Raw genomic sequence first — 72,089 nt, forward strand, 5'->3', positions numbered from 1 at the left:
TATCCTTTGTAAGATGAGGAAATGTTAACTTGTTGAAATATCTCAATTGTAACTGTTTTACAACTAGACTGGTTCTGTAGGAAAAAAAGGAAATTGGCAGAAGTGACATATGTGTAGCTCTTTGTCACTCTCTGGGCAATGCCAGACTTATGTCCTAAAGATACAGATTTGTGTGTGAAACCTTCAGCTCCCTCCTGTCCTCTAACTTTGCCCCTGTATCTGGGGCTTCCAACTGAACAGGCTGAGTAAGGGCACCCTTCCATGAGGGCTTGCCTCAGTCTAGGTAGAAATTCAAAGACTTCCAATTGTGGTCGAGATTATTTAGAATATCCAAAAAGTACATGAATGGGAAAGACTAGAGATATCTTCAAGAAAATTAGAGATACCAAGGGAATATTTCATGCAAAAATGGGCTCAATAAAGGACAGAAATGGTAGGGACCTAACAGAAGCAGACAATATTAAGAAGAGGTGATAAGAATACAAAGAAGAACTGTACAAAAAAGATCTTCACGACCCAGATAATCACAATGGTGTGATCATTCACCATGAGCCAGACATCCTGGAATGTGAAGTCAAGTGGGCCTTATGATCTATGATCAAAGCCAGTGGAAGTGATGGAATTCCAGTTGAGCTATTTCAAATCCTGAAAGATGATGCTGTGAAAGTGCTGCACTCAATATGCCAGAAAATTTGGAAAACACAGTGCTGGCCACAGAACTGGAAAATGTCAGTTTTCATTCCAGTCTCAAAGAAAGGCAATGCCAAAGAATGCTCCAACTACAGCAAAATTGCACTCATCTTATAGGCTAGTAAAATAATGCATAAAATTCTCATTGCCAAGCATCAGCAATACATAAACCTTTAAATGCTAGATGTTCAAGCTGGTTTTAGAAAAGGCAGAGCAACCAGAGATCAATTTGCCAATATCTGCTGCATCGTCAAAAAAGCAAGAGAGTTCTAGAAAAAAAATCTATTTCTGCTTTATTGACTATGCCAAAGCTTTTGACTGTGTGGATCACAATAAACTGTGGAAAATTCTGAAAGACATGGGAATACCAGACCACCTTACCTGCCTCTTGAGAGACGTATATGCAGGTCAGGAAGCAACAGCTAGAACTGGACATGGAACAATAGACTGGTTCCAAATAGGAAAAGGAGTAAGTCAAGGCTGTATATTGTCACCCTGAATATTTACTTTACATGCAGAGTACATCATGAGAAACACTGGGCTGGAAGAAGCAAAAGCTGGAATCAAGATTGCTGGGAGAAATATCAATAACCTCAGATATGTAGATGACACCACCCTTATGGGAGAAAGTGAAGAAGAACTAAAAAGCCTTTTGATGAAAGTGAAAGAAGAGAGTGAAAAAGTTGGCTGAAAGCTCAACATTCAGAGAACTAAGCTCATGGCATCTGGTTCCATCACTTTATGGCAAATAGATGGGGAAACAGTGGAATCAGTGGCTGACTTTATTTTTCTTGGCTCCAAAATCACTGCAGATTGTGATTGCAGCTGTGGCATTAAAAGACACTTACTCCTTGGAAGAAAGTTATGACCAACCTAGATAGCATATTGAAAAGCAGAGACATTACTTGGCCAACAAAGGTCCCTCTAGTCAAGGCTATGGTTTTTCCAGTGGTCATGTATGGATGTAAGAGCTGGACTGTGAAGGAAGCTGAGTGCCAAAGAATTGATGCTTGGAAAGGTGGTGTTGGAGAAGACCCTTGAGAGTCCCTTGGACTGCAACGAGATCCAACCTGTCCATCCTAAAGGAGACCAGTCCTTGTTGTTCATTGGAAGGACTGATGTCGAAGCTGAAACTCCAATATTTTGGCCACCTGATGGGAAGAGCTGACTCATTTGAAAAGACCATGATGCTGGGAAAGATTGAGGGCAGGAGGAGAAGGGGACGACAGAGGATGAGATGGTTGGATGGCATCACCAACTCGATAGACATGGGTTTGTGTAGATTCTGGGAGTTGATGATGGACAGGGAGATCTGGCATGCTGCGGTTCTTGGGGTCGCAAAGAGTGGACACAACTGAGTGACTGAACTGGATTGAACTGAACTCAAAAAGTATGTAGAAGCCTTTATAAGACTAACTTTACTTTATGAGCTTACTTGGTGTGATGTAATGTATGTCTTAGGACAGACACTGACTCCTGACTCGAGAACTCATTTTGGGGGAAGATACTACTTTTGGAGATGAATGGCTTGAACGTGAGACAAAGGGAAAGAGGGAACATGAAATAGCCATCCTCCCTACTGGGAGCCAAATGGTTCCTATAACAGAGCCACTTTGCCAGCTGTACTCTTGTAGGACTCAAGGGAGCATATGCTAAGAGTTTAAAACTCTGCCAAATTGGCAAACATAGAACAGGAAGAGAAGTAAGCTCCTGGTAAATTCCTAGATAGACTATGGGAGACTCTCAACAAGTTTACTGATATTGATCTTGAAAGTTCAAAAGGAGGAATGATCAAAAAGATAGATTTCTCACTTAGTAAGCTCCAGATATATGCCATAAGTTATGAAAACAGGCGTTTGGACCAAATCAGTCTTTGAAAAACTGTTGCAACTGTCTCAGGTGATATGTTAAGGTAGAGAATATGAGGAGGAAAATAAGAAAAAGAAGAACCAGACCAAAGACTGAAGCCCCAACAATGGTTGTTAGACATGCTCTGAAACAGCCTGAGGAAAACTGCCCAGAGGAACCCAGATGAAAAGGGATGGACTTCTTATTACTGTGGAAAGGAGGAGGAGCGTCTCAAGTGGAATTGCTCTCAGGCATCTAAGCTGCCGCCCCTGACTCCATGTTTGGACTGCAAAGGACCATACTGGAGAAGAGACTGCCCTCCATGGTGCAGGCCCCTCGGGGTTGTACTCTCAAGACAATCAGGACTGAAGGTGCCCAAGGGTCCCCACATAAGTCCCCATCCTATTTACACCTGAGGAACCCCGGGTATTAATAATGGTGGAGGACCAATCAGCCAAATTTCTTTTGGACACTGGGACAACTTTCTCCGTGCTCACTGAGGCCCTGATCCACTGTCCTCCTGATCCACTATGGTAATGAGGCTTTCTGGATGAGCCAAATGCTATTATGGCAGTCATCTTTTAAGTGGCAACTGGGACTCTGTGCTGTTTCTAATCATGCCAGAGTCTCCCTCACCCCTTCTGGGGAGAGATATACTGAACAAGGTCCAGACCTCTGTTTTCATGAATATGGAACCAGCTCTTTTTAATGGAACAAACTGTAAATCCTGGAGTGTGGACTGATAAAAAAAAATTGTGGGTCGAGCACAAAAAGCTATTCCTATAGTTGTCAAGCTCAAAGACCCACACTTATTTTCACATCAAAAGCAGTATCCACTAAAGTCCAAGGTTGATGAATGGGCAAAATTTTACTGAACTGATTTCTCATGATGTAAGTGGCATCTTAAACTCTAAAGTTCAGAGCAACAATGTTCCACCTTTAAAGCTCGAGGAATAAAGCTGTTCCTGGAGACCCCAATCTTCAAGAAAAGTTGAAAAGGCTAATGACATTTTAAGAGACATCTGTGTAGTTTAATTGAAACACAAGATAGTTTAAAGTTTAACTCATAACTTTAATGAGGTCTTGAATTGCCTCTAAAAAGAAAGGACTGTCCTTATGGCAGGCTGTTTTTGTGCACAGATATTGTCATAGATTCTAACGCCTTAGAGTCAACTATGTGACTCAGCTTTCAGCTTTTCAACAGACATTATGAGAACTCTGGGAAGCGATCCCTAGCCAGCCTCCACAATCGGTCTAATTGCCCTCCCCTTCTCATCAATTAAAGGTTTAACAGGGTGGGTTTCTCCACTTCAAGGAAAGGACTTTCTTCAACCTTGAGAATACCTTCACCAACAACAATCATATGTGACACCTCTTCTTGATCTGATAACATCTAACAATCCTAAGAGGAACTGATATAAATATGGACATAATGTGACTTTTAGATTTGATTATGTTTTAACTTGTTTTATGACTATTTTGCCTTACATCTGTAACTGTAACTGTATTATTTCCAATTGTCTGAAGACTTTTAAATTACAAATGGTTGTCCAGGCTCCTACAATTGCCAGAATCTCCTCCATCTATTACTTGGGGCCCCTGGATCGAGACTTTAAATATGAGGAGAATATGTTGCCTCAACAATTTAGGGACCACACCCCTCAGTGAAAACAATGCCCCTTTCCCTTAGTGACGTAATTTTCCTAAAAGAAAAGAGAGGAATGAGAGGATAACAGCCAGGAAGGGCAGAGGTCTCCAAAGGGAAGAAATAGACTGCAAGTATCAGACATTTTTTATCTCTTCCTTAAGTGCCAGGAAGAAACAGACTCTTCATGGAAATGTTTTTCTTAAGCTATGCTAATGAAGCTATATATTTGCTTTGGAATTTGCCTTTTTTCAAAATGATTCCATCTAAGACTAACTTTTTTCCTTTTCTCAAACCTTACGCTGATAATAGCTCAACAAACCAGTATTCATATCAATTGTTTCATGGCTGCGGGATGACACAACTCGTGTCATTCCATTCCAAAATGCATATTGTGGGAGAAAGGCCTGGTGAAACTCCATCAGCCTTGAGGGTCTATCTTATTTAATTAATAGCTTGCTTTATAACAAACATAAAACAGAGTGCTAAAACTAGTGGGGGAGGGGAGGGCATTCTCCATCCCCCTTCTGCTGTCTGTGTCAGAAGCTTTCTCTGTCCTTTCTCACTTTAATAAAACTCTGCCACACAAAAGCTTTTGAGTGATCAAGCCTTGTCCCTGGTCCCAAACCTAAACCTTCTACTTTGTAGATCATGAATCCAACACTGCTCACTGTGAGCTATCAATAGCAAACACACTTTCCAACAGCACAAGAGAAGACTCTATACATGGACATCACTAGATGGTCAACACTGAAATCAGACTGATTTCAATCTTTGCAGTCAAAGATGGACAAGCTCTATACAGTCAGCAAAAACAAGACCTGGACCTGATTTTGGCTCAGATCATGAACTCCTTATTGACAAATTCAAACTTAAATTGAATAAACTAGGGAAAACCACTAAACCATTGAGATATGACCTAAATCAAATCCCTTGCAATTATACATTGGAAATGACAAATAGATTCAAGGGATTAGATCTGATAGAGTGCTTGAAGAACTATGGATGAGGTTCATGACATTGTACAAGAGGCAGTGAACAAGAACATCCCCAAGAAAAAGACATACAAAAAGGTAAAATAGTTGTCTGAAGCGGTCTTACAAATAGCTGTGGAAAGAAGAGACACTAAAGGCAAAGGAGAAAAGGAAAGACATGCTCATTTAAATGCAGAGTTTAAAAGAAAAGCAAGGAAAGATAAGAAAGCCTTCCTCAGTGATCACTGCAAAGAAATAGAGGAAAATAATAGAATGGGAAAGACTTCAAGAAAATTAGAGATACCAAGGGGATATTTCAGGCAAAGATGGGCACAATAAAGGACAGAAATGATATGGACCTAATAGAAGCAGAAGATATTAAGAAGAGGTGGTAAAATACACAGAAGAACTATAAAAAAAAAAAAAAAAGATTTTCATGACCTAGATAGCCATGATTGTGTGATCACTCACCTAGAGCCAGACATCCTGGAAAGCAAAGTCAACTGGATGTTAGGAATCATCACTTCAAACAGAGCTAGTGGAAGTAATGGAATTTCAGTAGAGCTATTTCAAATTCTAGAAGATGATGCCTTGAAACTTGTGCACTCATTATGCCAGAAAATTTAGAAAACTCAGCAGTGTCCACAGGACTAGAAAAGGTCAGTTTTCATTTCAATCCCAAAGAAAGGCAATGCCAAAAAATGTTCAAACTACTGCACAATTGAACTCATCTTACAAGCTAGCAAAATAATGCTTAAAATTCTCCAATCCTGAGTTCAACAGTGTGTGAACCATGAATTTCCAGATGTTCAAACTGGCTTTAGAAAAAGCAGAGGAACCAGAGATTAAATTGCCAACATCCCTTGGATCACTGAAAAAGCAAGTGAGCTCCAGAAAAACATCTACTTCTGCTTTATTGACTATGTGACTATGCCAAAACCTTTGCCTGTGTGGATCACGACAAGCTGTGGAATATTTTTCAACAAATGGGAATACCAGACCACCTTACCTGCCTCCTGAAAAATCTGTATGCAGTTCAAGAAGCAGCAGTTAAAACTGGACATGAAACAATACACTGGTTCCAAATAGGAAAAAGAGTACGCCAAGGCTGTATATTGTCACCCTGCTTATTTAACTTAAATGCAGAGTATCTCATGTGGAATACCAGCCTGGATGAAGCACAAGCTAGAATCAATATTGTTTGGAGAAATATCAATAACCTCAGATATGCAGATTACAGCAGCCAGAAAGTAAAGAGGAACTAAAAAGCCTCTTGATGAAAGTGAAAGAGGAGAGTGAAAGAGTTGGCTTAAAACTCAGCTTTCAGAAACCTAAGATCATGATATCTGGTCCCATCACTTCATGGCAAATAGATAGGAAAACAGTGGAAACAGTGACAGAGATTATTTTCTTGGGCTCCAAAATCACTGCAGATATTGACTGCAACCAAGAAATTGAAACATGCTTGTTCCTTGGAAGAAAAGCTATGACCAACCTAAGCAGCATATTAAGAAGCAGAGACATTACTTTGCCATCAAAGATCTGTCTTGTCAAAGCTATGGTTTTCCCAGTAGTCATGTGTGGATTGAGAGCTGGACTATAAAGAAAGCTGAGCAATGAATAATTTATGCTTTTGAACTATGGTGTAATCCCTTGGACAGCAAGGAGAGCCAACCAGACCATCCTAAAGGAAATCAGTCCTGAATATTCATTGGAAGGACTGTCCCTGAAGCTGAAAGTCCAATGCTTTGGCCACCTGATGCAAAGAACTGACTCATTTTGAAAGAACCTGATGCTTGGAAAGCTTGAAGACAGGAGTAGAAGTGGATGACAGAGGATGAGATGGTTGGATGACATCACTGACTCGATGGACATGTTTGAGTAAACTCTGGGAGTTGCTGATGGACAGGGAAGCCTGGCATGTTTCAGTCCATGGAGTCTCAAAGAGTCAGACACGACTGTGCGACTGAACTGAAATAAAATGATCAAGTAAAAAATTTTTCACTTGAAAAAAAAGAATTAGAGAAAGTATAGATAAACTTGACTTCTAAATTTCTAGTTTCTGAATAAGCAAGGATTTAATTAATAACCAATTAGGATGATTACAGAAAGCATCCTAATGTGGGATTTTCACCTAATTATAAGTCACTAAAGTGAAAGTGAAAGTGAAGTCACTCAGTCGTGTCCGACTCTTTCTGATCCCATGGACTGTATCCTTTCAGGCTCCACTGTCCATGGGATTTTCCAGGCAATAGTACTGGAGTGGATTGCCAGTTCCTTCTCCAGGGGATCTTCCCAACCCAGGTCTCCCACATTGTAGACAGATGCTTTACCATCTGAGCCACCAGGGAAGTCCCTTTTATAATAGTCACTAACTACTTACGAAAAACACAATAGCGGATTATTTTGATTATTTATTTAGTTATTATTATAATTTTTGATAATTTTGGAATTATTTTCAGGTGAGATTTAAGCTTACCTCTGTCAGAAAGAATTTGAAATTTAAAACATGACAGTTTTTATCAAATGAAAATGTTAAATTAAATAAGTCACTTTCAGTTCAAAGGAAGGACCTCTGCTCATCTCCTGTGAGAGGACCAAAATTGCAACTACCTGTTGAACCTGTTGATTCACACAAGGACACTGAATACCAACAAGAAAAAGATACCCCACATCTAAAGTCAATGAAGCTGCAACAAATGGTAGGAGAGGTGCAAACACCTGGAGAACAATAGCATTAAAGTAGTTCTCCCACTGTTGTGAATATGCTGAGCCTCATGCCAGGCTTCAAAGCCTGGAGATCTGGCAAAGGGACTGGAAATCCTCAGGGAATCTGACTTTGAAGGCTTGTGGGATTTGATTACAAGATTTCTACAGGACTGGGAGAAACAGATACTCCACACTTGGAGGGCACAAACAAAATCTTGTGTGCACCAAGACACAAGGGAAAGGAGTAAGTGACCAGAGATTGAACCAGACCTACCTACTAGTGTTGGTGGGTCTCCTGAGGAGGTATGTGTTGGCAGTAGCTCACCATGAGGATGGATGGAAAGGCAGAAGCTGGACTCATTTGACATAAGTACTCCTGAAAGTGAAAGTGAAAGTGCAATTGAAGTTGCTCAGTTGTGTCCGACTCTTTGCTATTTCATGGACTGTAGCCCACCAGAATCCTTCCATCCATGGAATTTTCTAGGCAAGAGTACTGGAGTGGGTTGCCATTTCCTTCTCCAGGGGAATCTTCCCGACCCGGGGATCGAACCCGGGTCTCCCACATTGCAGGCAGACACTTTACCATCTGAGCCACCAGGAAGTCACAATTAACCCTACCACAGAGCCCATAAATCCTAGGGCTTGGTCTCCTCAGGTCAAACAGGGTGGAGCACAACCCCAACCACCAGCAGTTAATTGGATTAAACTTTTACTGGACATAGCATTTCCCACCCAAGCAAGACCTAGTATTTCAAACCAGGAAGATAATACAAGCCTCTTAGCCTCATCTACCAGAACATAGACAGAAAAAAAAAAAAAAAAAAAAACAAGAAAGAACCACAATCCCTCCAACTAGAACCAAAATCATATTACAGAAAGTTAAGCAGGATGAAATAGCAGAGGGTTTTGTCCCAGATTAAGGGATAAGATAAAACGCCAGAAAAACAGCCAAATGAAATGGAGATAGGAAACCTTCCAGAAAAATAATTCAGGATAATGATGGTGAAGATGATCCAGGATCTCGAAAAAAGATGGAGACAAAGATCGAGATGATGCAAGAAGTGATTTCCAAAGACCTAAAAGAACTAAAGAACAAACAAAGAGAGATGAATAATATACTAGAAGAAATCAATAACAGAATAACTAATGCAAATAATTGGCCTAGAGGACAGAATGCTGGAAATCACAGCTACAGAAAAAAATATAAGAAAAAAGATAGAAAAAAGATGAAGACAGCCTAAGAGACTTCTGGGACAACATTGAATACATGAACATTCACATTATAGGGGTCTCAGAAGGAGGAGAGAGAGAGAAAGGACCTGAGAAAATATTTGAAGAGATAATAGCTGAAAACATCCCTAACATGGAAAAGGAAATAGTCAACCAAATCCAGGAGATGCAGAAGGTCCCAGGTAGGACAGAAATAAGGAGGAATGCACTGAGACACATAGTAATCAAAATAATGAAAATTAAGACAAAGATCAAATACAGAAAGCAACACAGGAAAAACAACAAATAACATACCAGGGAATTTACATAAGGTGATCAGTTGATTTCTCAACAGAAACTTTGTAAGCCAGAAGGGAATGGCAGGATATATCTAAAGTGATGAAAGAGAAGAGCCTGCAACCAAGAATACTCTAACCAGCAAGACTCTCATTCAGATTTGATGGAGAAATCAAAAGCTTTCCAGACCAGCAAAAGTTAAGAGAATTCAGCACAACTAAACTAGCTATACCACAAATACTAAAGGAACTTCTCTAGGCAAGAACAAGAGAAGGAAGCCAATTACACAAAATAACAACCCCCCCGCCCCCCAAAAAGAAAATGTAATGGAATCATATATATCAATAATTTCCTTAAATGCAAGTGGATTACATGCACCAACCAAAATACACAGAACGGGTAGGAATATGAGACTATGTGCCTGCACGCACTTCCACTTGCCACATCAGTCTACATAAGACCCTAAATTAAATGTAATTATTTTATATTGTTAAGTTAATCATGTTTCCACTATAGCTTGCAATTGTAATTATCTTTTATTTTTTGTCTGGCTAAGGAGATCCAACCAGTCCATTCTGAAAGAGATCAACCTTGGGATTTCTTTGGAAGGAATGATGCTAAAGCTGAAACTCCAGTACTCTGGCCACTTCATGCGAAGAGTTGACTCATTGGAAAATATTTTGATGCTGGGAGGGATTGGGGGCAGGAGCAGAAGGGGATGACAGAGGATGAGATGGCTGGATGGCATCACTGACTCGATGAATGTGAGTCTGAGTGAACTCTGGGAGTTGGTAATGGACAGTGAGGCTTGGTGTGCTGCGATTCAAGGGGTCGCAAAGAGTCGGACACGACTGAGTGACTGAACTGAACTGAACTGAATAATTATGAAAACTGATAAATGTATTTTACTATTGTGATTGTGTAACTATTATTCACTTCATACTATTGTGTCATGATTGGTCAACAGAAATCAATAACATTCTATATAATTAAAACTACCATTTACTAGGAAAGCTTGTAATCACCTTTTAAAATCCAGATGCCTAACAGAATATTCTTGGAATTGTTTGAAAAATACAAATGCCCAGGTATTGCTATTCTTCTCCAAAGCTCCAGATATGTTTATAATGGGTAGTTATTAAAAATAAAAAAGGACAACATCATGATCTTTTATCTAGTTTGTTTTACTTTTTCTATTTCATATTCAATGATTTCATTTCATTTAGTTTATGTTTTCCAATTTCCAAACGTTTTCATTTTAATTGTTTTTTTTTCCTCAAGACTTTAGCAAGTATAGTAGGAAAGCTTTTGTGTGTGTGTGTATGTGTGTGTGTATATATATATATATATAAATATAATGTACAATATAGTATATGTGTAGTTTAGAAAATTTATGAATCTTTGCTTACCTAAAAAAAAAGTATGACATGTTTACTCCACTTGTTTGACTTAGTGTGAATAGAATGCTAGATTTCTAATAAATATTCACTCAAAACTTTGATATAGTTCTAAGTATTTTGACCTCTAGTATTACTGTGAAAAGTATAGAAAATTTATTATCTCAGTGATTTTAAAAAGAATGGAATGAGGCTTGAAACTTTTAGTCCAATTCTGAGAAGATAAAAAAATACTATGCTATTAAAAATGTAAAATTAACAAGTGATACAGTATTATAACTAAAGTACAGATTTTGTTCAAATTTCACCAAGTTTCATGCTAGCGTCCATTATTTGTTTCCATACCTTATTCAAGACTTCATGTTGCATTTAATTGTATGGAGCAGCTTCAGTTGCATGCAAAAATCCTGGCAAATTCTCTTTATGTTTTTTATTCCATTGCAAGTATTTTTCTATTTTTCTGTGCTATGGCTTCTTAGATACACCCTTTATTTAAAAGTGGACATTCAATTTCTAATTAATGGGATTTTGTTTAAAGTATCTTTAACATTAATTACTCATTTTGATACTAACTTCTCATTTAAATGCTTTCTTCTCTGCAATCATACTGTTGTTACTGTTATTTGTTTTTCAATCTAAGTTTGTTGAGACTTTCAATGGCCAAGTTGAAGATCTCTCTTAGTAAATGTCACATTGCACTGAAAATATGGAAATAACTTTTGATATTGGTTGCTAACATAATTCCACATGATAAGAAAACAAACTGTATGATTTCAACACCTTTAGACCACGAGATTTTCACACCTTGTTTTATGTCCCTGGGGCTTCCCTTGTTTGTCAGACAGTAAAGAAACTGACTGAAGTGCAGGAGACCCAGATTTGATCCCTGAGTTGAGAAGATTCCCTGGAGAAGTAAATGGGAACCTACTCCAGCTTCTTGCCCAGAGAATCATTATGTACAGAGAAGCTTTGTGGTTTACAGTCCATGGGTCTCAAAGAGTCAGACACAACTGAGTGACTAACACTTTCTCTTTCACTTTGTCTTTCTCTTCAGTTTCTCTTTCACATGTCCATGGATATGTTCCAGTGTCTCCTACTTAACACTTTATGGGAATTTGAATAGAATTTTATCCTATTGTTATGTGAAAATTGTATAAATCTTAATTATGTTGAATTGGTTCACAGTGCTTTTCTGGAAAACTATATCCTTCTACTTCTCTGTTAATTTTTCTCCTAATAACTTTGGAGAGTTTGATATTGAAACTCAAACTAAAATGTTAAATTTATCTACTGAAAAAAACAATGCAATATACAGTAAAACTATATGTAACCTTGTTCTGTATTTTCCAAGTCTCCCTTAAATGTGTTATCATACTTTCATAATTCAAGAAAATGTTTAAAAAAATAGAAAGCAAAACATTGTAAGAGAAATAAATTAGAAACATATACTTAAAATATTAATAGGAATGCATTATTAATATTGAATAGTCATTAAAATTATATTCAAAGATTGTTAATATTTATGTTTGATAAATAATTAATGAAAGTAATTAACACTGTTTCTTTGTATCGCATGGCTGAATGACATTACTAATTGAAGATTGAGTTTTTGTCCCTGGTTCCCCAGTTGTACACCACAAAATTTGGTAAGATAAATCTGAATAATTTATTAAGATGGTAGATGGTATAAGAAAAGAAAATTATGTGTCAATATATCTGATGAGTGGAGATATAAAAATATTGAATAAAATACTGGCAAGCCAAGTTCCACAGAACAGTAAGAGGATTATGTACCATGATCAAATGAGCTTTGTCACTGGGATGCAAGTACAGTATAATTCATCCAAATCAATACACTGTATTAACAGAATGAGAGCAAAAATCATATAAGTATCATAAAAATAAATAAAAACATTTAATAAAATTCAATATCCTTTATGATGAAAACTCTTAACACAGTAAGAATAGAAGGAGTGTACCACTACATAATGGGCATCCCTCTGGCTCAGCTGGTACAGAATCCGCCTGTAATGTGAAAAGACCTGGGTTGGGAAGATCCGTTGGAGAAGGGAAATGCTCCCCACTCCAGTATTCTTGTCTGGAGAATTCCATGGACTGTATAGTCTATGGGGTCACAAAGACAACTACATAATAAAGGTCATATGTTTCAGGCTCAAAGCTAACATCATATTCAGTGGCAAAAACCAAACATTTTTTTTCTATAATATCAGGAATGTCAAGAGTGTTCACTTTTATAACTTTTTTCAATAGTATTAGAACTTCTAGCTAGGAAAATTAGGCAAAATAATAAATAAAAGTCAACCAAATAGAAATGGAGGAAGTATAATTGTCTCTATTTGCAGATGACATAATTTTATATGCAGAAAATCTTAGAAACTACAACAGAAAAGGAATACAATGAATAAATGAATTCAGTAAAATTTTAGGATATAAAATCAACATGCAAAACTTAGTTTTGTTTCTGTACATTAACAATAAGCTACCCCAAAAGGAAATTATGAAAAAAAATATATTTACAATATTAACAAAAGGGTGACATATGCAGGAGTAAATTTAACCAAGGAGGCAATAGACCTGTACACTGACAACTGGGAAACAATAATTGCAAAAAATAAAAACACAAATAAACAGGAACACTTTTCATGATCATGAATTAGAAGAATTAATATTAAAGCATCCCTAAGAAAAAGAAATGCAAAAAGGCAAAATGGCTGTCTGAGGAGGCCTTACAAATCACTGAGAAAAGAAGAGAAGTGAAAGGAAAAGGAGAAAAGGAAAAGTATACCCATTTGAATGAAGAGTTCCAAAGAATAGCAAAGAGAGATAAGAAAGTCTTCCTAAGTGAAAAATGCAAAGAAATAGAGGAAAACAATAGAATGGGAAAGACTAAAGCGTTTTTCAAGAAAATTAAAGCTATCAAGGGATTATTTCATTCAAAAATAGTCACAATAAATGACAGAAACAGTACAGACATAACAGAAGCAGAAGATATTAACCAGAGGTGGCAAGAATACACAGAAGAACTGAAAAAAAAAAAAAAAGATAATGACCCAAATAACAAAATGGTGTGAGCAATCACCTAGACACAGACATCCTGGAGTGTGGAGTCAAAAGGGCCTTAGGAAGCATCACTATGAACAAAGCTAGTGGAAGCGATAGAATTCCAACTGAGCTATTTCAAACCCTAAAAGATGATGCTGTCAAAGCACTGCACTCAATATGCTAGCAAATCTCAAAACTCAGCAGTGGCCACAAGACAAGAAAAGGTCAATTTTCATTCCAATCCCAAAGAAAGTCAATGCCAAAGAATGTTCAAACTACCACACAATTGCAGTTATTTTGCATAATAAAAAGGTAATGCTCAAAATCCTCCAAACAAGGCTTCAAAAGTACATGAATCAAGAACTTCCAAATGTACAAGCTGAATTCAGAAAAGGCAGAGGAATCAGAGATCAAATTGCCAACATCCTATGGATCATACAAAAAGCAAGAAAATTCCAGAAATCATTTACTTCTTCCTCATTGAATACATGAAAGCCTTTGTCTGTATGGATAATGAAAACTGTGGAAAATTCTTAAAGATATGGGAATACCAGACCATCTTATCTGCCTCCTGAGAAGCCTGTATGAAGGTCAAGATGCAACAGTTAGGAACGAACATGGAACAATGGACTAGTTCAAAATTGCGAAAGGAGAGCATCAAGGCTATATATTGTCACCCTGCTTATTGAAATTCGATGCAGAATATATCATTGGAAATGTCAGGCTGGATTACGTACAAGCTGTAATTAAGATTGTCAGGAGAAATATGCAGATGATACCACCCTTATGGCAGAAGGCAAAGAGGAACTGAAGAGCCTCTTGTTGAAAGTGAAAGAGAAGAGTGAAAATTTGGCTTAAAACTCAACATTCAAAAAAACTAAGACAATAACATCCAGTGTCATCACTTCATAGCAAATAGATGGGAAAATGATGGAAACAGTGACAGATTTTATTTTCTTGGACTCCAAAATCATGGCAGATAGTGATTGAAGCCATGAAATTAAAAGACACTTGCTCTTTGGAAGAAAAGCTTATGAGAAAACTTCACAGTGCATTAAAAAGCAGAGACATTACTTTGTTGACAAAGATCCATTAAAAAGCAGAGACATTACTTTGTTGACAAAGCACTCGTTTTTCCAGGGGTCATGTATGGATGTTAGAGGTGGACCATAAAGAAGGCTGAGGGCCAAAAAATTGATGCTTTTGAACTGTGATGTTGGAGAAGGCTCTTGAAAGTCCCCTCAATTTCAATGAGATCAAACCAATCAATCCTACAGGAAATCAGTCCTGAATATTCATTGTAAAATTTGATCCTGAAGCTGCAAAACTTTAGCCACCTGATGAAAAAAGCTGACTCATTGGAAAAGACTCTCATACTGGGAAAGATAGAAGGCAGGAGGAAAAAGGGATGACAGAAGAGATGGCTGGATGGTTTCACCGATTCAGTGGAGATAGTTTTAATCAAGATGGTGAAGGACAGGGAACCCTGGTGTGCTGCAGTCATGGGGTCACAAAGAGCTGGACACGACTGAGTGACTGAAGAGCAACAACAAAAATATTGATGTGGCCATGTTATCCAACCCAACCTGCAGATTCAATTTGATTTCTATGAACATTTTAATGGCATTTTCCCATAGAAATGGGGAAAACAATTGTTAAAAGCATTTTGAATCACAGAAGTCTTCAGGTGGCTAAAGCAATTTTGAGTAAAAAGGACACTGTGAAAAGCATCACACTTCTTGATTTCTAACTGTGTTACAAAGTTGTAGTAATTAAAACAGTATGGTCTAGCAAAAAGCAGGCATATGAACCAATAGAACAGAATAGATAACACAGAAATAAATGAATGTGTACACAATCAACCAAAGGAAGATTTTTTATCATTAAGTCTCTGTGGAAGCCCAATATAATAATAATAGCATTACTCTTATTTTACAGTATTTGTTATATGTAGATTCTTGAAAACAAAGTAATACTCACAGAACCAGAGAATAGCATGGCTGTTGTCCAGGGATCTGGAGCAAGGGAAGTGGGGAGATGTTGATCAAAGGACACAGATTTTCAGTTATAAGATGAATAAGTTCATAGGAAGTAATATACACAGCATATTGACATGGTTAATACTATTGTACTGTATATTTAAAATTTGCTAAGAAGGAAGCCTGGCATGGTGCAGTCCAAGGGGTCACAAAGAGTCTTATACTACCAAGTGACTGAACTGTAGTGAACTGAAAAGAGTAAATCTTATGTATTCTCTTTAGGGAAAAAAAAAAAGTAACTATGTGAAGTGGTGCAGATGTGTAATTGAAATTGATAATCATTTTACAATGTATACATTTCAAATTTATACTTAAAATACATAGTTTTATTTTTCAATTGCATCTAATAAAGCTGGACAAATCAATAAAAATTGAAATGTATATGAAAACAGAAGTTAAAATTAATGCTGCACATTTTAGTATAGGGATAAGAACCATCCGATTGCAGGTATTATTTGACCTTCTTTATGATTTACTCCATTTACTTTTCAGGGAAATTACCAATTCAGTTTAGAGTCAATTGTGACTTGAGGGAGTGTATAAATGCAGTAAAAACACACAACTTAAACTAGTTTGCTCTTGATCAGAACATAATTGATAGTTATCTTTTGGATACATGTATTTTTTTCTTAATTTCTGAAAAACTTTCTATTAACATGAATTAACTTCATTATTTCTCCATAATTAGACCTAAGAAAACATAGGAATCTACTACTGAGCAATGGGCCATATTTCTCAAGCACTGAGTACAAACCATTCAGTCAAAGCTTCTCTACAGTCTGGCGTGTCTGAAAATTTCTAAATGAAAGTAATACCAGTATTTTGGCGAAAACTATGAATCAAATATCAATGCTACTTAAAATTATTGTTTAATAAAACTTTGCTTAAAATACAATATTACATTTATAAATTTTAGATAGAGGTTGTCATACTTCTTTATCACTACTCTGCTGCTGCTAAGTCGCTTCAGTCGTGTCCGACTCTGTGCAACCCTATAGATGGCAGCCCACCAGGCTTCCCCGTCCCTGGGATTCTCCAGGCAAGAACACATGAGGGGGTTGCCATTTCCTTCTCCAATGCATGAAAGTGAAAAGTGAAAGTCAAGTCATTCAGTCGTGTCTGACTCTTAGCGATCCCATGGACTGCAGCCTACCAGGCTTCTCTGTCCATGGGATTTTCCAGGCAAGTGTTCTGGAGTGGGTTACCATTGCCTTCTCTGTATCACTACTCTATAGAGTCATTATTCTTTTTTTATATAATTATTTTAGCGTTTATCTTCCTATTCCAGTTTTATTTCACCTATAAATATTTATTTCATCTATCTGCATTTATGTTTGCAAATCATCATGAATCTATTTTTGATATGTTATAAAATATAAATGAATAATGGGTAACTTTAGCTAGGTATTGACATCATTGAATTCATTTAAATCAATATATGCTGATAAGATTGTGCTAATTGATTTTTTTCTGAAGAACTCACAATTCTAATTTCTCATCAAGGAGAAGTTAACTTATGAATAATGATCCAACAAAGCTGGCTTCAATATTATGGGCACATATAATGTTTTCAAAAAGATGTTTTATTTTTTGTCATTCTGCCTTTATTGAGTAGTAAGAACTAAGTAATAGTTTTGTACACTAAATGAACGAGTGGAAGATAATTTGAAATGTTCTATGCAAACATAATGTCTAGAAATATAACAAAATAAAAATTTAGTCTCAAAACTACTTAAACTAAAACTTCTTGTTTTGTTTTGTTTCTGGTTCAGGTAAACATATTTCTTTATTTTAGTTGAAGTATGTTTGACTTAAAGTGCTGTTAGTTTCAGATGCACAGCACAGTGATTCAGATTTTGCATATTATATTCCATTTAAGATTATTACAGGATAATGGGTATAATTCCCTTCACTATACAATATATTTTTGTTGTTTAACTATTTTGTATATAGTAGTTTGTACCTGTTAATTCCATACTCATAATTTGTCCCCCTCAATCTCTGTCTCCTTTGGTAACCATAAATCTGTTTTTTATATCTGTGACTCTGTTTCTGTTTTATATACAGATTCATTTGTGTTATTTTTTTTAGAATCCTCATATAAATGATATCGCATAATGTCTGTCTTTTACTTCAGTGGGTATAATATTCTATATCCATGTTGTTTCAAATGAAAGTATTTCATTCATTTTTTTGGGAGGGTGCTGGGTAATAATTTATTGTATATTGATAATACACCACATAATCTTAAGCCAACTGTCTGTTGATGGGTTGCTTCCATGTCTTGGCTATTGTAAATAGTGTTGCTGTAAACACTGTGATGCATGCATCTTTCAAATTAATGTTTTCTTTTTCTTTTATTTATTTTTATTTTACTTTACAATACTGTATTGGTTTTGCCATACACTGACATGAATCTGCCATGGGTGTTCATTTATTCTGAGTATTTACCTAAGAGTAGGATTGCTGGATTTTATGGCAGATTTATTTTCAGCTTTTTAAGGAACCTCCTTACTGTTCTCCACAGTATTAATTTACATTCTCATCATCAGTGTATGAGGGGTTCTTATTCCATACACCCTATCTAGCATGTATTATTTTTCGACATTTTGATTATGTTATGACTAGTGTGAGTTGATACCTCATTGTAGTTTTGATTTGCTTGTCTCATCACTGACTCGATGCATGTGAGTTTGAGTGAACTCCAGGAGTTGGTGATGGACAGGGAGACCTAGCGTGCTGCGATTCATGGGGTTGCAGAGTCGGACATGACTGAGCGACTGAACTGAACTGAACTGAATAATAATTTGGAACAGACTGGTTCTGAATAGGAAAAGGAGCATGTCAAGGCTGCATATTGTCACTGCTTATTTAACTTATATGCAGAGTACTTCATGAGAAACGCTGGGCTGGAAGAACCACAAGCTGAAATCTAGATTGCCGGGAGAAATAGCAATAACCTCAGATATGCAGATGACACCACCCTTATGGCAGAAAGTGAAGAGGAACAAAAAAAGCCTCTCGATAAAATTGAAGAAGGAGAGTGAAAAAGTTGGCTTAAAGCTCGACATTCAGAAAACTAAGATCATGGCATTGAGTCCCATCATGGGAAATAGATGGGGAAACAGTGGAAATAGAGTCAGACTTTAGTTTTTTGGGCTCCAAAATCACTGCAGATGATAATTTCAGCCATGAAATTAAAAGACACTTACTCCTTGGAAGGAAACTTATGACCAACCTACATAGCATATTGAAAAGCAGAGACATCACTTTGCCAACAAAGGACCATCTAGTCAAGGCTATGGTTTTTCCAGTAGTCACGTATGGATGTGAGAGTTGGACTGTGAAGAAAGCTGAGCACCGAAGGATTGTTGCTTTTGAAATGTGGTGTTGGAGAAGACCCTTGAGAGTCCCTTGGACGGCAAGGAGATCCAAACAGTCCATCCTGAAGGGGATCAGTCCTTGGTGTTCATTGGAAGGACTGATGTTGAAGCTGAAACTCCAATACTATGGCCATCTCATGCGAAGAGTTGACTCATTGGAAAATACCCTAATGCTGGGAAGGATTGGGGACAGGAGGAGAAAGGGATGACAGAGGATGAGATGGCTGGATGGCATCACCAACTCAATGGCTGTCGGTTTGGGTAGACTCCAGGAGTTGGTGATTGATAGGGAGGCTGGATGTGCTGCGATTCATGGTGTCGCAAAGAGTCGGACACTACTGAGTGACTGGTCTGAACTGTTGTAACAAATTACTACAGACTTAACAATACTAACTTATTTATTACTTTACAATTTGTAAAGTCAGAAATCTGAAATGGGCCTTATGGGATAAAATCATGGACATGGCAGAGCTGTGTTCCTCTTGAAGACTCTTGGTCTTTTCCAGCTGCCTTTTGCAGCTTCTGGGGGGCCCTGACATTCTTCGTAAGGAGTTTCTTCCTCTCATCACTCCAACCTCTGTTTCTTTCATCATCTATCCTTTTCCAGCTGTGACTCTTTGCTTATTTTTATAAGTACCCTTGTAATGACATTAAATTTTCTCCTGTAAACCAGAGAAATCTTCACATTTCAAATTCTTTAGATTAATCACATATGCAGAGATCCTTTTGCAATGCAAGTAAAGCATATTCACAGATTCCATGAAGTCACAAGAGATCTTTGGGGGTCAGCATATCACAAATAGACAGTATATACTTCCTTATTAGTTGTAAAATAATGTTCTAAGTAAAATAACTCATTTATAGGATCATATCATAGGTGATAATTTCATAAAAGTCAGGGAAAAAAAAAAAAAAAGCACATGTCCACATATCTTCATTTTGAATCCATCCCAGTTCTTTCACATACTTGTTTTACTCTTGGTGTGGTTTCAGCTTATATTTGGTGTGCATGTTCCTAGGAATATAATTGCTTTATCTTAGTCTGGTAATAAATGAAAATAGGATACAAATGAGCATAAATTAAATACATATGACATACTTGATATCAGTAATCCCATTATACTTGTTTTTATTTTTAATTTGTAGTTAATTAGATTTTCACTTGTTAATTGCTTTCATACCTTAAAAATTCATAAAATCTGTTATATTGAATAAAAATTAATGTAAACAAATGTAAAACATTTTCTTTTTTGATAATAGTGACAATTTTGTTGATTTGCTGATATTTTAACCTATATTTCTGGAATTTTGTAATTTTAGAAACAATTATAGTAGTTTAAATGATCCATATTATTATAGATTTACCTCTTAACCATTCACCCTTCAGGATCTATGGATACACACATAGATCTATGCCATGATGCTGCTGCTGCTGCTAAGTTGCTTCAGTCGTGTCCGACTCTGTGTGACCCCATAGACGGCAGCCCACCAGGCTCCCCGGTCCCTGGTATTCTCCAGGCAAGAACACTGGAGTGGGTTGCCATTTCCTTCTCCAATGCATGAAAGTGAGAAGTGAAAGTGAAGTTGCTCAGTCATATCTGACTCTTAGCTACCCTGTGGACTGCAGCCCACCAGGCCCCTCCGACCATGGGAGTTTCCAGGCAAGAGTACTGGAGTGGGGTGCCATTGCCTTCTCTGGATCTATGCAATATACACCTCAAATAGAAGACTACCTGTTGGAACAGTAAACATGAGTTGTCTGAGGCAGGGTTTTTGCCTTCACTCCCTATCCTTTTATTTCTCTACCCTGACACCTAAAACAATGCCCAGAACTTAGCACTCAAAGGCATTTGTTGAATTAAAAAAAAAAAAAAAAACACTAAATATAATGATAATTGTTCTAGAACATTTTCCCTCTGTGGTTATTATTCATTTAAAAGTTTCCATTGATGAATGCATAACTATCTTTTAAAGAAAATATTTTTACTAACAAAGCAGTAGCATATCTTAAGGGTTTCAATATAAATGTTATGTGTTGGGTTAAAATAGTGCATCTATTATTGATCATATTACTGATCAAAAATGGCATATTATTAATATATTCAAAACAGACACCACATTTTTCTTAGAGAAGTGTTGTTGAAATTTCAAGATATAGCTAAAGTATTATTTAGTTCACTGAAAGCTTTTTTTAAAATTCAGTGGCAAAGGAATCCAAATTGGAAAAGAAGTAAAACTCTTACTGTTTGCAGATGACATGATCCTTTACATAGAAAACCCTAAAGACTCCACCAGAAAATTACTAGAGCTTATCAATGAATATAGTAAAGTTGCAGGATATAAAATCAACACACAGAAATCCCTTGCATTATTATACACTAATAATGAGAAAGTAGAAAAAAGAAATTAAGGAAACAATTCCATTCACCATTGCACCGAAAAGAATAAAATGCTTAGGAATATATCTACATAAGGAAACTAAAGACCTATATATATCAAACTATAAAACACTGATGAAATAAATCAAAGAGGACACTAATTGATGGAGAAATATACCATGTTCATGGATTGGAAGAATCAATATAGTGAACATGAGTATACTTCCAAAGCAATCTACAGATTCAATGCACTTCCTATCAAGGTACCAGCAGTATTTTTTGTAGAACTAGAACAAATAATTTCAAGATTTGTATGGAAATATAAAAAATCTCGAATAGCCAAAGCAATCTTGAAAAAGAAGAATGGAACAGGAGGAATCAACCTGCATGACTTCAGGCTCTACTACAAAGCCACAGTCATCAAGACAGTATGGTACTGGCACAAAGACAGAAATATAGATCAATGGAACAAAATAGAAAGCCCAGAGATAAATCCACACACCTATGGACACCTTATCTTTGACAAAGGAAGCAAGAATATACAATGGAATAAAGACAATCTCTTTAACAAGTGGTGCTGGGAAAACTGGTCAACAACTTGTCAAAGAATGAAATTAGATCACTTTCTAACACCACATACAAAAGTAAACTCAAAATGGATTAAAGATCTAAACATAAGACCAGAAACTATAAAACTCCTAGAGGAGAACATAGGAAAAACACTCTCCGACATAAATAGCAGGATCCTCTATGATCCAATATTTCCAAAATACTGGAAATAAAAGCAAAAAAAAAAACACAAATGGAATCTAATTAAAATTAAAAGCTTCTGCACAACAAAGGAAACTATAAACAAGGTGAAAAGATAGCCTTCTGAATGGGAGAAAATAATAGTAAATGAAACAAGTGACAAACAACTAATCTCAAAAATATACAAGCAACTTATGTAGCTCAATTCCAGAAAAAATAAACGACCCGATCAAAAAATGGGCCAAAGAACTAAATAGACATTTCTCCAAAGAAGACATACGGATGGCTAACAAACACATGAAAAGATGCTCAACATCACTCATTCAACTTATGTAGCTCAATTCCAGAAAAAATAAACGACCCGATCAAAAAATGGGCCAAAGAACTAAATAGACATTTCTCCAAAGAAGACATACGGATGGCTAACAAACACATGAAAAGATGCTCAACATCACTCATTATCAGAGAAATGCAAATCAAGACCACAATGAGGTACCACTTCACACCAGTTAGAATAGCTGTGATCCAAAAGACTACAAGCAATAAATGCAGCAGAGGGTGTGGAGAAAAGGGAACCCTCTTACACTATTGGTGGGAATGCAAACTAGTACAGCCACTATGGAGAATAATGTGGAGATTCCTTAAAAAAACTAGATATAGAACTGCCTTATGACTCAGCAATCCCACTGCTGGGCATACACACTGAGGAAACCAGAATTGAAAGAGACACATGTACCCCAATGTTCTTCGCAGCACTGTTTATAATAGCCAGGACATGAAACAACCTAGATGTCCATCAGCAGATGAATGGATAAGAAAGCTGTGGTACATATACACAATGGAGTATTACTCAGCCATTAAAAAGAATACATTTGAATCCGTTCTAATGAGATGGATGAAACTGGAGCCTATTATACCGAGTGAAGTAAGCCAGAAAGAAAAACACCAATACAGTATACTAACACATATATATGGAATTTAGAAAGATGGTAATGATGACCCTGTATGCGAGACAGCAAAAGAGACACAGATGTGTAGAGAAGACTTTTGGACTCTGAGGGAGAGGGAGAGGGTGGGATGATTTGGGAGAATGGTATTGAAACATGTATACTATCATGTAAGAAACGAATCGCCAGTCTAATTTCGATGCAGGATACAGGATGCTTGGGGCTGGTGCACGGGGATGATCCAGAGAGATGATATGGGGTGGGAAGTGGGAGGGGGGTACATGTTTGGGAACTCATGTGCACCCGTGGCAGATTCATGTCAATGTATAGCAAAAGCAATACAGTATTGTAAAGTAAAATAAAGTAAAAATAAAATTAAAAAAATAAATAAATAACATAAAATGAAATTTAAAAAAATAAACAAAGTAAATGAAAAAAAAATTCAGTGGCAAAAAACAAACACAAACTTGGAATTGACAGTGTTTGCAGTGCATTCTGATTTTTAATAGAGATGCTATCAAAGTTAAACAGGATCCATCCAGTTATGATCAATTATCAGCTATTCAGCAAAGCATTTTATTACTGTCAAGATACTTGGAAAAATAAAACGTGTCAATGCCTGTTGTTAGACTATGCACAGATGCTTCTAACAACCAAAAAGAAATGACAATTAAAGAAAGGTTTAGATAAATATATTTTTCACTCTCATAGGCTGATTCAGCTATTCTGAAACATTTATTTCATGATGACTTTGTAATTTATTTTTCTGGTCTCAAAATTTTGGTATATTGCAACACATTGTCAAAGTCTGTCCTTGAAGAGAGAAATGTAGGATATATAAATGCACTTGGTACACACTAAAATTAGTGTGGCATACTTTTCTAGACTTAGTAGAAGAGAAACATCACATGTCATATTATGAGATAACTAATGTAAATTGATGAATCTTTTAGTGAATTTGGTAATTATTGATATATGTATTTAGAACCCATACTACTTAACTCTGCAGCAGAATACTTGGTATGATACATTCCCCTTAAATAATTTGTTGTAGAAGATCTGCTTGCAGTTTCTTGATTCATATTTTAAAGTTGCTGTTATGTATCCTAGGAAATGTAAAAAATATATATATATATAATAAGGGTTAAATAAATTTATAATAAGTATTTAGATAAGTAGAGATATATGGACTTCATTTGTTCATGGAAATTTTTGGTCAATTTATTACACCCTGATGTACTTTCCCATGACATACTTTGAATTTGTCTGCAGTTACAGCTCAGCAAGTGTCATGAAAACTTAGAAATTAGCTAATATTTCCAAAAGGAATTTAATTGCAAAAGGAATTGAATTGAAAAAAAGATAGAAAAATAATTCTATAGAACACTTTGGTTTTCTTTCATGAATATTTATTGTATATCTTCAGTTTGTGGAAAATACATATAAAATAAACAAAGACTAGGAATAAATTTCAGATATTTTCACCTGAAAAGTGATAATCTAGTTCTTTCTATTTATAAAGCAATAATAGCATGTTGAGAGATGGACAATTCTGTCCTCAAACAGGAGTGGATTGCCATGCCCTTCTCCAAGGGATCTTCCAAACCCAGGAATTGAAACAGGGTCTCCTGCATTTCAGGCAGATTCTTTACCAACTGAGCCATCAGGAAAGCCCAAGAATACTGGGGTGGGTAGCATATCCCTTCTTAAGGCGATCTTTCTGACCCAAGAATTGAACTGGGGTCTCCTGCATTGCAGGCGGATTCTTTACCAGCTGTGCTACCAGGGAAGCCCTAAAACACTTTGTACATATTGCTTAGTTATTTAATCTTAAAAAAAATATTATGTATTATATCCCCAGTTGGGGGCTTCCCAAGTGGCTCAGTGGTAAAGAATCTGCCTGCCAATGCAGGAGATGCAGGAAATGCAGTTTGATTCCTGAGTCAGGGAGATACCCTGGAGGAAGAAATGGCAACCCACTCCAGGGTTCTTGCCTGAAGAATCCCATGAACAGAGGATCCTGGTAGGATATAGTTCATAAGTTCACAGAGTTGGACACAACTGAGCATGCATACACTATATCCCCATTTAAGAAATGAGGCTTTTGCATAAAGAAGGAAACTGTAAGCAAGGTGAAAAGACAAGCAACAGAATGGAAGAATATAACGGAAGCAACTAACAGTGAATCAATCACAAAAATATACAAGCATCTCATGCAGCTCAATTCCAGAAAAAATAAAAGACCCAATCAAAAAATGGGCCAAAAAAGTAAACAGGTATTTCTCCAAAGAAGACATACAGATGGCTAACAAACATATGAAAAGATGCTCAGCATTGCTCATTATCAGAGAAATGCAAATCAGAACCACAGTGAGGTATTATCTCATGTGAGTCAGAATGGATGCTAGCAAAAAGTCTACAAACAATAAATGCTGGAGAGGGTGCGGAGAAAAGGAAACCCTCTTACACTGTTGGTGGGAATGTAAAACTAATACAGCCACTATGGAGAACAATGTGGAGATTCCTTAAAAAACTGGAAATAGAACTGCCATATGACCCAGGATTCTCACTGCTGGTATACACACCGAGGAAACCAGAATTGAAAGAGACACATTTACCCCAATGTTCATTGCAGCACTGTTTAAAATAGCCAGGACATGGAAATAACCTAGATGTCCATCGGTAGATGAATTGATAAGAAAGGTGTGGCACATATACACAATGGAATACTCAGCTATTAAAAAGAATGCATTCGAATCAGTTCTAATAAGGTGGATGAAACTGGAGCCTGTTATACAGATTGAACTCAGAAAGAAAAACACCAATACAGTATATTAAAGCATATATATGGAATTTAGAAAGATGGTAATGATGACCCTATACGCGAGACAGCAAAAGAGACACAGATGTAAAGAACAGTCTTTTGGACTCTATAGGAGAAGGCTAAGGTGGGACGATTTGAGAGAATAGCATTGAAACATGTATATTATCATATGTGAAATAGATTGTCAATCCAGGTTCAATCCATGAGACAGGGTGCTCAGGGCTGGTGAACTGGGATGACCCTGAGGAATGGGATGGGGAGGGAGATGGTAGTGGGGTTCTGGATGGGGAAAAGATGTACACCCATGGCTGATTAATGTCAAAGTATGGCAAAAAAAAAAAAAAAACTACAATATTGTAAAGTAATTAGTCTCCAATTAAAATAAATAAATTTAAATTTTAAAAAAATGAATAAAGGCCAAACAACTTGGACAATATACTAATCCAGATTTTCAGAACATATCCAGAGCCTTTATTAAAAATTTGAAGATATTTACTATTCCATTATTGTGAAAACTTTGCATTCAAATTAAATATGTTTACATACAATAGTTTATTGGATTAAATAAATGGCATGTGGAGGTGTATGTTAGAGATAATACTAGACTTTGAGAGATCCCTTTTTCATGACCATCACTTGTCTCTCCTTGTCTCAGCATGTGTGGTTTCTATATTCCAGCCCTCCATATCCAGGACACCAGAAGTGAAATGTGTGAGGATCAGCACCTTGGGGAAGACCTAGACAGACCTAGACAGTTATTAAGGTTAACAACTGATGCCTGTCAGAATGGTTGTTGTTTCTGTTTGCCATTGTAATTTTCCCACTTAGGGACCAAAAAATCTGCTGTCATAATTTTGACTGGATGAAAAGTGGCTTTCTAAGAAAAAGTGCTTTCTATCTGCACATGAGAAGCAATAAGCACTAAATGCAGTCAATTCCTGGCTGTTTGGTATCTGTACACCTACATAGAGGTTTATAAACACTTTTTATATATAGTATCTAAATTAATTTATTGTTATTATAATAAAAAACCATTGCATACAATCAAGAACACATCTACTCAAAAACCACAACAAATCACTAGACTGAAGTTTAAGTCTGAAATGTCTGGGTCTTTTCTGTTTCTCTCAATCCCAACCCTATGTGGCTACTCATATATGACTTTGAAATCTGTGAAAAACAGAAAGATTCAATTATTCCAAACATTTTCAAATCAAAATGATGAAAGAGACACAGGATGTCTTCAAAGAAAATTCCCATTTAAAATATTGGAAATAATAAGGAACTTTGGTGAATCCAGTCCAAATCTTATTAAAAAAAATCACTCATTCATCTACTCAAGCATTCATATAAACAAATAATTATTGAACTTCATATGTGCCAGGTATTATTCCAGGCACTAAGTAAAGGGTTGTTGTTGTTTAGTTGCCCCATTTTGTCAGACTCATTTTGACCCCATGGACTGCAGGACGCCAGGTCTCTCTGTCCCTCACCATCTCCTGAAGTTCGCCCAAGTTCATGTTCATTGCATCGGTGATGCCATCCAGCCATCTCAACCTCTTACACCCTCTTCTTCTGAAGTTTTCCTAGAATCAGGGACTTTTCCAAAAAGTCAGCTTTTTGTATCAGATAACCAAAATATTGGAGTCTCAGCTTTAGCATCAGTCCTTCCAACAAAGATTCAGGGTTGATTTCCCTTAAAATTGACTGGCGTGAACTCCTTTATGTCCAAGCGATTTTCAGGAGTCTTCTTCAGCACCACAGTTTGAAGATATTAATTCTTCAGGGCTCTGTCTTCTTTATGGTCCAGCTCTCACAACTGTACATGACCACTGGGAATACCATAGCCTCGACTATATGGACTTTTGTTGGCAGAGTAATGTCTCTGCTTTTCAACACTAGTTATAGCTTTGTCAAGCCTTCCTGCCAAGAAGCAATTGTCTTCTGATTTCCGGCACCAACTGCAGTGGTTTTAGAGCCCAAGAAGAGTATATCTGTCACTACTTCCACATTTCCCCCTTCTATTTGCCATGAAGTAAGGATTGGGAGCAGGAGGAGAAGGGGACGACAGAGGATGAGATGGCTGGATGGCATCACTGACTCAATGGACGTGAGTCTGAGTGAACTCCGGGAGTTGGTGATGGACAGGGAGCCTTGGCGTGCTGCAGTTCATGGGGTCGCAAAGAGTCGGACACGACTGAGCGACTGAACTGAACTGAATGAGGCCAGATGCCATAATGTTCGGGTTTTTTTTTTTTTGTTGTTGTTGTTGTTTGTTTGTTTGTTTTTGTTTTTAGTTACAAACTGGCTCTTTCACTCTCCTCCTTCACCCTTATCAAGAGGATCTTTAGTTCCTCTTCGCTTTCTGTCATTAAAATGGTATCATCGGCATATCTGAGGTTGTTCATGTTTCTCTGCTTATCTTGACTCCAGCCTTGTAACTCAGCCAGCATGGCATTTTGCATAATGTGCTCAACCTATAGATTAAACAAACAGGGTGACACCAGACAGGGCTTTCATACTCCTTTCTCAATCTTGAATCAACCACTTGTTCCATACAAGGCTCTAATTGTTGCTTCTTCACCTGCATACAGGTTTTTCAGGAGAGAGGTAAGATGGTCTGGTATTGCCATCTCTTTAAGAGCTTTCCACAGTTTATTATGAAGTGAAGAATAGGAAGGAAAATAGCTAAGGTCTCTGTTGTCATTTGGGAGAAAAAAAAAGGACTAAGTAACTAACTATCAGAATACATAAAATGTTATGAGGACAATGAAGCAAGGGAGCCATGGAGCAAGTGAATGGGGTGGGATCTGCTTTAGATATCACTGGTGATCGAGAAAGTCTCTGGATTCAAGAAACAGAAAGAAGGCTGGAGGATATAAAAGTACCATGGGCTGAAGAAGGCTGGCAGTGATGGTCTGAGAGGTAGGCAGAATTCTAACACTGAGAGGCTTTGTAAACCATGTGTTAGCATTTGGGCTTTCATTTTTTTAAAAGGTTAATAATAGATTATTGTGGTCAAGTCTGAAGAAGATAAGCTAGGTTAAAATGTGTAGCTTCTAAGACAGAGACAAGGACAGATGTAACAGAAGGAAATATTTACTGTATAACAATAGGATCTGCTTAAAGATTGAGCTAGATTTGAGGCCTAAATTATTTAGCATATGATGCCATTTAAAGGGACATCTATTAAGGGCACAATCATCTGTGTACAAGTAGAGCAAACCAGAGATCAATTGCATATACAATCACAAGTTTCATAAAGAAGATAAATGTTAGTGGTATGAATTTGGGAACTATCAGCAAACATATTTGAATTCACTGAGAGAGAGTGTAGACTTCTCTGGTGACCCTGTGATAAAGAATCTACTTGCCAATGTAGGTGACATGATCTTGATCCCTGGGACAAGAAGATCTTCTGGAGAAGGAGGTGGCAACCCACGCCTGTATTCTTGTTTGGGAAATCCCATGGATAGAGGAAGCTGGTGTGCTATAGTCCATAGGGTTGCAAAGAGACAGACACCACTAAACAGGAGCAATAGAGAGAGTATATAGTCAAAAACACAAAGTTACCAAAAGTCTGCAAAACTGTACTTCACTGGCAGAGGTTTACTTTTTGTTCAAGCAGTTTAGCTGGCCCAGATTCTACACAGTGAAGAGAACAAGTGAGCCTATTTTCTTTCATGACTGCTTGTGAGTACATATTAGGAACTTCCTCTTTTATATGTCTAGTAATGCAGCAGCCAAATCCCAGTGGTTTCTTGACTCCAGTCATACTCAAAAGAGGAAAGGATTGCCCACATGACTAGCACAAGAAACTAACCATGGAACAGTGGAAATGTGAGGCCATGAAGGGAAGGGTGTCAACAGTTGAAATTATTCATGCTTGTTTGAAGGTTTATGTTCTAAATATAAAATCTGCTTCTGTTTCCTATTATACTGCATACATCTCTAATACATACATGTATAGATACAAATACAGCTATAAATCACAGATAAATATCTATATTTATCTATATAAATATAGATATAGATGGACATTCCAGGTTGTTCTAGTGGTAAAGAACCCATCTGCCAATGTAGAATATGTAAGAGACACAGGTTCTATCCCTGGATTGGGAAGATGTCCAGAGAAGGGCATGGCAACCCACTCCAGTATTTATGCCTTGAGACTTCCATGAACAGAGGAGTCTGGCAGGCTACAGTCCATATTATCACAGAGTCAGACATGACTGAAGTAACTTAAGCATGCATAGATACAGATACAGGTAGACATAGATCTAGATAGAGATACAGGCATAGATACTTTGCTTCACTGTCTCAAAAAAAAAAAAAAAGTGGCATCTAAGTCAAAATACCTAATAAACACATCTTAATTTGATTTTTGAGTAGGACAACATTAGTGTTGTTCCATTATTACTATAAATTTATATAATCTAGCGTTTAAATTTGAATAATAAAAATTAAGGATATTATAACACATTAGTGGCCTGGCCACAGTCCAGGCCATTGGTGAAGTGAAGTGATATAAATTAACACATAATCAGCTGGTTTGGTAGAATCTTAAGAGTTGCTCTTGACCTTGGGTTTTCCATCTCCAACAAGCATGTCCAAACAGAAACTGGTTCTTTTAATGGCTTTCTCAAAGGATCAATAAGTTTCAGAATAAGCATTATCATAATCCTTGATATCTTCTTCCCAGTTCAATGTTGTAAGCACCAAAGTCTGTATGATTAGCAAGGGTATGAGGAATAAGCAGTTTTCCTTACCAGAAACGTTAGCTTGCAGCTTCTACAATTTCCATTTTTTCCTTAGAGAACATTGATCCGTTCTTTTTCAGCTGAGGATTCTTGTTTTGTCATCTATATTTTCTATTTATAAATATTGAAAACTGTAGCCTTTACTTGACATTTTGAAGTTACAGGTTAAACTAAGATAATTATACGTTTACATAGAATAAACATTCTTATTTTCCATTTGTACAATTTTCTTTACAAAGAATTGCCATTGGAACAAAGTCAACTTTAAAAATTAAGATTTTTTAAGATGAATTATTACTCAAACGTATCCCATTTTGAGATTTCCTGGCACTAACTTAGTGGAAGGTGCAAAGTCTCAACATTCTGTGCCCTCTCTAAGATTGCCTATCTTACTTCTCTGTGACCATTAACATGATGATTCACCAAAAGGCCAATTACACTTTTCAGAAAATTGATAATAGATTAGTGACTTAGCAATCATTCTAAAGGCCTGCTAAAGATCTTTGGCTGGAGACAAAGAGGTAGCCAACATGTTATCAATCTCTGACCTCCAAATGCATAAATCGAATAGAAGCAATAAACCATGCAAAAATAAGAAAAATATATGACTCAGAATTTATCATGCAATTCTAAATGTGCTAATTTAGAGGAAAGCGTTCTAGGATATCATGGCAAAATGCTCCAGGAAAATGGCCAATGAAAGAAGCTTTTGGAAAAGTAGAGATCACTGGAGACACATCATTTTATGGATCCAGGCAGAAATAATCTACCTAGGGTAGTTACTTAAAGAAATGTGTCACTTGAGAAATATTGGAATTGGCTATCATCCTACTCCCTACATTTAAGATCAGACACAAGTATTTAATTAATCAACTAAATAAAAAAATGTTTAAATTGTGTGCACCAGGAAAGAAGTATGTTCATATGAAATGGAATCACCTCTCCAGTACCAGGAGAGACAAACTATCCTGGGTTATTATTAGAGTCAATTCAGAGCTTATGCTTACACTCAAGAAAATTAAGACATCTCACACTGGATCTGTTTCATAGAGTTTGTTGTTAAGAAAACTTACTGTTTTAAATTTAACTCTTCCCCAAATAAAATACCAATTAAATATCAACCCTTTGTGAGTGCAATTAGACAAAATTTGTGTGTGATTTAAACACTGAAGAATATGTAAATAATTATAGCCTGAAAATATATTTGAAGAAGAGATTAAAATATGGAAAACCAACCTTATAATTTATTAAATTATACTCTAAAGCTGTGATAATCAAAAGAATATAGTCTTTTCAAAGAAGCAACATCAAATAAAATGAGTAAAAAATAAATATAGGGATGCAAATTTATTTTCCTTTATTGTTTTATTAATCATTTTATGGGCTGCGAGCTGTCAGGCATGGGGTGATGTCTCAGGATAAGTTAAACACCTGTTATTGACTAATCGATGTCTTGTGATGTTTACCAAGCAGGGTGACTGGTAAGGAAGAGGTTTATCTTTTCAGGTTGTTCAAAATTCCCTAAGTATTTGAGGGAATTCACTGGATAGTAGCCTCTATTATTTAATTTTCAGCTGTTACCAACAGGTGAAGGGGAGCATTTAGGCTTTTTGAAGATGTCTAGAATGCCCATCTCAGGAAATGAGACAATTCGTAAACATGGGATGTGAATGATTCTCTGAATGTCCTGTTCCTCTTGATTAGAAAGTGTTGTCTTCCAGCTACCATAGAGGTAAATTACAGCAATGAAAAGAAATAATTTAAAGGAAGCTAGAATCAATTATTCTGATTTGTTTCCTTAATTGTTAAAAGTTACTGACATTAGAGATATGGCTTATAAAGAACAATGAACTCCTTTCACATCTCTTTTTTGGAAGGAGTCCATAAATGCTATTTTTGATCCTTTTTCCTTAGTTATTATTTCACAGGGAAACAATTCTCTATGGGTCTCTAAGAGTCTCTTCATATCTCATGAGCAGAGGTACTGGCTGCAGTTATCACTTCAAGGATGTTTGCATGATGAATGGTCTTGGGATGGAGAAAGAGGAGCAAAGGACATATTTGTTTGTTCTCCAATTTGTTAAATTTAAACGTAGTGTCCCCTCCAGTACAAAGGCCAGAAAGACACTGCCTCTGCAGACATTGTCTGACCTTCTTTATGTCAGAGGACTTGGAGTTTGAAGAACCCAAGCAAAAGCTGATATTAAACTACTGCTCTGTCTGTATTAATCTATCCTTTGTCTCTGATTCAGAAAATTTGTATCTTCTGCCAGCATCCATGAACCTGTGGCAAGTTAAATTATTAGTTTGTGAGTAAGGCTTTTCCAGGTGGCACAGTGGTAAACAATCTGCCTGCCAATGCAAGAGACTCAGGAGATGCAGGTTCTATCCCTGGGTTGTGAAGATCCCCTAGAAAAGGAAAGAGCAACCCATTCCAGTTTTCTTGCCTAGAAAATTCCACAAACAGAGAAGCCTGGTGTGCTACAGTTTGTAGAGTCTCAAACAGTCAGATACAACTAAGCACTCACACATGCACACAAGGTAAATTCTCAGACCTTTCACAGTTTTTGACAGTGGATATTGTCATTAAATCATATAATAATCATCAGAAATTTAACCGGGTAAATTCTTGATATTTCTTATTAAAAGACCAATCCTCAGCATGAAAAAATTCATTTTAGTGTCATATTAGTTAGTATAAAGATAATTTGGTGATATTATTTGAAATCAATATGAGAACACATGTTCACTATCAGTTCTTGTTCTTTGGATAAAAATCTGGAACATGAAGGAATTCATTATCTAAAATAAAATACTCTTCTCTCATGTTAACCTCTTTTCTCTTCCTTGTCCTGCGCAGGTAAACCCAACTCACTTCAAAAAGTACTTGAAACTATGACTCTGGACACTAGAGTCTGCTCTCAGAAGTGAAAGTAAATTCATGCAGGTGGAAATGACCCCTGAGAGAGGGTAACAAAGGAAAAGCTGCTTATGCAAGGAATCTGAGGGAATCATTTAGGAACAAGGTAAAGGAAATACAATCACAAAAAGAGACTGAACAAGAAACTTTTGAAAAAAAAGGACTGGAGTAGGACAGTGCAGTATCAAGGAAACAGAGAGGAAAGGGCATGAAAAGAACGTGGCAATTAGTGAGGTCAAACATTACAAGAAGGAGAATTAACCTGAGAACTCCAAGGAGGCCAGTGGGTTTGGCAATTAGGAGGTTACTGACGACATTTAATCTTCAAGTCACCACGTAAGTCAGGTAATAAAGACATAGCTGTCTCATGTCCCCAGTGTATCATCATGTCAGCCCTACAGTGAATGATATTATCCACAGGGTAACACTTAATGATGAGTACTATTGTGATTAAATCTTTGTAGAATACTGATGGGAATGTTCGTTTCAACCCTTTAAATACCAACAGCCTGATTAATGCTCTAGAACAGACATGCAAGAAATAGATAGTGATTTGCCACTTATATGTCTGTCAAATTTTATGTCACCCTTAAGGGTTTATTGATGTGAAATGAAGTGCAATTATTTGAATAGTTAGTCCTTTATAAGAAACAAGAAGCTATTAAAATAGTCCTATACATACAGAATATAATGGAAGTGTTTTCTAATGTGCATATGTTGTTGCTGTTTTATAATTGCTAAAGCTATTGTTTCTATAATTTTAATTATTTTAAAAACTATAATGACCATTGTCAAGTGGTAAACATATCTTTAATAAAGGTCACTTTTTGATACATTAAATATGTGATTATAAGCATTTTCCATATTAAGAAATTTATTTTTCTGTAACTGTAACTGTTTTCTTCTATTATAAAGGCATATTTTTTTCAAAAATGTATAAATTTCTAGATTTTCCAAACTATCTGATATTTATTCTTAGACTTGTAAAGAATAACCTTTAAGTGCTAGAACTATAACATTATGTACAATAAATTATATACTTAACATTATATACAGTAAATTGTTGAAACTTTATCTTGTTGGCTAAAATTTGCTTTACATGTCAAAAAGAATGTGTGTATATCTACTTATGTGACTGTGTGTGTGCGTGTGTGTGTGTTTAGATAAAAATTTGGAAAATGTGTCGTGTAAATAGACATGAAATGCTGTCTACTTCACCAGTCATAAGATCTCTGTCACAATTATCCATGTTTTACATTATAGTGAAAACACAGTCCTAGATACAATACTCACAAATGGGCATAAATATATTCTAATAACATTTAATTTGCAAAAATAGTTTGAGGGTGGGAGCATTGATTTGGCGTAAGAGGCTGCAGGTTGCCAAATTCTGTTATAGGTGTATGCTAGTTCATTCTTAGCAGTCCATTGTTCTTTAGAGTAACATTGAATCAAGTAGGTGTAAAGGACATCAAAACCTTTAAACTAACTAATAGGAAAAGATGTGTACTTTCCAAATTAGAAAATGACTAAAAATGGCAAATTAAATAATCCACATAGTATATTACAACAAAATAAACATATAGCACATAAAACATTCAGAAATTTTCACCATCTGGAACTAGTAGGTCCCAGCTAGTTTTTGACAAACTAAGAGCTGCATGATGGCAGAGATCACCATTGCCTTTATGACTGAGGATTTGGCATAGGAGATCAGGCCCTGAGCCTTTGGAGTGGGAGCACTGATTTCAAGACCCCAGACTACCAAAGAACTAACCCTAGGAAGTATTAAATACTAAGAACTCACACAAAGGAAACCACTTGAATATAAGACCAGGCATCATCCAACAACCAGTAGCACCCTGTGCAGGACACCTCATCTAAAGAAGAAAGAAAGTGAAGTCGCTCAGTCGTGTCCAACTCTCTGCGACCTCATGGATGGCAGCCTACCATGCTCCTCTGTCCATGGGATTTTCCAGGCAAGAGTACTGGAGTGGGTTGCCATTTCCTTCTCCAGAGGATTTTCCCAACCCAGAGATCAAACCTGGGTCTTCCTTATTGTAGACAGACACTTTACCATCTGAGCCAAAACAAAAATACAAACTCAGTCATCAAAAGACAGGATTGCCATCTCCCTCAACCTTGCCTATAAGGGGAAAAACAAACAAACAAAAACTCAGCACAAATCTCACCCTACACCAAGCTTACACAAACCACTGGACCAACCTTAGGAGGGCAGATACCAAAAGGAAGAATAACCTTCAACCTTGAAGCCTGGGAAAAGGAGACCTCAAATACAATAAGTTGAAAAAGAAAAATAATGAAAAGGCAGAGAAATATTACACAAATGAAGGAACAAACTAGAAACACAAAAGTCCAAATAAGTGAAGGCAAACTACCTGAAAAATAATTTAGAATAATGATAGTAAAGACGATGAAAAACCTTGAAAACAAAATGGAAAAAAATGCAAGAATCAATTAATAAAGACCTAGAAGAATTAAAGAATAAACATACAGAGACAAGTACAATTACTGAAATTAAAAATACTCTAGAAGGAATCAATAGCAGAATATCTGAAGCAGAAGAATGAATCAATGAGCTAGAAGATAAAATAGTGGAAATAACTTCTGAAGAGCAGAATAAAGTAAAAAGAATGAAAAGAATATTCCATTGTTCTTTTCATTGTTCACATCAAATGCACCAGCATTCAAAGTATAGAGGTCCCAGAAGAGCAAGAGATCAAGAAAGAGTATGACAAAATTTCTGAAGCGATTATAACTGAAAATTTCCCCAACATGGAAAAGGAAATAGTCAATCAAGTCCAAGAGACACAAGGAATCCCATACAGGATAAATCCTAGGAGAAACATTCCAAGACACATACTAATCAAACTAACAAAGACTAAACACAAAGAAAGAATATTAAAAGCAGCAAAGGAGAAGCAACAAGTAACATACAAGGGAAATCCCATACATTTAACAGCTGATCTTTCAGTAGAAACTCTGCAGACCAGAAGGGAATGGCAGGGTATATTTAAAATACTGAAAAGGAAAAATCTACAACCAAGATTACTATACCTGGGAAGGATCTCATTCAAAACTGATGGAGAAATCAAAAGTTTTTAGACAAACGAAGTTAAGAAAATTCAGTACCATCAAACCAGCTTTATAACAGATGTTAAAGGGACTCATCTAGTCAAGAAATACAAGAGAAGAAAAAAAGAGCTACAAAATCAAACTCCAAACAAGACAATGGCAATAGGAACATACATATCATATACTTTAAATATAATTGGATTAAATGCTCCAAACAAAAGGCACAGACTGGCTGAATGGATACAAAAACAAGACCCATATATATCCAGTCTACAAGAAACACATTTACAACCTCAAGACACATATAGACTGAATGTGAGAGGATGGGAAAATATATTCCATGCAGATGAGAAGCAAAAGAAAGCTGGAGTAGCAATCTTCATAAAAGACAAAGTAGACCTTAAAATAAAGAATATTACAAGAGATAAGGAAGGACACTACATAATGATAAAGGGATCAATTCAACAGGAAAACATAACAATTGTAAATATCTATGCACCCACCGTAGGAGCACCTCAATACATAAGACAAACTCAATACATAAGACAAACAGATGTAAAAGGAGAAATCGGCAGTAACACAATAATAGTAGGAGACTTTAACACCCCACTCACACCAATGGACAGATCACTAAAACAGAAAATTAATAAGGAAACATAAGTCTTAAAGGAAATGCAGAACAATACACCTTCTTCTCAAGTGCACATAGAATATTCTCCAGGATAGACCACATCTTGAGTCACAAATAAACTTCAGTAAAGTTAAGAAAATTTAAATCATATCAAATATCTCCTCCAACCACAATACTGTGAGGCTAGATATCAATTACAAGAAAAGAACTGTAGGAAACACAAACACATGGAGATTAAACAACACGTTTCTAAATAACCAACAGGTCACTGAAGAAACCAAAAAGAAAACCAAAGAATTTCTAGAAACAAATGACAATGAAAACATGACAACTCAAAACTTATGGGATGCAGCAAAACCAGTTCTAAGATGGAAGTTTATAGCAATAAAATCCTACATCAGGAAACAAGAAAACCATTGAATAGACAACCTAACTTTACACCTGAAACAACTGGAAGAAGAAGGACAACAACAACAACAACAAATAAAATAGTAGAAGGAAACAAATCATAAAGATCCAGCAGAAATAAATGAAAAAGAAATGAAAGAAACAATAGTAAATATTAATAAAAGTAAAAGCTGGTTTTTCTGAGCAGACAAATAAAACTGACAAACCTCTAGCCAGATTCATCAAGGAAAAAAGAGAGAAGAATCAAATCAACAAATTAGAAATGAAAAAGGAGAGGTTAAAACAGACAAAGCAGAAATACAAATGATTATAAGATACTATTATAAACAGCTATACGACAATAACAGAGAAGGCAAGGGCAATCCACTCCAGTACTCTTGCCTGGTAAATCCCATGGACGGAGTAGCCTGGTAGGCTGCAGTCCATGAAGTCACTAAGAGTCGGCCACAACCGAGTGACTTCACTTTCACTTTTCACTTTCATGCATTGGAGAAGGAAATGGCAACCCATTCCAGTGTTCTTGCCTAGAGAATCCCAGGGGCAGGGGAACCCGGTGGGCTGCCATCTATGGGGTCCCATAGAATCGGACCTGACTGAAGTGACTTAGCAGCAACAGCAACACAGTATATGACAATAAACGGATAACCTGGAAGAAATGGACAGTTTCTTAGAAAAGTTCAATCTTTCAAGACTGAAACAGGAAGAAATAGAAATTATGAACAACCAAATTACAAGCACTGAAATTGAAGCTTTGATCAAAAATCTCCTTGGAAACACAATTCCAGAACCAGAGAATGTTTGACAGGAGAATGCAAATTGATATAGTCACTATGGAAGATGGTATGGAGTTTCCTTAAAAAACTAGGAATAAAATCACAGTATGACCCAGGAATCCCACTCCTAGGCATATAACTTGAGGAAACTAAAATTGAAAAAGACACATGTATCCCACTCTTCCTTGCACCACTATTTACAGTAACTAGGACATGGAAGCAACCTAGATGTCCATCAACAGATGAATGAATAAAGAAGTTGTGGTGCATATACACAATGGAATATTACCCAGCCATAAAAAGGAACACATTTGAGTCAGTTCTAATGAGGTGGATGAACCTAGAACCTATTATACAGAGTGAAGTAAGTCAGAAAGAGAAAGATAAATATCATATTCTAATACATATATATGGAATCTAGAAAAATAGTACTGAAGAATTTAGTTACAGGGCAGCAATGGATAAACAAACATAGAGAATAGATTTATGGAATGAGGAGAGTGGAGGAGAAGGTAAGATGTATGGAAAGAGTAACATGGAAACTCACTTTACCGTATGTAGAATAGGTAGCCAATGTGAATTTGCTATATGGCTCAGGAAACTCAAACAGAGGCTCTGTGTCAACCTAGAGGGGTAGAATGGAGAGGGAGATGGGGAAAGATTCAAAAGAGAGGGGGTATATGTATACCTATGGCTGATTAATATTGAGATATGACAGAAAACAACAAAATTCTGTAAAGCAAATATCCTTCAATTAAAAAAAATAAATTTAATTTTAAAAATTAAAAACAAAAATCATGCTGAAAGATGATAGAAGTGAGATCAGCATCTCCAGTTAAGGTATAAATGAACAAAAATATACTATGATAATTTATGTTTTCAAATCAAAATTATTTCTAAGAATATCATATATGGAAAATAGAGATATAACAATCATAAAATTATGAGTGTATATCAACTAAATACAGCCTTATAAAAGATTAAATTACAAGCTAAGTGAAATAATAATATTAATTTTCAAAAAAAAGATAGAATGAAAGAATAAATACACTCTAGAGAAAAATAGAGATAAATGATTTTCCAACAAGAATATCTGTGTTCCAGGTGTTGTAAGAGCTAATCCTACTTAAATGTGAAATATAAATTTACACATGTTAACTGGATATGTGAGCAATAAAATAAATTTTAAAACAAAGAAGAATAAAATTTTTTATATTTTACCTTTTGGAAAGTATTCTTAAAAATGTGCACCGGATGTCTGCAAGAATGGAATTTATACTAGTCCCCCACAGAATTCTTCAATAGTTCCATAATATTTAACTTGTATTTGCTTTTCCATTTAGGTGATGTGTCTGTGTTCTCATTGGGTCTTTCTTTTTGCATAAAGCTTAGTCAGGAGGCTAGAAGTAGAGCTGCACCTTGGATGCAAGTTGTGATCTTGGGAGGAGAGGAGCAAGACAGTGGAAATCTAGACCTTTTATGAGGCTGCTTCCCCAGCCCTTCTGTCATCTCCATCTTTCACTCCTGAAAAGCAATCAGATAAGCAAGTAGACAGCAATAACTATTTTCAGTTGACCTATAACATTATGCTGTGTGCTATGCCTTGCAATTGTGATTCATGACTGAAAGAGTGTTGGGGACTTTTGTTTAAGTTCCATTTGCAGCTAGAGATGAAGTATTCTATTATCACTCCACATTTACATACTGACACTGTAAATAAATTCAAGTGGATGGAAAGCAAGTTTGTTGGGCTTCCTGCCTATAGTTCTGCTCTCAGAGATCTCAGAACACAAACCAGCAGGGCAGCCACCATCTCTTCCTTTCTTTTCTGTTACTTTGCAGCCTCAGAAAGAGTGTACTATGAGAAGTGTGGTCCAGGCACTAGATTTCCAACAACCCAGAAATTACACATCTGAGGGCAATGGGTGACATTCCAGTTACTTTGGTTATAAACATGTTATACTTTTCAATGAGGAAGCAAATAGCAGAAGAGTAACTACAGATTGTGGAGTTTAACTTCAAGCAACACAATTGCATTTTAAATTTTTCTAGATATACATCTTCAGATGAAATCTGCATTATACATTCCATTCTGTCATAGGTACTTGGTAAAACACTTCACAGACATGGATAACAAGCTTATAAATTATGGCTTTTGAATTTTTGCATGATTCTTTAAATTTAGGGGCACAAATAGAAACTTTAGGAGCACTAATAGAAATTGTCAGGTTTGCCTGATGAGACATTTCTAAATGTACCTTTTGATCCAGCCATTTCACTCTTAGGTATTTATCCAAAGGTGAAGAAAACATTTTGTTCTAAAAGTTCATAGCAGCATCATTTATAATACCTAAAATATAAAAACATTTTGACTGTTGATCAACTGATCAATTTTATTATTGTAGATAAATAAAATATACTATGCCTGCACAGTGGAGTATGATTTTAAAAAAGAAACAAACAAACAAAAAAAAACCTATCTCAGGCTACAGCATGACAAACCTCAAAACATTCAAAATCTCACCTGCAGTGCAGGAGACACTTGTGTTGCGGGTTCAGTCTCTGGGTTGGAAAGATCCCCTGGGGTAGGAAATGGCAACCCACTCCAGTATTCTTGCCTGGAAAATTCCATGGACAGAGGAGTCTAGTGGGTCACAGTCCATGCGGTCGCAAAGAGTCATCAGACACAACACAAGCAACCAAGCACATCCACACATATGCCTGCAAAGTGGAGAGTTATTTAAAAAAAATACTATGTCACACATATGACAGATCTGAAAAACATTATGGTAAGTGAAAGAAATCAGATGCAATAGATCACATATCATTTGATTTCATTTATATAAAAAGTCAGAAAAGGAAAATCTATAGACCCAGGATACAGATTTTGCCTTAAGAGGGCTGAAGGTGAGAACAGGGAATAGAGGCAAAGAACATTTTTTGGTGATATAAATAATAATCAATGACTATTGTATTGTACAACTACCACTTGTGCATTTCACAGTTTATGAATTAAGCATTACTAAACGGAGTTGGTGATGGACAGGGAGGCCTGGCGTGCTGCGATTCATGGGGTAGCAAAGAGTCTGACACGACTGAGCGTCTGAACTGAACTACAACAATCTAAAAGCTATCATAAGAAATAAACTACTGCAACAACTTTTCTTTCTCTACACAATTATTTTGCATGTTATCTGGTATTAGAAATAAGTACTTCCCTGTGAGTAAATTCTATTTTAAAGCAAGGTATTATTTCTTTAAGGACAGAGACTCATTGGGCACTTCATTTTCTGGCCTCCCATGTGTCATATTCTTATATATAATAGTCTTGATGATTGGCCACTTATTATTTGTGGAGCCATAGGCTAAATCATCAAAGACTGGTAACATTCCAACATAGGCTCAGGAAAGTATGAAACTTGGCCACATTGGTTAAAAATCAAACTGAGATTTAAACTGAAATTGTACTATCATGTAAGAAATGAGTCACCAGTCTAGGTTCAATACAGGATACAGGATGCTTGGGGCTGGTGCACTGGGATGACCCAGAGAGATGATATGGGGAGGGTGGTGGGAGGGGGGTTTAGGATTGAGAACTCATGTACACCCATGGTGGATTCATGTCAATGTATGGCAAAACCAATACAGTATTGTAAAGTAAAATAAATAAATAAATAAAAATAAAGAGCAAAAAAGAAAGAAAGGAAAAAAAAAATGCTTTCCACAAAAGCAAAACCATATTAAAAATAAATAAATATGTGGCCTCTGAATTTGAGATAAATCAAATATTCATTATACTAAGAGTGTGCCCATAAGGTGAGAGCCAAAACTCAGCTCTTAAATTTTAAGATAAACCCAGTAATGGAGTGGTATTGAGATAAGAAGTAAGCAGGATTCAAGAGCAGAATCTGATGTGATCCTTGTGTTCTTAAGTCTGTCTGACTATCTGGGCCTCAAGAGTCTAGGCAGCAATTTCTCAGAATTAGGTTTAGGACAGCAACTTTGATTTTTGACAATAAGCTGGAACCCCACTATGAAGGACAGGATTGAAACAACAGGGGATTTTGTTTGGAAGGACTCAAAACTCATCTCTCTGGTTATGTGACTTTAGACAAGGTTCAGTTTAGTTCAGTCACTCAGTTGTGGCCGACTCTTTGCGAACTCATGAAACGCAGCATGCCAGGCCTCCCTGTCCATCACTAACTCCCGGAGTCCACGCAAACCCATGTCCATTGAGTTGGTGATGCCATCCAACCATATCATCGTCTGTTGTCCCCTTCTCCTGCCCTCAATCTTTCCCAGCATTGGGGTCTTTCCAAATGAGTCAGCTCTTTGCATCAGGTGGCCAACGTATTGGAGTTTCAGCTTCAACATCAGTCCTTCCAATGAACATCCAGGACTGATCTATTTTTGGATGGACTGGTTGGATCTCCTTGCAGTCCAAGGGACTCTCAAGAGTCTTCTCCAGCACCACAGTTCAAAAGCCTCAATTATTCAGCATTCAGATTTATTTATAGTCCAACTCTCACATCCATGACCACTGGAAAAACCATAGCCTTGTCTAGATGGACATTTATTGACAAAGTAATGTCTGTGCATTTTAATATGCTCTATAGGTTGGCCATAACTTTCCTTCCAAGGAGTATGTGTATTTTAATTTAATGGCTGCAGTCACCATCTACAGTGATTTTGGAGCCACCCAAAATAAAGTCAGCCACTGTTTCCCCATCTATTTAGATGAAGTGATGCGACCGGATGCTATGATCTAGTTTTCTGAATGTTGAGGTAAAAAGCCAACTATTTTACTCTCCTCTTTCACTTTCATCAAGAGGATCTTTAGTTCTTCTTCACGTTCTGCCATAAGGGTGGTGTCATCTGAACATCTGAGGTTATTGATATTTCTCCAGCAATCTTGATTCTAGCTCATGCTTCTTCCAGTCCAGGGTTTCTCATGATATGCTGTGCATATAAGTTAAATAAGCAGGGTGACAAAATACAGCCTTGATGTACTCCTTGTCCTCTTTGGAACCAATCTGTTGTTTCATGTCCAGTTCTAACTGTTACCTCCTGACCTGCATATAGGTTTCTCAAAAGGCAGGTCAGGTGGTCTGGTATTACCATCTCTTGAAGAATTTTCCACAATTTATTGTGATCCACACAGTCAAAGTCTTTGGCATAGTCAATAAAGCAGAAATAGATGATTTTCTGGAACTCTCTTGCTATTTCAATGATCCAAAGAATGTTAGCAATTTGATCTCTGGTTCCTCTGCCTTTTCTAAAACAAGCTTGAACATCTGGAAGTTCACAGTTCACATATTGCTGAAGCCTGGCTTGGAGAATTTTGAGCTTTACTTTACTAGCTTGTGAAAGTGAAAGTGAAGTCACTCAGTCATGTTTGACTCTTTGTGACCCCATGAACTGCAGCCCACCAGGCTCCTCCGTCCATGGGATTTTCCAGGCAAGAGTACGGGAGTGGGTTGCCATTTCCTTCTCCAGTGAGATGAGTGCAATTGTGCAGTAGTTTGAGCATTCTTTGACATTTCCTTTCCTTGGTATTGGAATGAAAACTGAGATTTTTCAGTTCTAGACCACTGCTGATTTTTCCATATAGCTGCCATATTGAGTACAGCATTCTGACAACATCATCTAGACAAGGTACTTAGCTTCAAAACTCTGTTTCCTCATGTGTAAAGTGGATTTGATTTATATTTGTATAATATAAAGCATTCACAAGGTGTCTTATATGTAAAGAGTGAACATTTATTATTATTATTGCTAGAAATTTGGTCAGGTGAAAACAAGCTCAGAATCTTGTCACTGGAAAAATCCAATAAACAAATAAGCCAGTCTCTGAAGTTGAAGCAGAAAAGTGATTATTTGGAAGATGAATACAAAGTTAACATGATCCTCAGCAGAAGGACTGAGAAAGTAATTTTCATAAAACATGCATATATTCAGTCTTGGGACCTACAATATAAATAATCAGTGATGCTAAATGGATAAATATTTCACAGCAGCATCAATGGGTATTGTTTGCCCTTATAGGTCAATGGCATGTGTTAAATATCAATCTTGCACAACCTGTACATGGATGTTTTATAGAAGATTTATTCTTAATTGCTAAAATTTAGAAGCAAACCTGATGCCCTTCAATAGAGGAATTAATAAAAAAATTGTAATACATAATGGAATATTGCTGTTGTTCTTCATTTGCTAAGTCATGTTCGACTCTTTGCAACTCCATGAACTGCAGCGTGCCAGGATTCCCTGTCCTTCACTATCTCCCTGGGTTTGCTGAAGCTCATGTCCATTGAGTCAGTGATGCCATCCAACCATCTCACCCTCTGTCCACCCCGTCACCCAACAACCTTTTCCTCTTGCCCTCAGTCTTTCTCACCATCAGGGTATTTTCCAATTAGTCAGTTCTTTGCATCAGGTGACCAATGCATTGGAGCTTCAGCTTTAGCACCAGTCGTTCCAATTAATATTCAAGGTTGATATTCTTTAGGATTGATTGATTTGAATCCCTTGCTATCCAAGGGACTCTCAAGAGCCTTCTCTAGCACCACAATTTGAAAACATAAATTCTTCAGCACTGAGTTTTCTTTATGGTCAGCCTCTCACATCCACACATAACTACTGGAAAAACCATAGCTTTTACTGTATAGACTATTATGCAGGCTTAAAAATGAACTATCAAGTAATGGAAAAAAAGGGAAGTTGCATGCACTGAGTTAAACTAGTCATTTGGAAAAAAGCACATACTATATGACTCCAGCTATATAATACTCTTAAAAAATTAGGAATATGGTAAAAAAAAAAAATCAGTGGTTGCAGAGGTTGAGAGATGGGAGGAATGGAAATGTAGAGCATCAAATTTTTTTTAGGACATTGAAATTACTTTGCATGATATCATAATGGTTGGTGCATGTCATCTCACATTTGCCAAAACTCAGAGAACTTACAAAACCAAAAGAGAACTCTACTGTAAATTCTGTGCTTTTATGCAAGTGTCAGTCACTCAGTTCAGTAGCTCAGTCGTGTCCAACTCTTTGCGACCCCATGAACTGCAGCACACCAGGCCTCCCTGTCCATCACCAACTCCTTGAGTTCACTCAGACTTATGTCCATCGAGTCAGTGATGCCATCCAGCCATCTCATTCTCTGTCGTCCCCTTCTCCTCCTGCCCTCAATCCCTCCCAGCATCAGAGTCTTTTCCAATGAGTCAACTCTTTGCATGAGGTGGCCAAAGTACTGGAGTTTCAGCTTCAGCATCATTCCCTATAAAGAAATCCCAGGGCCAACCTCCTTCAGAATGGACTGGTTGGATTACTTGCAGTCCAAGGGACTCTCAAGAGTCTGCTCCAACACCGCAGTTCAAAAACATCAATTATTCGGTGCTCAGCTTTCTTCACAGTCCAACTCTCACATCCATACATGACCACTGGAAAAATCATAGCCATGACTAAACGGAACTTTGTTGGCAAAGTAATATCTCTGCCTTTCAATATTCTATCTAGGTTGGTCATAGCTTTCTTCCAAGGAGTAAGCGTCTTTTAATTTCATGGCTGCAATCACCATCTGCAGTGATTTTGGAGCCCCCCAAAATAAAGTCTAACACTGTTTCCACTGTTTCTTCATCTATTTCCAATAAAGTGATGGGACCAGATGCCATGATCTTCGTTTTCTGAATGTTGAGCTTTAAGCCAACTTTTTCACTCTCCACTGTCACTTTCATCAAGAAGCTTTTTAGTTCCTCTTCACTTTCTGCCATAAGGGTGGTGTAATCTGCATATCTGAGGTTATTGGTATTTCTCCCGGCAATCTTGATTCCAGCTTGTGCTTCTTCCAGTCCAGCATTTCTCATGATGTACTCTGCATAGAAGTTAAATAAGCAGGTGTAGGTTCATTAGTTATATCATGTGCCTTTCCAGTGTGGGATGTTTGCAAGGAGGAGGCGGTATGTGTGTAGAGGCAGGTGTACATGGGAATTCTCTGTACCTTAAGCCATTAAGGTTATCGTAGTGTGTTATAGCAGCCATAGGAAAACTAATACAGTTTGCACAGTTCTTTGAAACACAATTCTATCAAGCTATTGAACCTAAAATGAAAGTGCTATGCTGGCACTTTCTCTCTTCTCCCAACTTTTTCTTTTAAGGAATATTCCTAGAAACAGTATTCTAGGAAAAGGAGAAAATTTCATAATATTATGAATCTGTCACAAGTCAATTTATCTCAGTGCTATACCAGATTGGTCCTAAATCATGCCTTAGTCTTTGAATCCTGAGGTTACTGGTGTATGTGTGTTTGGGTGTGTGTGTTTTCTGCTTTGATTTACACAGTTGGGCCAACATAGGACTCCAGTGCATGTAGAAAATAAAATGAATGTGCACTACACAGATGCTCTAGCCAAAGGAGTCATTTCTGTGTACACATGCTCTTTAATGAGCATTTCCTCTCATTTATTTCAGAAAAGTAATAGAGACTTCCTTTTTAATTTTTTAGTCAACTAAATCAAATCCTCGTATCTCCTAGTCTTTCAATTATTTTTATTGCTTGCTCTATTCCTCTCTCCAATTTATTTTTGCCCATTTAAAACTGGGAAACTAATCAGTGAATTTAGTCTGCATTAGCGTGTGCCTTCACCATACAGACGAGGCATACAGCTTGTCAATATCATTGGAGAATTCTTTAGTTTGCTTGGTCTGATTAGTAGTAAGACTTGATTTTTAAATAATCCCAATAACATATAAACAAACAGATAAATGCTATCTTTTGAAACAATTATAGTGGGTCAAACACTTATTCTGGTATTTGCACTGCTCTAAACAGTTTCAAATTTCCTTTACAGCAATTGCCTGCAAGTTAGATTTCAGGTTAAACAATAAAATAATCATCTCACTATTTGTGAGCACAATTCATTTGACTTTGGACAAGAACAATATCATTTATCAGACATCAATTTTTGTCCATTTATAAAACCTTAATCTATATTTTATAGGATTTCATTTGCTATATTTGTGGATATTTTACAGCAAGATTTTCTGTTAAAATGGTATAATATTTCTTCTGGTAATAGTTAAGTAGAAACTATTTCCTCTTGTAGAGAAGTCCTTAGATTCAGTCAGGGAATTCTGGTCCTGGGGCCTCAGGGAATCTCTACACTTTGGAAAGACTCCCTGGAATTTTCCAAGTCCTTCTCCTGTTCTGGGGTTTGTGGTCTCGGTGTGGTCTGGGCAGGGATCTCTGAGCACCTACCAGAAACATGTGCCAAATTCTGTTTGTCCCTGAGGTGTGCTCTCTCTCTACTGCCCTTGTTTTTAGGAACATCCCGATGCTCAGGAGACAGAGAGTTGACACCAGTGATCTGGCACCCCACCAGAGTGGCACTGATACACTGGCTTGGAGTACCACTAGCTTACCTAGGGGGCCTACTGCTGGGTGCTGGCCTGGACAGTCTTGTGTGCAGGTGGACATGTTGATCCTTACCCACAATGCCGAGTTCAGTCACCCTCTGCGTGGACTGTGTCCACTGTCAGGCCAACTAGAGTCTTTTGCTCTGCAATGCCCAGAGTGGTGCTGACATTGGACTCTCTTAAGTGGTCTTAAGCCACTGGGGGATGAAGGAAAGACTTGATTCTAATTACTCTGATAATGGTCCTGCCGGTTCTCCCTACTCTGTAGTGTATGGTGGCTGGGGACCTCAGCAGCTGCCTGGAGCAGCCTATAGAATTCAAGAAAAGAGGTAATTGGGAAGTGTGTTTTTATATGTTTACATTATAAAATCTGAGGAGAGAATTTTCACATCACAAGGAAACAGATTACATTCATATGTTAATGCATGTTTTGGACAGAACTTGCACTTGGGGATCATCATTAACCAAAAACAGTAAAAGCCTTTGAGAGAGTCATTGCCACACAGTAGACACAATGGATGAGGTGTCAGAGTAACAATTTGACCAGCACCTAAGTGACAGCTATTAAAAAAATAAAGGGCTAGAGGTTCTATACTATTCAGCAAAAACAGGGCCCAACAAACTAGGGAGTGGGTAATATGAGCACTATTATCTTTTTCTTAGGGGAAGACAGGAATTATGAAGAAATGGTGCAATTGGTAATAAAAAACACATAAAGAGATGGTCCCTGTACCTGACAAGGAGATGTGCTTGGACACTATGAATTCCTCATCTGTGACGGTTGGACATTAAGAAAATATGTAAGAAAAGCATGTTTACAGCTTTTAAAACTTTATACACCTTTTTACTCTTCATTAATAAATTACTATAATTTTCATCAGTCCACAATTTTGTAATTTTTTTTTTAAATAAAAGTGTTCATTGATAAAGTCCTGGAACACAAAAAAAATATTTTTTCATATTTCTACACATTCCTTAGGCAACACCTATATTCTAGATAAGTAACCATGTTGACTTAAGAATCAATAGTAATACATATGATATCATTGTATTTCATTAATTTAGTAAATACTTGTTGAGCTCCAACTAAGTGCCAAAAAATGCTTACTGGGGACAGTGAAGAGGGGTATATTTTATAAGAACATCTTTTCTGAAGAAATGACATTTAATCTGAGGTTTTGGTACAGTAAAAGATAAACAATGCAAGGATCTATAGAGAAATTATTTCAGATAAAAGGAACAGAAAATGCAAATACCCAGAAAATTGCATAAGGATGGTCAATGTGGCTAGAGAAAAATCATTTTGTGGTCTGAACATCAGCATATCACATTGGACTGATATATCCCTATGATCAACATTTTTTTTTTCCCCCTGAGAAAGAAGGAAAACCATGGGATATTTTGAACTGTACAGTTTGATGATCTGATTTGTATTTTCAAATGATAACTTTATTTCTCGAGTAGAAATACTGTGGAGAGGGGCAAGAGTGGGGAAAAAGAGACCTGCTAGAGATTCGATATGGGATTCAACTGTGACTTTGAAAAGGGTGGTAAACTCTAAATCACTGATCAAAGGCAGACCTGAAAAAGAAAAGAAAAGAAAAAAAGCTTGTTAAATTAGAAGATAGATGTAAGAGAATGAATAGGAAAAGATAATGTCTTCTAAGGTTCTCTCTGGAGCAGTTAAATTAATCATGTGTCGTATTCTGAAAAGCGTAAAACGGGGAAGAAAAAAAGCAGATTTTGTGTCTGTTTATTTTTAAGGGGAGGGGACTCAACAGTACTGTCCTGGAAACACTAAATTTAGCCAGTCTATTAAACATTCAAGTAGTGATAAGCAAACAGTTAAACTTTTCAAGTCTAGAGTTCAACTTAAAGACAAATGCTGAAACCTTTACAAAACAATGGAGTAGAAGACATAGGGTGGTGTGAGCCCACCTAGAGAATGAACACTGAATAGGCAAGGAAAACAGCTAACAAGTCCCAGATATTCCAGCATTTAAAAGTAAGAAAGAGGAAGATTTAACAATAAAGACAGAGAAGGATTGGCAGGTTTTGTATGAGGATCACAAGGAAGGGCTTGAGTGTAAAGTAAAGGAAGAATTTTGGAAAAAGAGGGCAATCAGCTCTGTCAAAAAGTGTCAGAAAATCAAATAGAATTGTCATTAAAATTGAAACATAGACATTTTTAAAGTTCCTTGGAGAATAGTGTTCACCTTGATGAAGATGGGAGTGTAATTTAAATAGCTTGACATTGAATGGACTTGAGGAAGTGATGACAAAGCATAGATACATAGAGTCATATAACATATAATACAGTTTTTATACAGAAAAAAAAATGACTGGAGATGAAGAAAAGAATATGAGTAAACTAGAAATAACCTAAATTCTTTATATGTATAGAATGCATAGGGCTTCCCAGGTCACTCAGATGGTAAAGGAGACTGGAGATTGATCCCTGGGTCAGGAAGGTCCCCTGGAGAAGGAAATGTCTACCCACTCCAGTATTCTTGCCTGGAGAATTCCATAGAAAGAAGAGCCTGACAGACCACAGTTTATGAGGTTGCAAAGAGTCAGACACAACTAAGTGATGCACATATGATGCGTAGAATGAATATACATATATCATATATACCTAAAGTATGTCTCCAATACTTTGCCAAATAGTTTATATATGATAGGAAAAAAAATATTGTAGGTGACCTCTAATTCAGAAACATTGGGTGGGGTGATGTATTTTACTGGAAAGAAAAAGATGAAAGAGATGAAAAGGTTTTGACTGAATTCTAAAAGGTCTCACACTCCAATGTAAAATGTAGATAACAGTTATTACCCTTCATGTTTCTAGATTTCAGGTAGGAGAGAGATTGCAAATAGGGAGCAAAATATCTACCATATACTCAGATCTGTTAGTGCAAATCCTTGGAAATGTCCCTGGTTAAATTTGGAATAACCTCCATACTCAGAGGGCAGGGAGAGACTCAAGGAAGAGCCGGACTCCAGAGAGGGAGGTGGCAGGTTTAATAAGCAAGGGGACTTAGTAATGAGGCTTGTCCTGGGCACCACAAGAGAACTAGATCTCCATGCCCACAGGCCAGACTCTTATGAGTTTATATAGAGTGCTTAACTGAGCCACCTGGGGCTTCCCTTTTGACTCAGACAGTAAACCATCTACCTGCAATGCGGGAGACCCAGGTTAAATTCCTGGGTTGGGAAGATCCCCTGGAGAAGGAAATGGCAATCCACTCCAACATTCTTGCCTAGAAAATACCATGGATGGAGGAGCCTGATAGGCTACAGTCCATGGGGTCGCAAAGAGTCAGACACGACTGAGCAACTTCACTTTCACTTTCACTGAGTTCAGTTACACACTGTTCAGATGATCTCACAGCTCCCACTGTGGGAACAGTGGGCATACATTTCAAGGATGGGGAGGATCTGAGGAACTTCAAGTTGCCTGGGTCCAGTTTGTAGGTCAACAAGCAGTCATTCATGTCCTCCTCATGATCTCTTCCAACAAGATTTATATTTTCTATATTGATAATAGCACACATGTGTTATGATGCTAGTAAATTAATCACGTTTATAATTTAAATAAATTTTACTGTCTAAAAGATGAATATTTTATTCTAGAGAACAAATCTTCACTAATTAAAATGAATTTAATCTAATAAGGTGGCAGTTTCCTCTCTAATCTAATAACTTCACTTATAAATAATTCCATCAGGAGAGACACACATTGGGAAGTATTTCCTAGTGCACAACAGAGCTGGAATGACTAAGCTCCCAGTTCTTTTGTCTAAGGTAGGTGTTGTAAGTGGAAACAGTTTGGGACTCCAGCAACTGATTTTCTGACCCCTGCTTTTCAGCATCATGCCAGAAGTTCCAGTGATCTTTTGTTGTTTACTTTTTAGACAAGGAATCAGACGATGGAAAACTAGAAATCCTTAGCACGTATATTCTCTGACATCATCATCATGAGGATCATTGTTAGATAAGAAAAACATCATATCTTTCTGCCAATGCATGAGGTCAGGAGGTGAGTTTCCTATCCTGTCTCACACCACTCCATACCTAGTACAGGTGTCTCTCTCCTCCCACACAGAAGTGTTTTGCATCTTGAAGATAGCTAAACCAAATAGTTTAGCTAAAAGAGGAGAATGGAATGATTTGTTACTGGATCATTTAGGTCTTTCTAAATCAGCTTTAGGATTTAAGTTGTGGTGAGGCATAATGGAAGGGCTTCCCAGGCGGTTCAGTGGTTAATAATCCACCTACAAATGAAGGAGATGCAAGAGTTAAGTGTTTGATCTTTGGATCAGGAAGATCCCTTGGAGAAGGAAATGACAACCCACTCCAGAATTCTTGCCAGAGAACTGCCATGGACAGAGAAACCTGGCAGGCTACCATCCATGGGATCATATAGAGTCAGACATGACTCAGTAACTAAGCATGCCCACACCAGAGTAAGGGACAGTTAAGCTAGGTTGTCATGCATTTGATGGAATGAAATGGGTATCATGGGATCACATGATCCACGAGATACTTGATTTAGTACAGGACTTTTGCCAAGGTTGGGCCACTTGATAAGTTAACTTATTGAATTTCTCACATGACCCCTGTCTTGCTAAGAATTTAGTTACATTTTTCTTTGAGCCAGGCTCCTATTTCTATGCATGTCAGTGTGGTACACTTTAGAAGGCAGTGAGGAAAGAACATCATACACCAGCAGAGCACAGATACCACACTGAAAAAGACATCAAGAGTTAAGTTTCACCAATACAAAAATAGTGAGATTAACACTTGAGCCAAGAAAACTGTATGTGAAGACAAGAATCACAACATGGTCTCTAGGCCTTTTAGTCCGATAAGCCAATTAACAATGAATTACCGACACTTAATTGTCTGGGACATAGGGAGTAGGTCTTGATTGGGGATATAAATTAATGTATTGTCAGCATAAAGGTGTTATTTAAAACCAGGGGAGCCTACAACTGAAAAAGAAATGCAAAAAAAAAAAAAAAAGAAAGAAATTAAAACAAGCATCAAGAGTATGGAAAAGAAATCAGGGAAGTGTGCTGTCAAAGAAGCCAAAATAAGATTGTAAGAGTTAGTGACTCCTGTACTCCTAAGTAGGAGGTGACGGAATTCCAGTTGAACTCTTTTAAATCCTGAAAGATGGTGCTGTTAAAATGCTGCAGTCAATATGCCAGCAAATTTGGAAAACTCATCAGTGGCCACAGAACTGGAAAAGGTCAGGTTTCATTCCAACCCCAAAGAAAGGCAATGCCAAAGAATGCTGAAACTACAGCAAAACTGCACTCATCTCACACGCTAGTAAAGTAATGCTCAAAATTCTCCAAGACAGGTTTCAGAAATACATGAACCATGAACATCCAGATGTTCAAGCTGGTTTTTCAAACGGCAGAGGAACCAGAGATCAAATTGCCAACATCCGCTGTATCATCAAAAAAGCAAGAGAGTTCCAGACAAACATCTATTTCTGTTTTATTCACTATGCCAAAGCCTTTGACTTTGTGGATCACAATAAACTGTTGAAAATTCTGAAACAGATGGGAATACCAGACCACCTGACCTGCCTCTTGAGAAACCTATATGTAGGTCAGGAAGCAACAGTTAGAACAGGACATGGAACAACAGACTGGTTCCAAATAGGAAAAAGAGTATGTCGAGGCTGTATACTGTCACCCTGTTTATTTAATGTATACGCAGAGTACATCATGAGAAACGCTGGGCTGGAGGAAGCACAAGCTAAAATCTAGATTGCTGGGGAAAATATCAATAACCTCAGATATGCAGATGACACCACCCTTATGGCAGAAAGTGAAGAGGAACTAAAAAGCCTCTTGATGACAGTGAAAAAGTTGGCTGAAAGCTCAACATTCAAAAAAACAAAGGTCATGGCATCTGGTCATATCATTTCCTGGCAAATAGATAGGGAAACAGTGGAATCAGTATCAGACTTTTTTTTTTTTTTTTGGCTTCAAAATCACTACAGACGGTGATTGCAGCCATGAAATTAAAAGATGCTTACTCCTTGGAAGAAAAGTTATGACCAACCTAGATAGCATATTGAAAAGCAGAGACATTGCTTTGCCAATAAAGGTCCATCTAGTCAAGGCTATGGTTTTTCCAGTAGTCCTGTATGGATGCTAGAGTTGGACTGTGAAGAAAGCTGAGCACTGAAGAATTGATGCTTTTGAACTATGGTGTTGGAGAAAACTCTATTGAGAGTCCCTTGGACTGCAAGGAGATCCAGCCAGCCCATTCTAAAGGAAATCAGCCCTGGGTGTTCTTTTGAAGGAATGATGTTAAAACTGAAACTCCAGTACTTTGGCCAACTCATGTGAAGGTTGACTCATTGGAAAAGACTGATGCTGGGAGGGTTGGGGGCAGGAGGAGAAGGGGACGACAGAGGATGAGATTGCTGGATGGCATCACTGACTCAATGGACGCGAGTTTGAGTGAACTCCGGGAGATGGTGATTGGCAGGGAGGCCTGGCATGCTGTGATTCATGGGGTCGCAAGGAGTTGGACACGACTGAGCCACTGAACTGAACTGAACTGATACTCCTAAGAGAAGCTTCGCTTGTAGCTCAGCTGGTAACGAATCCACCTGAATGCAGAAGACCCTAGTTTTATTACTGGATTCCGAAGTTCCCCTGGAGAAGAGATAGGCTACCCATGCCAGTATTCTTGGTCTTCTCTGGTAGCTCAGCTGGTAAATAATATGCCTGCAATGCAGGAGACCTGGGTTCAATCTCTGGGTTTGGAGATCCCCTGGAGAAAGGCATGGTGACTCACTCCAGTATTCTTGCCTAGAGAATCCCTATGGAGAGAGGAGCCTGGTGGGTACTGTCCATCGGGTCTCAAAGAGTTGGACACAACTGAGAGACTAAGCACATACTCCTAGGAAGGCATGAAAGGTGAGAGTTCTTGTATAGCAGGCATGTCATTCCTGTCATAAGGGAGAAACCAAGGGCCAGACTCTCCTTTCACAATCAGAGGCTGTTGTAGGGCTTCCTCATTTGTATAAGTGCAGAAGATGTTACCAATATTATGTAGTTACCCAATAACACAGTCATGTATGGATGTGAGAGCTGGATAATAAAGAAAGCTGAACACCAAAGAATTGATGCTTTTGAACTGTGGTGTTGGAGAAGACTCTTGAGAGTCCCACGAACAGCAAGGTGATCCCACCATTCCATCCTAATGGAAATAGTCCTGAATATTCATTGGAAGGACTGATGCTGAAGATGAAACTCCAATATTTTGGCCACGTGATGTGAAGAACTAACTCATTGGAAAAGACCCTCATGCCAGGAAAGATTGAAGGCAGGAGGAGAGGGGATGACAGAGGATGTGATGGCTGGATGGCATCACCGACTCAATAGATATGAGTTTGAGTAAACTCCGGGAGTTAGTGATGGACAGAGGAGCCTGGTGTGCTGCAGTCCATGGGATCACAAAGAGTTGGGCATGGCTGAGTGACTGAAATGAACTTATAATGACATAGATGCACTCTCACAAATAGAATACGAACTGCTGGCTTGCTATCATCTCTGTGCTATCTTCAATATAACCATGTAGCAAATGTGTCAAACATTTATATAAATATTGGTTGTCACGATTGAGTGGAGACAACTAGAAAGGAAACATGGAAATAAGAGCTCAAAAAGGAAAAGAAGTGACAAAAAATAAATGTTTTCCAGTTAGTAGTATATTTTCAAACAAAATTTTGAAAATACATAGAGAATGTTAAACTATAAAGGAAAGCTGCTAGCATCCACTCTAAAAAAGTAAATTCACCCAGATCAAATGAGAAATTTTTTGTATTAAAAAAACATACTTATTTTACCTTAGAATAAGTATGTTTGGGATTCTAAAAGAGAAAAAAAGATGAAAAATCATTCCAAAATGATAATATGGAATTATTAAACAGTCAGAAATGAAGAGATGAATGGATGGTAAAATACTTCATAGAAACTAAGTAAATTGTAACCACTGAATATTTTTAAAAAGTTAATTGTCACAATAAACTCTATGCAGGATTGGAGGTAGTCGGCCATGTTAACCAGTTCAAAATGATGCAGACACAATCATTTGGCATCATAAAATGACAAAGAGATTCATTTATGAAGGAAATTAAAAGAAATAGTATCAGATTTTACTTCAGTAGTGAAAATGCTTCCCAAGGATGAGGCATGAAATATTAAAGACCAGTGCAAGCAAATAGTAAGTGCAACATACAACTAAATTAACTGTTGAGTATAAGAACCAGGTTTTGTTTTCAAAAGGCAAAACTGCATCTCTAGACAGCAATGACACTGAAAATTATTTAAAAGACTGTATCTATAGGAAGTTAATTTTTTCTAAGGTCTTTGGGTTATTCAAGAAGAGGAAAGAGTAGCTGAATAACTTTAGTCTTAGTTAGAAACATTTAAAATTTGATAAAGCATATTAACATTTTTAATATAAATTTATTTATTTTAATTGGAGGCTAATTGCTTTACAATATTGTATTGGTTTTGCCGTACATTGACATGAATCCACCACTGATGTACTGTGTTCCGCATCTTGGTACCCCCTCCCACCTCCTTCCCCATCCTACCATCCCTCTGGGTCATCCCAGTGAACCAGTATATTAACATTTTAAGGGTAAGAGATAAATAAATGAAATTTTTCTATCCTTTCCAAAGTATGCCTAGAAAAATATAAATAAAATATAAAAACTTGATGAACCCAACCTTAAGCATGAGAAACACAAATGAAGCTAAGAAATACAAAGGTAAATAAGAAATACAGTCTTAGTCATTCACTCGTGTCTGACTCTTTGTGACCCCATGGACTGTAGCTTACCTGCCCAGCTCCTCCATCCATGGAATTCTCCAGGCAAGAATACTGGAGTGGATGGCCATTCCCTTCTCCAGGGGATCTTCCCAAACCAGGGATCAAACTGGTGTCTGCTGCCTTGTAGGCAGATTTTTTAGGTCTGAGCCACCAGGGAAAACTAAATACACCCTACAGACTATTGTGTAATGTATAATCACAAATAAATATGGCAATCTCACTGATGATAAAAACCAAATTTCATTAAAATTCAAAAACCTAGCTAAAATGCTTACAAGAGACATAACTAATAAACAGACTGAACATTAGAAACTCAGAGGTTGAAGAAGATTTATCATATCAATACTAACTGTGATGGTTTATTTTATAAATCTCCTTTGCTGGACTATGTTGCCCAGATATTTAGTCAAACATTTTTCTGGATGTTTCTGTGAAGGGAAGACGTCTTCAGATGAGGTTTGCATTTAAATCTGTAGACTTTGAGTAAAGTAGAATGTCCTCCCTATTGTGGCTGAGTTGCCTCCAACAAGTTGAATGCCTAAATAAGCCAAAGATGGATCTCCATTAAGCAATAGAAACTTCTGTCAGCAGACAGCTCTTGGGCTCAAACTATAGCCTACCTCCCCTATAAGATTTTGGACTTGAACTTTCATAATTACATGAGAAAAATTCTTTAAAATAAATCTTTCTCAATTCTTTCTTGTCTTTCTGTGGAGAAATTTGTTTAATACAGTAACTAAAATAAAACATAAAACAAAAATATGTGTCCATAGTAAATTATGGGAAAATAATATTTAAAATTAAAAGTACAAGACATTCACTAAAGACCAATTAATAAAAACCAATTTAAAATCAAAACTGTGTATCATTCAGGGTTTAATCAGAGAATCAGATTTATTGCTACTGATATATGCATATACACAGAGAGAGAAAGAGAGGGAGAGAGCTCACTGTATGCTTTCCCTTGTGCAGTCTTGGAAGCCGGTTAAGCAGTATGACTAAGGCTGTTGTCTTCATGCCTGATGCTGTTGCTTTAAGCCCACAGGCAGGTGGTTGGGATAAAAGTTGGATGTAACTTGGGGGAAAGGCAAAATCTGGGAGCTTGAGCTGGACCTTCATAAAGGTAGACTCATGAACTCACATTAGTTCTCATTCAGTTCCCATTTCCTCTGACCTAAGCAGTGTTACCATTCCACAGAAACTGGATTTCCACAGCTGGTGCTAAACACACATACCAGAAGCAAGAGATGGATGCTGAAAGAACACCCATGGCCAGGTAGAGCACTTGTGGCCCAGATGCTGCTTCAAGCCTTCACTCTGTGTCAGGAGGTGAACAGCACATGGGGAGCCACAGAAGGGAAGATGAGATACAGACTCCCAGACTCCACTGTGGGAGTAGGTGGGGGTCATGTATCACCCTGAGGAGAAGGGGGGATAGCTAAAATTCTTAAGAAGGTAATTTTAATTTTCCAGACAAAAAGAAAAAGTTTCTTAAGATAAAGACACTTTTCCTTTGTCCCTTTGGACTCTTGTTCATTGTACATTTCTCCTGCCTGAATAGTGATGCAAATCAGGAGGCTCAGCAATCATTTTCAGATTTGAAGGCAAAAATATGTGCTAAAAGTGAGCCCTTAATAACTTTGAGAAAATACGCTACTGGTTGATTATCTACTTCTGGATATTTTATTTTACTGAAAGGAAAAAAATAAATCCTAAATCTTTTGACCACTGTGATTTGAATTCACTCGTACCTAAAACCAAACTCTATACTCTCTTATTAACCTTTTTATCTCAGTGAATCACAGAACCAGATGTCACCTCAGAGGTAGGAATCAGGGAAGAGGTATCTTAGTTTTGAATGAAAGAGTCTGACAGTCTAGAGATAAGGATCAAATAGACTGAGGTATGGTAATACAATTGTTGGACAATATTAAAGGTTTTATTTGTTTGTTTGTTTGTTTGTTTTTTTACTATTACTGGCTCTGATTTCAAGGGGAATCAGGCAAAGATGTTTGTCTTTTTCAAATCCAAAGACCTGGAAGCAAATGGTCAAGGAATATACTGCAGTTTCAAACTGGCTAACAACTGTAGTGCTTGTGTTAAGTATATGACATAGGAGATGTGGCCACCCCTGGCATTGGTAATTTCGATTTCCCAACTTCTCTTTCAAATTATGCTAAGTTATTAAGAATTGCAATCTTTTCATTTATCCCTTTTATGGAGTACTCAAAAAATACAATAGGAAAAAAAAATATGGCTGTATCTCTCAATAAAAGATAAAAATTGCTGGGAAAAATTGAAGGCAAAAGGTATAGGGAGTGGCAGAGGATTAGATGGTTAGATAGCATTACCAGCTCAATGGACATGAATTTGACCAAACTCTGGGAGATAGTGGAGAACAGAGAAGCTTGTGAGCTACACTACATGGGGTTGCACAGAGTTGGACATAACTTAGCGACTGAACAACAACCACAATAAAATACCACTAATGGCAAAGAGTTAAAACAACAGCTGTTTGATATTGATCTACCTACACAAATCAGGTAGCTTCCCTTGGCTCCTCTCTCCCGTGATTAATACTAGATCGTAAAGTAATTGTGCATCATTTTCAGAAGCCATTTAAAATATAGAACTATATTTTAAGATCTAACCCCAGTTATGTTAAAATTAAGAAAACTGTAGTTTTCTTAATTTAACTTAATTTATATTTACCAATTATACTATTAATTAATATTTTTAATAGTTTTTTATTTTTTTAATTTTAAAATCTTTAATTCTTACATGTGTTCCCAAACATGAACCCCCATCCCACCTCCCTCCCCATAACATCTCTGTGGGTCATCCCCATGCACCAGCCCCAAGCATGCTGTATCCTGCGTCAGACATAGACTGGCGATTCAATTCTTCCATGATAGTATACATGATAGAATGCCATTCTCCCAAATCATCCCACCCTCTCCCTCTCCCTCTGAGTCCAAAAGTCCGTTAAACACAGCTGTGTCTTTTTTCCTGTCTTGCATACAGGGTCGTCATTGCCATCTTTCTAAATTCCATATATATGTGTTAGTATACTGTATTGGTGTTTTTCTTTTGGCTTACTTCAATCTGTATAATCGGCTCCAGTTTCATCCATCTCATCAGAACTGATTCAAATGAATTCTTTTTAATGGCTGAGTAATACTCCATTGTGTATATGTACCACAGCTTTCTTATCCATTCATCTGCTGATGGACATCTAGGTTGTTTCCATGTCCTGGCTATTATAAACAGTGCTGCGATGAACATTGGGGTACATGTGTCTCTTTCAATTCTGGTTTCCTCGGTGTGTATGCCCAGCAGTGGGATTGCTGGGTCATAAGGGAGTTCTATTTGCAATTTTTAAAGGAATCTCCACACTGTTCTCCATAGTGGCTGTACTAGTTTGCATTCCCACCAACAGTGTAGGAGGGTTCCCTTTTCTCCACACCCACTCCAGCATTTATTGCTTGCAGATTTTTGGATCGCAGCCATTCTGACTGGTGTGAGGTGGTACCTCATTGTGGTAATTAATATTTTATTTTAAAATATTACTAAAAGAAGCGTTAACCAAAGGTGACCCCAAATGGGGATGAGTGTAGGATTGGCTACAAAGAAGTATGAGGGCATTGTTTTTAATGATGAAACTGTTCTATACCTTGTTTGGGGTGATGATTTCATGACAGTATGTTTGGCAACACTCAATGAATTTGTGAACTTAAAAGGGTGAATTTTGCTTTAGGTACATTTACCTTTGTAAAATTGACTAAATAAACTCTTCCATTTGAAAGCTAAAATGCAAACTTTGCAATGAATTGTGTACAAAGATGAGAGTGTGAAATGTTTATATTTTCATATTAAGTGATATCAATACATACAAAAACGTTTGGGAGAATACTAAAGTACTATTTAGAAAAATATTTATCTCTTTACACATAATTAATCAGAAAATTCCAAGGAAGACTAGACATAAAACTAGAAGTCATAAATTTTGTTAGATATAAATTTGTTGTATTCAAGATGAACACACAAAAGCAAAAGCAATTTGAAAACATAAAAAGAGGATAATAAAGGGACAAGAATAGTAAATATAAATAAAAACAACATAAATTGGAGGAATCAACCTTTCAGATTCAAAAATTATTCAGATTCAATATAAAAATTATTACAACAAAAACAGTTTGTACTCAGGCAAAAGAGGTTAATCATTGGAACCTACTACAGAGTCCAGAAACTGTGCCACACCTGGAGGAAGATTGGGATGTCAGTGACAGCATCACAGGTCAGCTGTGAATTAATTCAAGAGTGAATTAATTAAAACAATGGTTGTCAGCCGAGTACCAATAAGACCCAAAGATCTATTTCTGTCCTTATTTCCTATAAAATAAAGATAAATTACTCATTTAAGTATGTAAAACAGAACTAACACTAAAGATTTTGGATCATTAGAAATAAATGTTTATGAATATGATTAAATAAATATATATTTCTGTAAAAATGCACATAATTTAAAGAAATAACACTGTCTGCAAGAAGATATTTCAAGTCATAAGCTCATCAAAAATTATCCCAGAAAATGAAAATAAAACTTAGATTTAGAAAAAGATGTAAAACCTAGCAAGTGGGAGAATGGGTGAAAAAGTAATTCACAGAAACGGAAACCTAAACTTCAGTGTATGAAAGCATGTCAATCACAATAATCGCCAGGTAAATGCAAATGTATTTTGCACACATGAGACTGCCAAGCACTTCAATAGCTTTACTGTAACATATGTCATTGGTCTGATGGAGGAAAGTAAACCCTGCTGCTTGTAGCAATGTAAATTGATAAAACCAATTTAGAAAGCAATTTGACAACATCTACTTAAGATGAGGATGACAGTAACCAGTGAGCAAATAACTCATATGCTGAATATTTAATGGAACTGGTCAAACTTCTACTAAAAGAGATAATAAGGTGGATTTTCATAACAACACAGTTTGAATAAGGAAAAATAGAAACAGCTTTTCTTTCTATCTAAATGAATAGCCACAACATGTTTATTGGAAGATGGCTAATGGAAGAGCATTCAGTTCAGTTCAGTTGCTCAGTCACGTACGACTCTTTGCAATCCCATAGACTGCAGCACATCAGGCATCCCTGTCCATTACCAACTCCGAGTTTACTCAAACTCATGTCCATTGAGTCGGCGATGCCATCCAGCCACATCATCCTCTATCATTCCCTTCTCCTGTCTTCAATCTTTCCCAGTGTCAGGCTCTTTTCAAATGAGTCAGTTCTTCTCATCAGGTGGCCAAAGTACTGGAGTTTCAGTTCCAGCAACAGTCTTTCCAGTGAATATTCAGGACTGATTTCCTTTAAGATGGATTGGTTGGATATCCTTGCAGTCCAAGGGACTCTCAAGAGTCTTCTCCAACACCACAGTTCAAAGGATTCCGTTCTTCTGTGATCAGCGTGCTTTATAGTCCAACTCTCACATCCATACATGACTACTGGAAAAACCTTAGCCTTGACGAGATGCACCTTTGTTAACAAAGTAATACCTCTGCTTTTTAATATGGTATCTAGGTTGGTCATAACTTTTCTTCCAAGGAGCAAGTGTCTTTTATTTCATTTCTAAAGTCAACATCTGCAGTGATTTTGGAGCCCCCCCAAAATAAAATCTGACAGTTTCCACCGTTACCCCACCCATTTGCTATGAAGTGATGGGAACAGATGCCATGATCTTTGTTTTATGAATGTTGACTTTTAAGCCACCTTTTTCACTCTCCTCTTTCACCTTCATCAAGTGGCTCTTTAGTTCATTGCTTTCTGCCATAAGAGTGGTGTCATCCATATATCTGAGGTTCTTGATATTTATCCTAGCAATCTTGATTCCAATTTGGGCTTTATCCAGTCCAACATTTCTCATGATGTACTCTGTATATAAATTAAATAAGCAGGGTGATGATATACAGCCTTGACATAATCCTTTCCCTATTTGGAAACATTCTTTTTTTCCATATCCAGTTATAACTGCTGCTTCTTGACCTGCATACAGATTTCTCAAGAGGCATGTGAGGTGGTCTGGCATACTCATCTCTTGAAGAGTTGTCCACAGTTTGTTGTGATCCGCAAAGTCAAAAGCTTTAGCACAGTCAATAAAGCAGAAACATATGTTTTTCTGGAACTCTCTTGCTTTTGCACTGATCCAATAGATGTTGGCAACTGGATCTCTGCCTTTGAGATAAATACAGCTTGAACATAGGGAAGTTCACAGTTCACAAATTCTTTCAGCTTGGAATGAAGAATTTTGAGCATTAATTTACTAGCCTGTGAGATTAGTGCAATTGTGCAGAAGTTTGAGCATTATTTGGCATTTCCTTTCTTTGGGATTGGAATGAAAACTGACCTTTTCCAGACCTGTGGCCACTACTGAGTTTTCCAAATTTGGTGGCATATTGAGTGCAGCACTTTCACAGAATCATCTTTTAGGGTTTGAAATAGCTCGACTGGAATTCCATCACCTCCACTAGCTTTGTTCGTAGTGATGCTTCCTTCATAAGGCCCAGTTCACTTCACATTCTAGGATGTCTGGCTCTAGGTGAGTGATCACACTATCATGATTATCTAGGTCATGATATTTTTTGTATAATTCTTTTGTGTATTCTTGCCACCTCTTCTTAATATCCTCAGCTTCTGTTAGGTCCATACCATTTCTGTCCTTTATTGTGCCCATCTTTGCCTGAAATATCCCCTTGGTATCTCTAATTTTATTGAAGAGATCTCTAGTCTTTCCCATTTTATTGTTTTCCTCGATTTCTTTGCACGTATCCCTGAGGAAAGCTTTCTTATCTCTCCTTGCTAGTTTTTGGAACTCTGCATTCAAATGGGTATATATTTCCCTTTCTCCTATGCTTTTAGCTTCTCTTCTTTTCATAGCTATTTGTAAGGCTTCCTCACAGAACCATTTTGACTTTTTGTATTTCTTTTTCTTTAGGATGTTCTTGATCCCTCCATCCTGCATCATGACACCAACCTCTGTCCATAGTTCTTCAGGCACTCTGTCTATCAGATGTAATCCCTTGAGTCTATTTGTCATTTCCACTGTATAATTGTAAGGCCTTTGATTTAGGTCATACCTGAATAGTCTAATGGCTTTCCCTACTTTCTTCAATTTAAGTCTGAATTTGGCAATAAGGAGTTCATCATCTGAGCCACAGTCAGTTCCATGTCTCGGTTTTGCTGACTGTATAGAGCTTCTCTGTCTTTGGCTGCAAATAATATAGTCAATCTGATTTTGGTATTGACCATTACCTTCCTTACCTTCTCCATATTTGGCCTCAGGTCAAATAAGAGGGCGGGAACACAGCCCCTCCCTTCAACAGAAAATTGGATAAAAGTTTTACTGAGCATGGCCCTGCCCATCAGAACAAGACCCAGTTTACTCCCCAGTCAGTCTCTCCCATAAGGAAACTACCAGAAGCCTCTTATCCTTCTCCATTAGAGGGAAGACAGAATGAAAACCACAATTACAGAAAACTAACCAATCTGATTACATGGACCACAGCCTTGTCCAACTCAGTGAAACTGTCAGCCATGTCATGTAGGGCCAGCCAAGAAGGACAGGTCATGGTGGAGACTTCTGACAAAATGTGGTTCACTGGAGAAGGGAATGACAAACCACTTCAGTATTCTTGACTTGAGAACCCCATGAACAGTATGAAAAGGCAAAAATATAGGACACTGAAAGATTAACTCCCCTGATTGGTAGATGACCAACATGCTACTATAGATCAGTGGAGAACTAACTCCAGAAAGGATGAAGTGAGAAAACACGACACCCAGTTGTGGTTGTGATGGAAGTAAACCGACACTGTAAAGAGTAATATTGCTTAGGAACATGGAATGTTAGATCCATGAATCAAGGCAAATTGGAAGTGGTGAAACAGGAGATGGCAAGAGTGAACATTGACATTTTTGGAATCAGCGAACGACTGGAATGGGTGAATTTAATTCAAATGACCATTATTTCTACTACTGTTGGCAAGAATCCCTTAGAAGAACTGGAGTAGCCATCATAGTCTACAAAAGAGTCCAAAATGCAATACTTGGATGAAATCTCAGAAGCAACAGAATGATCTCTGTTCATTTCCAAGGCAAACCATTCAATATTACAGTAACCCAAGTCTATGTCTTGACCAGTAATGCTGAAGAAGCTAAAGTTGAATGGTTCTATGAAGACCTACAAGACCTTCCAGAATTAATACCCAAAAAGTATGTCAAAACTAGGAAATATAGAAATAGCTGTAGCAGCAACCAAATTTGGCCTTGGAGTACAAAATGAAGCAGGGCAAAGGCTAACAGAGTTTTGCCAAGAGAGCACACTGGTCATAACAAACACCATCTTGCAACAGTACAAGACTCTATACGTGGACATCACCAGATGGAAGAACATAGTGCACCTTAAATAAATGATATAATTCTCTATATAATGATGCAGATAAATTTAAAAATATTATAAACTGAAATTTGTTGTACACATGCTATATATTGCACATGGAACTAAACATATGTAGTATAAAAATTTAGGACTAGACTGAAATAGCAAAATAATAGCTAACTTTGGAGAAAAAAAATAAAGTTGTGAATTGGGAAAGGATGCATTAGCAATTTGAAAGGTAAAGCTAATTCATTAAAAAATAAAAGCCTTAATATTTGCAAAATAGCAATTAGGAAATCTAAGTACACAATGTAGCTGTTATTTATGTGCTCATCTGGACTTTTCTTTGTGAGTGAAATGTTTCAGAATTCAAAATGAAGAAAAAGAGTAAGAATCTGCAGACTGTTGGAATAGAAAGCATTTGAGGATTTGCATGGATAAGTATATTTTTATGTTTAAGGGGAATGTGAAATAAGAGGCCAGTTAGGATGTTGTAGACTGGCAGTGGGTGGATGAGTATGCTGCTCCTTCAAAGAAAGAGAGGAGGGAATCAGTTATGCAGACACAGTTGCCAGAAGATGAGAGAGATATTTTTAAAAATGTATAAAACATAGGCAAGACTGTCTTCCAAAGAAAGGTGTGTAAGTAGTTGCACTAAATTATTAAAGTCATTGAAGATAGTGGGAGAGTATATGTATTAGAAAATTTTTTTAAGTTTGCCAGGCAACACTGAGTGCAGACCTGAAGTTGTAATCATTTTATAGTGCTACCATCACTGTGTTATTCATTCATTTATTTTTTCCTAACAATAACAGACATATAGTCAAGAATGAGGCCAATGAATGAATATGTAAATCCATTATTACATTATTTATAAATTTATAGTGAAGTATCTATTTCCCATCATTTCATGGGAAATAGATGGGGAAACAGTGGAAATAGTGTCAGACTTTATTTTGGGGGGCTCCAAAATCACTGCAGATGGTGATTGCAGCCAAGAAATTAAAAGACACTTACTCCTTGGAAGAAAAGTTATGACCAACTTAGATAGCATATTAAAAAGCAGAGATATTACTTTGCCAACAAAGGTTCATGGCTATGGTTTTTCCAATGGTCATGTATGGATGTGAGAGTTGGACTGTGAAGAAAGCTGAGCATTGAAGAATTGATGCTTTTGAACTGTGGTGATGGAGAAGACTCTTGCAAGTCCCTTGGACTGCAAGGAGATTCAATCAGTCCATCCTAAAGGAGATCAGTCCTGAGTGTTCGTTGGAAGACCTGATGCTGAGGCTGAAACTCTAATAATTTGGCCACCTCATGTGAAGTGTTGACTCATTGGAAAAGACTCTGATGCTGGGAGGGATTGGGAGCAGGAGGAGAAGAGGACGACAGAGGATGAGATGGCTGAATTGCATCACTGACTCTATGTACATGAATTTGAGTGAACTCCAGGAGTTGGTGATGGACAGGGAGACCTGATATGCTGTGATTCATGGTGTAACAAAAAGTCGGACATAACTGAGTGACTGAACTGAAGTGAATGAAGTATTTGTGTTAATGATTTTTGCTGTTGAATGTTTTCCTGTATTTATTTTTAAATCAGGCACTTTATTTAAAGTAATATATGTAATTCCTTTATAATTATATCTTAAATCCCAAATTTTCTAATTTTCTGAATACCCTACTATGCTCAAATGATTTGTTAATTCACACACATTATTTATTTAGCACAATATGCCTATTTATCCTTTTGAGAATGTGTATGTTAATCTTGTGGACTTCAATATTAGACTAATTGATCTGTTTTTGCTTTTCTATTAATTAAGCAAATGATGATCCATAATTATAGTAGATTAAGCAAGGGAGAGTTTGACTAAATAGCATGCTTCCCCATGTTCATGTTGCAATTTTTAAGAATATGTGCATGTAGATTTCTCTTGTCTGGCAGAAGGAATATAGTCTCAGCAGGGCTTTGTAGAAGCTGAATAAATAAAACTCGTCTAGTTTAATCAAAAGCAATATGTAATAATTCTTGATAATTATAAACAAATGCATTAAAAGGTACGGTACAAAGGCACTTTCTACAAACAATTCTGAAACTATTGCCCAGCATTTATGTGTCCTGATGTCACTTTCTATGACTGTGCAGGATTAACTCAGTTTCCCACCCTCTAATTTTCAATTTCCTTACCTATAAAGTGGGCCCTCGACACATGATGAAACTACAAACTTAATAACTTAGAGGTTAAGAGTAAATGAACTACTATACATGGCATACTTTTAAAAGGACAAATTATACAAGTAAATTTTGTGATGACTACTGTCAAATATGTGAAGTAGTATTGTTGTGTTCAGTCGCTAAGTGTGTCCAACTTGTTGAGACCCCATGGACTGCAGCATGCCATGCTTTCCAGTCCATCATCTCTGACAGTTTACTCAAACTCATGTCCATTGAGTTGGTGATGCCATCCAACCATCTCATCTCCTGTTTTCTCCTTCTACTCCTGCCTTCAATATTTCCCAGCATCAGAGTCTTTTTGAATGAATCAGGTCTTTGCATCAGGTAGCCAAACTATTGGAGCTTCAGCTTCAGTATCAGTCTTTCCAATGAATATTCAAGTTTGATCTCTTTTTGGATTTTTTGGTTGATCTCCTCGCTGTCTAAGTAGTAGTTAAAAGTAAATCTTATTGTACAGTCCTTAGAAATCCCCACATGTTGTGAAATGCACAGTAATAGGAATAGGAAAAGTGCATGTTTTGTTGGTCTGTGTTGGGCTAAGTCACTTCAGTCATGCCTGATTCTTTGTGACCCCACAGGAAACAAAACAAAATGCTAATTGTGACAAACTTTATATAGTGGACTAATTGGTTTTATTTTGTGATACCTTTCTAAATTTTCTTTAATTAACAGCCTGTAAAGACAGAAATACAAAACTAAAAAAAAAAGAAAAATCTGATGATAGCATCAAGGGCCTGAGTTACCTTTAATTAAAGAAACTCACTGAATTGGATTATCATTGTAGACATGATTTGAAATGTATTTGGAATATTCAGTAAAAGTTAATACAAGATGCATGTGATTATCTCCATTAAGCACAGGGGAAATTACAGAAAGGAATGAGGCTCAGTCCTGTCCTCCAGAAATGCACACTCAGAGAACACATCCTAAGTGTTTCAATTTACTTAGACATCACATCCATGATAAAAAACAAATCATCAGGATCATTACAACCACAACATATCTGCAATGTAGCAGATGCTTACCAGCAGCTACCATATGAAGCCTGCAAATTAACTGATTTTTCTTTTCTTTTACAGAGTAATTTCAAAGTTGTGAACACAAGATGATCAATAAAGACCCTTATTCCATTTTTAAGGAGAGTATATGAATCATAAGAGTGCCTGATAAACTATGGATGGAGGTTCGTGACATTGTACAGGAGACAAGGATCAAGATCATCCAAAGAAAAAGAAAAGCAAAAAAGCAAAATGGATGTCTAAGGAGGCATTACAAATAGCTGTGTAAAGAAAAGAATCAAAAAGTGAAGAAAAAAAAAAAAAAAGAAGAAAGATATACCCATTTAATGAAGAGTTCCAAAGAATAGGAAGGAGAGATAAGAAAGAATTTCTCAGCAGTCAATGCAAAAACATAGAAGAAAACAATAGAATGGGAGACTAGAGATCCCTTCAAGAAAATTAGAGATACCAAGGGAACATTTTACTCAAAGATGGGCTTAATAAAGGACAGAAGTGGTATGGACCTAACGGAAGCAGAAGATATTAAGAACAGGTGGCAAGAATACACAGAAGAATTGTACAAAAAGATCGTCACATCCAGATAATTACAATGGTGTGATCACTCACCTAGAGCAAGGTATACTGGAATGTGAAGTGAACTGGGCCTTATGAAGCATCACTACAAACAAAGCTAGTGGAGGTGACAGAATTCCAGCTGAGCTATTTCAAATTCTGAAAGATGATGCTGTGAAAGTGCTGCACTCAATATGCCAGCAAGTTTGGAAAACTCAGCAGCGGCCACAGGACTGGAAAAGTTCAATTTTCTTTCAAATCCCCAAAAAAGGCAATGCCAAAGAATTCTCAAACTACCACACAATTGCTCTTATCTCACATACTAACGAAGTAATGCTCAATATTCTCCAAGTCAGGTTTCAGAAATACATGAACCATGAACTTCCAAATGTTCAAGCTGGTTTTAGAAAAGGCAGAGAAATCAGAGATCAAATTGCCAATATCTGCTGGGTCATTGCAACAGCAAGAGAGTTCCAGAAAAAAAAAACATCTATTTCTGCTTTATTGGCTATGACAAAGCCTTTGACTGTGTGGATCACAATAAATTGTGGAAAATTCTGAAAGAGATGGGGATACCCGACCACCAGACCTTCCTCTTGAGAAATCTATATGCAGGTCAGGAAGGAATAGTTAGAACTGGGCATGGAACAACAGACTGGTTCCAAATAGGAAAAGGAGGCTGTATATTGTCACCCTGCTGATTTAACTTAGATGCAGATTACATCATGAGAAATTCTGGGTGAGAAGAAGTACAATCAAGATTGCCAGGAGAAATATCAATATCCTCAGATATGCAGATGACACCACCCTTATGGCAGAAAGTGAAGAGGAACTAAAAAGCCTCTTGATGAAAGTGAAAGAGGAGAGTGAAAAAGTTGGCTTAAAGCTCAACATTCAGAAAACGAAGATCATGGCATCTGGTCCCATCTCTTCATGGGAAATAGATGGGGAAAAAGTGGAAACAGTGGCTGACTATTTTGGTCGGCTACAAAGTCTCTCTAGATGGTGACTGCAGCCATGAAATTAAAAGATGCCTACTCCTTGGAAGGAAAGTTATGACCAACCTATGCACTGAGACAACCCAGGGGGATGATATGGGGAGGGAGGAGGGAGGGGGGTCCAGGATGGGGAACATGTGTATACCTGTGGCAGATTCATGTTGATGTATGGCAAAACCAATACAATATTGTAAAGTAATTAACCTCCAATTAAAGTAAATACATTTATATTTAAAAAATAAGTAAATAAATAAAAGGCAGAGACATTATTTTGTCAAAGAATGTCCTTCTAGTCAAGGCTATGGTTTTTCCAGTAGTCATGTACGGATGTTAGAGTTGGACTATAAACAAAGTTAAGTGAAGAAGAATTTATGCTTTTCAACTGTGATGTTGAAGACTCTTGAGAGTCCCTTGGACTGCAAGGAGATCCAACCAGTCCATCGTAAAGGAGATCAGTCCTGGGTGTTCATTGCAAGGACTGATGTTAAAGCTGAAACTCCAATACTTTGGCCACCTGATAAAAAGAACTGACTTATTTTAAAAGACCCTGGTGCTGGGAAAGACTGAGGGCAGGAGGAGAAGGGGACAACAGAGGATGAGATGGTTGGATGGCATCACCGACACAATGGACGTGAGTTTAGGTAAACTCTGGAAGTTGGTGATGGACAGGGAGGGCTGGCTTGCTGCGTTTCATGTTCTTTTGATGAATCGGACACGACGGAGCAACTGCACTGAACTGTACTACTTTTTAGGTGTATACACAATATGTTTAAATTTTTCACACACCATAAATATATGACCTGTTGAATCTTGACATATTTTTAAACTACAGTGACCAAATAACCCTTTCAAGATACAGAATATTTTCTTCAACCCAGGAATTTCAACTTTACACTGAATCCTCTCACCCTCCAAAATAAACCACTTTTCTGAACAATTTTGTTAATGTCTCTGGCTAAGATTTTAGGCTTCTGTATTTCTCCCTTTAATTTCTCTCACTTTTGCAGCATCTACCTTGAAGCTCTGCCATCATATGAACACAAATTTAATACTGCTGTCCTAACTTATCCTCCTAATCAATCAGTTCTTTTGTCATTATGAAATGTCCTTTTGTATCTGTGCTTCTGCTCTTTATCTTGAAGTCTATGTTTTTCTGATATTAATACAGCTGCTCCACTTTTCTATTTGTTAGAGATTAATGTATTTTACATTGTTTTACTCTTGACTTTAACTATTATATTTGCATAATGCCACTTGAAGATAGAATATTTTGGATCTTATATATCCTGTTTTTCAGTCTCCCTTTTTTCGAACTCTTTTTCATCTATCTATTTAAAATTTTATTTTGATTAGAAAATAACATGAGGTCAACTCTCTCTTTTTTTTTCTTTTATATTACTATTTTTTTAATTTTTTCTTTTTTTTAAATTTTATTTTTACTTTACTTTACTTTACAATACTGTATTGATTTTGCCATACATTGACATGAATCCACCACAGCGTATAGGAGCTCCCAATCCTGAATCCCCCTCCCACCTCCCACCCCATATCATCTATCTGGATCATCCCCATGCACCAGCCCCAAGCATCCTGTATCCTGTATCGAACATAGACTGGCACTTCTTTTCTTACATGATAGTATACATGTTTCAGTGCCATTTTCCCAAATCATCCCACCCTCTCCCTCTCCCTCAGAGTCCAAAAGCCCGTTCTATACATCTGTGTCTCTTTTGCTGTCTTGCATACAGGGTCATCCTTACCATCTTTCTAAATTCTATACACATGTGTCAGCATACTGCATTGGTGTTTTTCTTT

This window comes from Budorcas taxicolor, chromosome 4 (assembly GCF_023091745.1).
Source record: "Budorcas taxicolor isolate Tak-1 chromosome 4, Takin1.1, whole genome shotgun sequence".
Taxonomy (NCBI): domain Eukaryota; kingdom Metazoa; phylum Chordata; class Mammalia; order Artiodactyla; family Bovidae; genus Budorcas; species Budorcas taxicolor.